At 40.5% G+C, this 72,089-nt stretch overlaps 2 long non-coding RNA genes across 3 annotated transcripts; both read left to right on the forward strand.

The window, feature by feature from the left end:
• The first annotated feature begins 16,181 nt into the window (after positions 1-16,181).
• On the forward strand, positions 16,182-25,295 carry LOC129057603 (uncharacterized). Of its 2 annotated transcripts, none has more exons than XR_008522241.2 (3): positions 16,182-16,273; positions 22,711-22,839; positions 24,494-25,295. It is a non-coding gene; the product is annotated as an uncharacterized LOC129057603 (long non-coding RNA). The 2 variants fall into 2 exon arrangements; XR_010136227.1 differs by lacking the exon at positions 16,182-16,273 and adding an exon at positions 21,219-21,626.
• Positions 25,296-34,082: 8,787 nt separating this feature from the next.
• LOC134759671 (uncharacterized) lies at positions 34,083-55,693 on the forward strand. The gene is made up of 3 exons (XR_010136228.1): positions 34,083-34,227; positions 51,018-51,198; positions 52,713-55,693. It is a non-coding gene; the product is annotated as an uncharacterized LOC134759671 (long non-coding RNA).
• The last annotated feature ends 16,396 nt before the right edge of the window (positions 55,694-72,089 follow it).

Genomic DNA, 72,089 nt, shown 5'->3' on the forward strand with positions numbered 1-72,089 from the left:
GAGGGGAGCTTACTTCAACCCCCACACACAATCATCTTCACTATTAAAAGTCACATTGCTGAGCATGACTTTTCCTCTCTAGTCTTCTGTTTTGCTTAGCCCCATCACCAACATGGTAGCGATGATAAGAAGTAGCAGAACATGCTCATCTCTCTGTGTAATGCACAAGCCAGTTTTCTAGTTCAACCTTCCCACCCTCTCTGCAAGGTAGCGAGGTGTGTCCAGATCACACACCTAGAGGATGACCTTGTAGGGCCTTAACCCCAGGCCTTCTCCGAATGCTGTGTTCTTTTCATAACATCCTGCTATTCTGCTGTTAGATATAACCAAGTGTACTGCTGGAAAACTAGTGACGTGGTTGGGGGCAGTCTGAATGCACTGTGATTTCATGGTAGCATCCCTTTCTCATGGTACCAAAACATAGATTCACAACAAAAGGAGAAAAGATACTGGATGAGGACTTGTTTAGAGCAAGAGTGGTGAACCATGCCAAGGGCCAAGCTTCTTCTGGTGAATAAAGTTTTATAATAACACAGCCACAGCCATTCAGCTAGACTTTTCTTCTGTCTTCTTCCATGCTGCAATGCAGGCCTAAGTAATAGTGCTGAAGACTGTGTGTTCCTCAAAGCCAGAAAGCAAGGGGGCTCTCAGAGCACTCAGTGACTAAGGGGATGATGTCAAAGGACATTGAAACTGGAGGGAAGGGCTCTGGATGTCCTAACTTGGGACACTGGAGCATGAAAAAGGAAGAGGATGGTAATTGACATATTGAATAAATAAAAATCCATGAGCCCATAGCAATATTCAAAATACTAATAAGAGAGATAGGGCAGAAAAATAAAAAGTGTGGAGGGGAAGAAGTTCTTCAGCGAAGAAAGCCAGCTAATAGGTGAATAATAGAATTAGAAAACAACAATTCTTATTGGTACTCTTGCTATGAAAAATGTAAAATAAAGATATCTTGAAGACTGTAATTACTGTATTAATCTGTAATTATTATAGGTAAAAGTATTATAATGCACAGAATAAGAAACCCAGATTAGGAATCAAGGAAAAAACAACAAAATCAAGCCCTTAGGCTTCCTGGATGGTATTCACTGGCCTGCGACGGAGTCGAGCCTCTTCCTGCAAGTATGTGGCAAGGCCCCAGGCTGGGTAATGGAGGAGATTGCCCCCCAGTTCCCCCCCTACACCCAGGCTCCTGGCTTCCAGATGTCACTTCCCAGGCCCCCTTGCTCTTTGCTAGGCCAGGACAAGCCAGAGCTGAATGGCCCCTAGAGGAGACCATCCTATTCATCCCCCTCTCCTTCTGCAAGATGTGACAGTGTTTCATTTGTTTGATTATCTCATTTTGTAACTTTTATTTGAAAGGGTGCGAATTTTGCAACTTCCCTAGTGCTGATGTTTGACAATCCATATGCACGGAGTTTCTCCTCTCTCATAATTCACCTCCATCTAACTGTTTTCACTGGTCTCCTCATTAAGACTTCATGCAGATTCACCTAGGTTGTTGTATTAGTCCATTTTCACACTGCTGATAAAGACATACCCAAGACTGGGCAATTGGAGAAAAAAAAAAGGTTTATTGGACTTACTGCACCGTGTGGCTGGGGAGGCCTCACAATGATGGTGGAAGGTGAAAGTCACATCTCAGGTGGTGGCAGACAAGAGAAGAGAACTTGTGCAGGGAAACTCCCCTTTTTAAAACTATCAGATCTCATGAGATTTATTCACTCTCATGAGAACAGCATGGGAAAGACCTGCCCCCATAATTCGATTACCGCCCACTGGGTCCCTCCCACAACACTTGGGAATTCAAGATGAGATTTGGGTGGGGACATGGCCAAAACATATCAGTTGTCATTATCTATTTCTCAAGTCTCCATAACAACCAAGAGGCTGCAATGTGTGATGGACTGTACAGTCAGTTGACTTAAGTTTGAATCCAGATTCTGCCATTGATTTGCTGTGATGGAGGATGAGTTACTTAGCCTTTTGAGCCTCAGCTTACTCATCTGTAAAATAAGACTATTCAACACTGTATTTATTTGCTAGAGTTGTTATTACAAAGTACCCCAGACCATGTGGCTTAAATAACAGAAATTACTGTCTCGCCATTCTGGAGGCCAGAAGTCTGAGATCAAGGTGTGACCAGGGCTGATTAAATAACAGAAATTATTGTCTCACCATTCTGGAGGCCAGAAGGCTGAGATCAAGGTGTGACCAGGGCTGATTAAATAACAGAAATTATTGTCTCGCCATTCTGGAGGCCAGAAGTCTGAGATCAAGGTGTGACCAGGGCTGATTCCTTCTAAGGCTGCAAGGGAGAATCTGCTCCAAGCCCCTCTCTCTGGCTTGTCTTCTCCTGTGTCTTCTGCATCTTCTCCCTGTATCTTTTCACATAATTTTCCTTGTGTGTGTCTGTCTCCGAATTTCCGCTTTTCATAAAAACGTCAGTCACAGTATATTAGGGCCCATCCTGATGCCCTCCTTTCAACTTGGCCATCCCTGTAGAGACACTGTCTCCAAATATGGTCACACTCTGAGGTACTGGAGGTTAGGACTCCAACATACAAATTGCAAGAGTCAAGGGGAGCTTAGTTCAACCCACAACACACAATCATCTCCACTATAAAATCCATTGGAGATGAAATGATGTGTAGAATTTAGATGAGAGCCTGCTTCATGGTGAGGCCTGAGTAAGTGTTATTTATTATTAATACATTGACTCTCTCCTTAGTGCTCCTTGAGGAGAGATTTTACTGCCTCCAATCTTTTCTGCAGGTCATTTCTGAGCCTCTAATTATCTTTAGAACTCTCCTGTGAACCCTCTCCTAAAATCCCTTGACTTTTTATTTGCAAAGTCTAGAAATGGGAGATGGAAGACAAGAGATTATTTGAGAACAGAACATCTCCAAGGAGGGTCTGGTGGCCACTGGGGCCCGGGGGTCCTGGTGGCAGCCTTTAGACTTTCTCCTGAGTGGTCACTCCATACACTCAAGTCCTCCCTGCTCCTTGCAGTAGGGGTCTCCTCCCTTCTCCCTGGGCCTCCATCCCACATCTTTCTTGGAGCAGACCTTGACCTCTTCAGCTTCCACTAAGCAGGTTAACTTGTGTCTGCCTGTGAACCAAGTTCCCAGTTTTTCCAGAAGGGAGTTTAGATCTGACCCTGGTAAAAGTGGACCTTGACTGTCTATCTTGGCTTCAAGCAGTACAATTAGGTGAACCCTTCAGGCTAGGAATGTCCTAGCAATTTCCTCCAGCCTCTTTCTATTTCTCATTTATTCCTGCAGCAGACACTTTCTGGACCCCTACTGGCCAGTCCCTCCTAGCACTGGTTGTGGGATATTCCAGGTGGGTCAGGCATGGCCCCTGACCTCAGGAAGCTGACAGGCTAGTGTTGAAGACACACAAATATCTGAGGCTGCCCCCCTTACTTCTGGATACCCCTCCTGTCCTATGGGTTCAAGATGTAGCCTTCTTCTCTGGGAAGCCTTTCCTGACCATGGGAGTCTGAAGGGTTTGTGCCCTCTCTTAATTTCCTCTTGTACTTGTCTGTCCTGCTCAGCTATCAGCCCTCACCTGCCTTCCCATCTCCAACACAATGGAACTCTCTGCAATCCTGCCCCACCAGACTCAGCCTCATTTCTGACTGCACATATATAAAGAACTGCAGCTCTGTTCTTGAAGTCACAGAAACCAGCGAGGCTCCTATCACTGCCTCTGGTTGGGCTGGGCTTCATACCCTGATGCAGCCCTGCTTACCTGTGACCACTGCTGGTGGTGGTGTCAGAGTCCCTGCACAGACTTGTACCAAATGTCCCTGATCTGCTCTTTTACAGAGCTTTTGTACCAAGGCACAAGCCTTGGAAAGAAAGAGCTTCAAGAATAAATGTGAGCATCCTTGGTGCCTTGTACTTGAGAACTGCCTCTCTGTCTCAGCCCAGGAAGCAGCCTGGTGTTCCATTGCCCTAAGGGCACTAGGAACCTGCATTGGTCTTGCAATCTAGTAGGACTATCACAGAGAAAGTCAAGTGGGTGGCTTCACAATTTTAGGAGGTCTTTTAGACTTCATCTCTATGCACCTGCCTTGCCTCTGCCCTGCCACTCAGTGAGCATATAGAAACCCCCTTTGTTCCTCTCTGGATTGTGACATCCACCCACTAAAGTAACCGGGTCCTTTGGGCTGGATGTAGTGGTGATATTTTACTCATGCAAACAATACTGACAAGAAATGAACCTGTGGGAAACTGCAGTTGTTGGAGCTCCGTGATTTCAGAAGAAAATTAAAACTCACCAGGAAGTCAGAAATGCTGTCCCAGCCTCCCACTTCTGCCTGCAATAATTCAGGCCCTTCCACTTTCTGAGATGCTGATGAGTCTCAATACAAAGAGACCCCCACGTAGACCTCCCTACTTCACAGCTTCCTGAGAGTATGGATAACAGAACTTTGGAAAAAGACTGGGTTCAAGGAAGTGATTTGTTTAATCATTAAGTTTCTGGCTTGACTCTAGGATATGGATTCCCAGTCACATTCTTTCCATGCAACCAGCCTAACATAAGCTGGCCTATGGACACTATTTTATCTAGTTGATTGTTGTTGTTTAGTCTTTGCATGAGACTAGAAGGAAAACCAGAGAAAGGTGAGGCACCTGTTAAGACTTTCAGAGGAAAGAGAATCCTTTAGAGTCTGCATTCCGTATTTAACCACAGTGCCACACACATACTTCTTTGTCTGCTATTCAAAAGAGGAAATATCAGAGAATAATACACCAAAAAATGCATTTGTATTCTCCTTGGGAATGGTGTTTTCAAGTTCAGCACTTGAGAAGGAGTGTATTGTTATACCATTTGCCCTCTCATAGAAATTTTATTGTTTTATTGAAATAATTAATCTACTATATTAGGAAGACCAAACATTAAGCTCAAACAAAAGCCTAAAGCTGTTTCATTGATATTTAATACAATAGTACTTGAAATCAATTATATACTGTTCTAATGGCTTTCTTCCAACCTCTTCAACGCCCCCATTACTGTTCTTAAATACACACACATGAACACACACGCTCAGGAACACGCACACACCAGGAAGAGAAAGAAGCTGTTCCTGCTTTCCAATTCCCCAAGTCCCCACACCAAAAATTCTTAATTCTTAAACTCAGTATGGATAAAATAACCAGGAACTTGTTAAAATGTAGATTTGGTGCTCAAACCTCCTAGAGATTTTGATTTAACAATACAGTTGATATGGTCCATGAGCTGTCCTTGAGAAACACAGCTCTATACCAACAAATTCAATCTAAGCTCACCCTGGCCAAAACAAAGCATTCTGCAGGAGCTTCCATTGCACCAGTGGCTAGCACCTTTCATTAGCTGAGCTTTCAGTGTCTTGGTCAATGCCTGTTAGCTCTTCAGGCATTACCTGAGATGAATTACTGTGCTGATCCGACAACCTCTAATGCAAGACATAGCACAATACTTACCAATCAGAGACTCTCAGTCTGAATCCTGCACTGCAAGGGAGGGCTGGCCTGGTTCCTATTTTAAGCCTTGGATAGGATTGTCACTTGCCTGATGAGATCTCTCAGTTTGTAAACTTTCACATGTTCTTCTCCTGTGGTACTTATCACTCAAGCTGGTATTGCAATTTATTTAGTTCATGCTTGCAGGGCCTTAATTAGGTTTAGTTTTCACCTTATGTAAAACTTAGCACAACGACTGGCATCACCATTAAAATCAATAATGGAATCAATAAATTCATTCAAATAAAAATCAACCATACTTTCAACCTGTCTGGCTACTAAAAAGATAGACCACTAATTCATTCTCCCACTCAACCAAAGCTAAATCTCCATTTACATTACTTCTTCATTATTGAGGTATTTACGAATCCTTCAAGTCCAATTGATTAGTCAATGAACTTATTTGCCTAAACAGACAGCAGATTTCTGCTCCGTCCTCCTAAGCTGCATGGTTTTTGTCTCCCAAGGCTTGAACTCTTTCAGCTGGAGGATCATTCATTCATTTAATTAGGTGACAAATATTTATTGAACAATTATTCTCTGATAGGCATTAGTCTTAGCACAAGGGATAAAGAGAAGAAAAATAAGGAGTTTCTGTCCTGAAGAAATGTAATCTAGCAAAGGCAGAAAAGCAGGCAATCAAATGATTACCTGCAGCATGTAGAGTGCAGGTGTGCACAAGGAGCATTGCTCAACTCTTTCTAGAGGGAATAGGAGAGAATTGAGAAGATCCTTAAAGAAAACAGGCAGAGTGGGAGAAGAGCATCCCAGATAAAGGCCATCTAGAAACCTAGTAGTGAAAAGATGCACTATATAATATAGAAATCCTAAGTGACTTCAGCTGGGTTTCCAAGGGCACAGATCTTTGAAATGGAGATTTGCATGCAATACATTTCTTGAGGAATTTCCCCCGGGATCACCAAGTAAGGTTGCACAGAGGGAGCATGTGAACCATGATTAGTTGCAACGCAAGCCAATCTCGACAGGAAGCTCTGGGGGTGGGGCAGCCTGCAACACTGTCCTGCTTAGAGCAAGGACCAAGCTTTCACACACAGAGCCTTCATAAACTTCAATCCCTATCTCTCCCCTCCTCCTGCCCCAAAAGGTATTGCTTTAAGCTAGGTAGGTCTCTTCCTTTGGCTGGGAACAATTCTTGGGGAAGGATTTCCTTGTACGCTGTCCACCACCAACAATCCCAGCAGCCGGGGAATGAATGTGGTAGTCTTAAAAGTGCATCTGGGCCATAGGACAGCATCCACTCCAGTAAGCCCAGGAAGTATGAAGTGTGAGAGTGCAGATACCTTGTAGAGGGGACAGGAAATAAAGCTGGGAAAGTGGTCAGGAGTCAGATTGTAAAGGACACTTGTACATCAGAGGCTTGGATTTATCCCAAGAACAATGGAAGCCATTTACAGGTTTTAAGAAAACAAACAAAGAAACAAACAAAAACCATGACCAGTTTTGCATTTTAGAAGGATCTGTAAGTATAGTATGTTGAGGATGGTTGGAAATCACTTAAGAAACTTCTGAAAACTTTCAGGAAAGGGGTAGAAGGGAGGTAAGGATGTGAGAGCTTTTTAGAAGGTAAAAGAATTAAAGATGAGTGGCTGATTATTTGTGATTAATGTAGGAGAGGAACAGAGTTATAAAACTGGTGAACGAAGAAAACTTTAGCTCCTACAGTAAAGAGATTTGAAACCACAAACAGAACTTCTTAGTTCCTAAAGTGTAGTTCGCTTAGGAGAGCCAGCAGTGGAAAAGATGCCTCCAGAGTTGTGAGGGAATAATGAATGTGATGATTTGAAAAAGAGAGATGTTGTTTTCATGTTTCAGTAATTCATGTATGACAAAAAAAAAAAAACCACTGGAGGAGACTGGTGGGCACTTGCTAAACAAATTCCATATTTTTCAAGATAGCAGACTCAAACTCAATTAGAATTATTACTAATTAAGGACATGTGAATAAATTTGAATATCTAAGTGTGTGTGAAGCTCTGTATTTATGATCCTCATGGTCTCTGACTAATAGATTCCTTAACCCTACAGCAGTTGTGTGTCGGGTTATCTAGTGGAGGGAGAAGCAGCAGAGGAACTGAGGAGAGAAGACATCCAATTAATTAAAAGGGTATTAGTTCTTGCTCCTAATTAAAATCAACTAAAAATAGGAATTTGACAGGTGTTTGGCCAGAAAGAGCATATTAAACAATATTCAATCTTTAGGGAAAGAGCAGAAAAAAACCCACAGAAGCATCCAGAGGCCATTTCCTAAAAGCTTCTCTTGTGCAATATAATGCCTTCCGCATATTTTAGGAACCCCCCCCACCCGCTTTTCCCCAGAACCAGTAGAGAGCTATCCTACTCTACACAACTGAGTTATATGGACTCACATCTATCCATACATTTTCATAAAATTTGTTAAATTATCTTATTATATATATATTAGAGCTATAACTGGACAGAAAATAAGTTAGACAAAATGCTTGAGGTGTCAATTTGATTATTCCTAAAAAGCAAAGTTTTTCGTCAACTACAACTCCATAAGGACATGGATTTTCCCTCTCATCTGTTCACTGATGTAACTTCTGTGTTCAGAACAGTGCTGGGGCCATATTTTCTCTGAAGGCTATAGGGAAAGATACTTTCTGGCCTCTTCCAGCTTTTGGTGGGGGTCAGCAATGCTTGGTGTCTATTGGCTTGTAGACACAATGCTCCAATCATTGCTTCCTTGTTCATGGGCATTCTCCCTGGGCCTGTCTCTGTGTCTCTTCTCTTCTAAAAATACCAGCCATGTTAGGTGTAGGGCTCACTGTAGTCCAGCATGGTCCCATTTTAACTTAATTACACCTGCTTCCAAGTAAGATCTCGTTCATGGGTGAGGACTTGAATATATGTTTTCAGAGGGTGCAATTCAGCCAGCAAAATGTTCTCCCAGGATTGTTTATTCATATGTATCATACTCTTGGAGTACATCTTCAAGGAAACCAAATGTCTGTTGATATTGCCAAATACTTTCTTAACTCTCTCCTGGGTTTCTCACTGCCCATTTTCCCAAGGTCAAATATAATACATAAAATATCTCCACTCTCCTGAGACATGACACCTACTGGGATTTTTCTGAAGATAGTTTAGGTGAAGAGGGGGCAGAACAAAAGACGCATAGGAATGGTTGATTTACAGGGATGAGAACAGGTTGAAAAGAGGTACCTTAAGGAAAGATAAAAGGATTTTGTAAGAGGAGATTCAGGATAAATTTCACTGATTTTTTTTCTCCAGCCAGCTGTGTTTCTGATGATAACATGAATTGTCACTTTATTTGCATTTTACTGCATTCTTTATTTGTAGAAAAAACATTTCATACATAAATGTGTGTATACACACACACACACACACACATATATATGTATATATAATGCCTTCATGGGGAAATTTTCTAGTGTCAGCTTTTATTCAACAGATTCTTGTAAAATATGATTTGTTATGCACTGTATTAGGTATTGGAGGAACAAAGGACATGTCACTGACATGACAAGGGCTGCATTTGAGGAAGGTTTAATTGGGCATTGTAAGGGGAATGGAATGGAAGAAGAGACAGACAGACTGGATGAGGGGACTGGTTTAGATACTTTTATAGTAGCTCAGGTGAGAGGCAATGAGAGTTTGAATTACAGCATAACCACAGGGCTGAGAGGCAGGAGCTAAGTCAAGACCTTGGACAAAAGTGGACACAGAATCTTGTGACACATCAGTCATCAGATGTGGGTAAATAAATGTAATTCATATGACCCTTGGAATTTATTTGACCCATAGAGATATAGATCATCCTGACCCGATATTCCCAATGGGAAAAACTAGTTAGTCCAGCACCCTCTCTGTAACACTTGTGGATCATCTGTCTTCCCTGTGGCTACCTCTTCCTATGTCCTGTGTTAACTTGTGATGTTTAGGTTTCTTCTTTGCTGACCTAGACATCTTAATTCATCTCTTGATTGATGCCACTATAAATGCATTCACATTAAGATTTTTGCAACTTTGTGGACGAGTTTTGGGTCACACTGCAAGGTAGTCTTATCAGAGCACAAATGGTTGATCATGATTTTGTAGGAATCCTCTGACATCTCTCTCTTAACCACCCTTCTCAAGCTCTCAGCATCTTGCATTTGCAAAATTCTCCTGGCATGTGACCATTTCTTGATCATTTATATACAGTTAGATAAGAAAAGAAGAATCACTGTGAGTGATACGAGGTCATTCTCATGCTTTATTTAGGTATAGATATAGGCCTTGTTATTGACCTCATGGGTTATACAGTCTACTTAAGATACTTATGTATGTGTTTGCCTTTGAGTTTGAAGTCATCAAATCTGGTGCTTAAGAAAGAAAGATGAATGTGACATGCAAAAGAGAGGACAAATGGGAATTTGAGGGAAAAATCTTGGTCTCACATCTGTCTGTCACCCCCTCCAATCTCAGTGATAAGGTGCAGATAGGTGAGTGTCCCTCACCAAGGAGCTGCACAACCACCAGACTCAAGGCTCAGAGAAGCTGAAGGGGAAGGTCAGGTGGGAGCTGGGAGCATTGGGCGTGGCCACTGCCCACAATCCCCCAGGGGAATCCATAGAGGAGCACCTGGATGCACAACAACCCTCCAGGTGGCCACACAGCTGCTGCTTCTCTTCTGGCTTCCAAATTACATGCAGAGTTCCTTTGTAGAAGAATTGAAAATTCAGAGAAGTGGATTCTGGGAAACAATTTCCAGCTTAGCTAAGTCATCTGGTGCAGTGGGGCACAATCCACAGATCTACCATCATTATGGAAAGATGGCCCTGCTCTGTTGTGTTTTCAGGAAAAACGAAAGGGCTTCTAGGCCTGCTTGATGCTTCCAGATGCCTGGTGACAGGAATCAAGAACCAGGGAAAGGCCTCAGGATGCTGAGTTCAAAAATTGTGAGGATCGAGGGGTGAGAAATCGAGAGCAGGTAATTACCTTGGAGAGATCAGCAGTAACACCTCCCACTTAGTAACCTCACCCGAACACAGACAGCTCGGATGATAAGGTACCCTACCTCTGATAAGACTACTTCTGATAAGGTAGTCTTATCAGAGCACACATGGTTGATCACGATTTTGTGAGAATGCTCCCACATCTTTCTCTTAACCACCCTTCTCAAGCTCTCAGCATCTCACATTTGCCAAATTCTCCTGGCATGTCACCATTTCTTGATCATTTATGTACAGTTTGATAAGAAAAGCAGAATCAATGTGGGTGATAAAAAGTCTTTCTCATGCTTTATTTAGATATAGATATAGGTCTTGTTATTGACCTCATGGGTTATACAGTCTACTTAAGATAGTTATGTATGTGCTTGCCTTTGAGTTTGAAGTAATCAGATCTGGTGCTTAAGAAAGAAAGATGAATGTGACATGGGAAAGAGAGGACAAATAGGAATTTGAGGGAAAAATCTTGGTCTCATGTCTGTCTGTCACCCCCTCCAATCTTAGTGATAGGGTGCAGATAGGTGAGTGTCCCTCACTACTGAGCTGCATGCCCACCTGACCCAGGGCTCAGAGAAGCTGAAGGGGAAGATCAGGTGGGAAGTTCCTGTACATATTTTAGAAAGAATTATGTAAGGAAGGCTGAATTCAAAGTTGGTGAGTCTTTGGATTCAATCCTATACATTAAGGCCTATTGGTTCATGTCTGCTTTTTGACTTATGGTTTAGGGCTGCTATGAGTATGAACCCAACTACAGGAGACTTTAATTAAAATAGGCACAGTTTGCTTTACATACATAATTTCAAGTCCCCACAATATATACACTGTATAGAGCACTGTATAATCTCTATACACAATAGAGCACTGTATAATCTTTATTATTATTATTATTATTTTCTCTATTATCAGACTTTCCTAATTTCTATTTTATAGATGAGGAAGCTGGTTCTCATCAAGATTAACTGATTTGCCCCAAATTACACAACCTGTAAATGCATAAAGGAGGAACCATATCAATTATCTGCCTCTGAGACACACATTTAAAACATTCCCTCTGCCGCTTTCATTTCCTAATGTCCTGGGGCCAACCTGAGGCTCATCTGAGGTAGGTGTCTGAGCTTCATGCAAGAGAGTGAGAAATACTAAGTTGACTGCAATTGACTATGTGTGTGTGTGTGTGTGTGTGTGTGTGTGTGTGTATGGGCACTTACATACCCACACACAAGACACATACATGTGTTTGTGTTTATACACACACACAAACACACACACACACATACATGACAAGTACAATGTCTTTCCTCAGCCTTGATGTGTTCTAATGGCTAATGCAGAGTCTTTGCTCACATGTCTACATACTGAGTACCGTGCCGGATGCTGGGTTAGTAATGAAGAACGGGGATGGTCACTACCACATGGAGCTGGTAATCAAATGGAGGAGGAAAAAGACAAATCGAATGCTTGCACTAATAAACATGTAATTATATTTTATCTTATTGTAATCTCAGTGCACCAGAGATCTATGAGAATTTGTGACACAGGAATCTCTGGACTGGGGAAGCTGAGCAAGTTTTCTTTAAAGAGAGAAAGTGAGTTTATCTGGAAGAAGAGTCAGGAGAAGAATGGGGTAGAATATTGAAGACAGAAAAAACCAAACATGTAAAAACCCTGGAGCAGGCAGAATGAATGGAGCTATAATTAATTAATTAATTAAACACTTGCAAACATCAATAGCAATTTCTTTTTGGGAGGGGGCACCTACCATTTTCCGTAGTTTTCTGGACAGCCCCTCCGAGATTTTGCAGATGTTGGGATGAATGACACATAGGCACCAAATGATGCGTGATAAAGTTTACTATTCACTTGGCAAGCAGCAAAGGGTTTCTCCAAAGAGAAGGTCAAGAGCAAAACAAGGAAGTGCGAGTGTTTGGGATTTTCACTGTGGACAAGGGTTAGAGCCAGGGCGGGAGTACCCTCCCAGGCAGGTGTTCATGTTGTTTGAAATGCCCGTCTGCCTGATGATGAAGGGCAGAAGCACCAGTGCTTATGGGGTTGTCCAGATGTGTGCAAAGAGGAAAGGAAGGGCAGGACTTGAAATTTGTCATTGGTCAGCAAAATTAGTCTTTCTCTTTATTACATAGGTGGAAGTTACTGCAGAGTGACTTTTCATAATTTCAGTGAAATGCATGAAAACACTAGTAAATTTTTGCACGGGGTGAATGCCTCTAGAAGCTAAAGTCAAATAGTCAAAACAGAAAATAAACAATGTTTTTCCTGCTGTCAAAGCTATTACCTGAAATGTAAGGAATATACCATGGCTGCTTTAGGGAGTGTGTGCATTTTTGTGCCTGTGTGTCGGGGCATATGTGTCTTTTGCTGTGTGGGAAGTATAGAAAGATTAAATAGATTATTAGAGAAGGATGCTGATGAAAGCATTCTTTTTTCACTTTTCTTTACATCAGTACTTCTGGCACCCTACAAGGTATGGGATTATAGAAGTAAAGGCAAAAGAAGTAAAGAAAACAGAGATAAATGAAAAAGAGTTAAATAAGCAGTTTTTGAGTCCCTACAACAGGGGTGTCCAATCTTTTGGCTTCCCTGGGCCACACTGGGAGAAGGATTGTCTTGGGCCACACGTAAAATACACTAACACTAACAATAGCTGATGAGCTAAAAAACAGCAAAAAAATCTCATAATGTTTTAAGAAAGCTTACTAATGTGTGTTGGGCCACATTCAAAGCTGTCCTGAGCTGCATGCAGCTCGTGGCTCGTGGCTCGTGGTTTGGACAAGCTTGCCCTACAATATAGCACCATCTGCCAGGTGTATCATGTAGGTTAACTCTTCAAACCTTATAAATATTTATTATGTTAGTATTCATCCTAGTTTGCAAATCAATGACCTGAAGTTCAAAACGTTATGAAAGATTATTCAATTAATAAGTGGTAGAGTTGAGATTTGATAATTGGATAATTATGACTGGATTCTTACTATAGTTTACCTGTTGTTTCAAGTTCAGTATGTTGATTTTATTTAATTTTTTTCCAAAAACAATCATTAAAAGTTTGAGAAATTCCCTTCAGGTTACTCTTGCTATTGACTAATTCAAAAATATTTTCCTGAACAAAAGTTTATATTTCCCAACTTGTGCATTAACTCAGTTATTTTGAAACTAAATCTCCTTAAAACTCAATAAACACTTTTAAAATTTATTCCACAAAACCATATAACACAATTTTTCTCCCTCTTGGAAATAATCATAAAATGCTAATTTGGTCATTTTTACTCTAACTTTTTTTTCAAAGCTGTAGTTGGGAAATGTACTGGCACTACATCTAATTGTATAATATTCCATTCAGAACAATGGTACAAAAAAATCACCTAGCCCTGAAGTCTCAACACATTTTCTCTTTTTTTACAGTTTTATTGTGTTTGTAATTCCATTCTGATTACTCTTTCTCCTCTTTTCACCTATATTTTTATATTCCCTGTCAGAAGAGATGAAGTTGAAACCTCAGGAAACATATAACATTTTTCTGTTTTAGAATCTCTTAAAAAGAATCATCTTTCAAAACTTTTTTGTTTGAAGATGTTTGCTAATTGGAGACTCATAACTGGGGAAGTCTTTTGCTTCATTGAGACAAATCCTAAGACAAAATTTTTTGAGAGTTAGAAAACATAGCCACTTTCATCCATCTATCCATCTATCCATCTATCCATTCATCCATCCATTTGTCTGTCCTTCCATCCATCCATCCATCAATCTGTCCGTCCCTCAATCACTGTGCAACACCTACTGAGTCATGCCAGTGTGGAGCATGTGAATCCACCTGTGCTCACATTTACATACTCTCCTTTTATAATGAATGAACAGACTCTGCTCATGGTTATGAGATTTCATCCTGTTCTGTAAATTTTGACTCTGCTCCTATCTTCTACATCACTATTATTACCTCTCCTACTGGATCATTCCTAGTAGTAGAGAACATTTTCAATACTTTTCTTTTTTTTTTTTTTTTTTGAGACATGGTCTTGCTCTGTCACTCAGGCTGGAGTGCAGTGGCATGATCACAGCTCACTGCAGCCTCAACCTCCTGGGCTTGAGTGATCCTCCCACCTCAGCCTCCTGAGTAGCTGGAACTACAGTTGCATACCACCATGCCTGGATAATTTCTGTATTCTTTGGCCAGATGGGGTCTTGTTGTGTTGTCCACATATCCCTCTGACTACCGCTTTATTTCTCTTTTCTCCTAGACAGCATAATTCCTTGAGAATAATTATTCTATTTTTCTCAAACTCCACATTAGTACATCTTACTGGCTCCACCTCCAAAATACAGCTCAAAGGAGGCCAGTTTTCACCACCTCTGTCATCTTCTGCTCCCAATCTTGCTTCCTGTTATCATCAATTTTCCACATGGCATGATAATCACTAGGGGAATATATATCAGCTAATTAAACCAGAGCTCATCAATGCCCTCCCCAGCTTCTAATTACACGTGGATTGTGACCCCGCATGGAATCTGTAGCCCAGCAGCCTGCATTCTTCTTTCTATACTTCTGTCTACACTTGCTTCTCTATTGCCTTGACTTTCATTTTCATCTCAGGTCATTTCTACTGGGCTTTGGTTCCCATCACTCCACTGAACAGGAGCTCCTTGTTAAGGAGATGATGATCAATTCTCAATCCTCATCTTTTTCACCTGAAAAAGGAATTTATTTTATTATTCCTAAAGTGCTTTCTTCACTGGCATTCCTGACCCTGTACTCTCTCGTTTTCTTTTTACCTTCACTGATCATTCCTTTTTAGCTTCCTTCCGTAGCTGCTGCTTTGCTCTCAGATGTCTGAAGCTTTTCATAATACATGACTCACCCTATCCTTCTCTCCTCTAACACTATTTTAAGGCTTAATTGAATTTTCTTTAATAGACTTTATTCTTTAGGCAGTTTGGCTCACAGTAAAATTGAAGGAAAGGTACAGAGAGTTCTCAAATGCCCCCAGCCCCCACACAGGCACAGCCCCTACCCCACCTCAGATCAGCATTCCCCATCAGCATGGTCTTTGTTACAATTAAGAGACCTACATTGACACATCATTATCACTCAGGGTCCACAGTTTATGTGAGTGTTCATAATACTAACTCTTTAGGTGACCTCATCCCAGTCCCTTGTCTTTATGGCTGAAGATTCCCAAATTCCATCTTCAGCCCCATACTGTTTCCTGGTCTCTGATTTCCTGATGTCTCCATTTGAGTATCTAGTTGAGATCTCAAATTCAGCATGTCCAAAATAACTTTTAATTTCTTGATTTCTTCCATATCTTAGAAAATGTCACCAATATTCACTGAAGAGCTCAGGTCAAAATCTGGGCATCATTTCTGATGCCTCTATTTTTCTCAAACTCCACATTAGTAGATCTTACTGATTCTACCTCCAAAATACAGCTTGAAAAAGACCACTTTTCAACATCGTCTTCTGCTCCCAATTTTGCTTCCCCCTGCCATCAATTTTCCACATAGCAGGATAATCAATGGGAAAATATATATCAGCTAATTAGGCCACAGCTCATCAATATACTCCCCAGCTTCTAATCACACATAGATTGTGACCTCACATGGAATCTATAGCCCAGCAGCCTGCATTCTTCTTTCTGATGTCATCTCCCCTCTGGCTTCATGTCAGGCTTTGTTCTCTAGCGGATTGTCCTTACTCTTCCTGGAACAAAGGCCTGCATCCAGCCATTTGCACTGATGCTTCCAAAGGTAGATACAGAGCTCACTCTCTGCCTTCCAGTGACCCTGCTCTAGAATTCCTCCTGCCATCCTTCTTTTCCCGTCACTCTCCCTTTCCTATCCTGCTTATTTTTATTTTCTTTATGCGACATTTATTAACAATTATTTGACATTTGAGTTTTTTCTTTTTCGTCTTTTTTTTTTTAGACACAGTCTCCCTCTGTCACCCAGGCTGGAGTGTTGGGGCGTGGTCTCGGCTCACCACAACCTCTGCCTCCTGGGTTCAAGCGATTCTCCTGCCTCAGCCTCTTGAGTAGCCAGGATTACAGGTGCTCACCACCATGCCTGGCTAATCTTTTTGTATTTTTAGTTGAGAGGGGGTTTCACCATTGTTGGCCAGGCTGGTCTCGAACTCCTGACCTCATGATCTGCCTGCCTCAGCCTCAAAGTGCTGGAATTACAGGCGTGAGCCGCTGCATCATTTGATTTACTGTGTTATACATTGACAAACAGGATAGTTCACTATCTCCTCTCTAGAGCATAAACTCCCTGAGGGGAGGAACTTGGTCCTGTTCACTGTCCCAAGAATTAACACATGTCTATTGAATGAGTGATTAATATCATTTCTTCAAAAAAAAAGGTGCCGACCCTTTTATCAGTGGGGAAAGTACGTGACTGCAAGTAACTGAAAACTTAATGAAAACTGGTTTAAGCCTTCAATGGTATGTTTTTAATATAAAATAAAAAGTCTGGAGGTAAAAGGCCAAGCTGAGTGCAGTTGCTCAGGTGTCACCAGGGACCATGATCCTTGCTCTCCTGCGCCACCGTCCCTGACTGTGGCTTTCGTCCTCTGCACGCGGTGCAGTGTTGCTTTTCCGGGAAGGGCACCACATTCCGGACTAAAGGGAAAAGAGCCTTCTCCTAGGAAGACTTTGCTTTTTTATTTGGCAAAGGGTTTCTGTCTATCTTTCCTAGCCAGGACTCGAGCTGGGCATGTTTTTAGCTGAAGCTCAGTTCTGCTCTGACAAAACTGAGCTCTGTTAGGAGGGAGGGAAGGGAAAATGTGGAGTTGCAGGCAATGGTCCACAATGAGCCCTGTCTGCTACAAGCTCCGTGGGTGCCTGGCCCTGTGCTACAAGACACTACAGAGATATCCTCTCTCAAGGAATGTGTGCTGTAGAGAAGATGGAGGGTAAAAATAATCATCATAAGGAAACCAAAACTCTTGTGAGAACTCAGAAGGAGCTATTGGATGCTTGGGCTGTCAATCAGAAAACACTTTGCAAGGCTTATGATTGCATCTTGAGGGAGGCTTGCTAACTGAAAAATTCTGAGAGGGTCTTCCAAGCACAGGGAAGACTATTCGCAAAGGCGTGTGGTTGTGAATGTCCAGAGCATGCTTGAAAAAGGAAACTCATTGAGAATATCTGAAGTATAGATTAGCACTGCCTGTGGGTGGGCAGGGAAGTAGAAACTGTGGGTTACAGAGAACTTTCGAAAGCTTATAGTAGAGGAGTAATAGAATCAATATATTCATTTCTGAAAGTTCAATCACTTTCCATGAGGAGAAGGCACTAAAGAAACAGAGACTTGAAGCAGGGAGATAAATGTGTAGATGATTGTCTTGGTATTAAATCAACCCTCTCCCAAACTCATATGTTAGGGTCTTGTGTTACAGGTAGGTGTGACTAGATGTGGGCATAATTTAGAGCATCGGTCATAATTTCCAATGGCCTACAGAAGCTGGAAGGTGATATCTTATAGGAATCAAATCAGATCAGAGGCACAGGGAGTAGTGGGACTGTAGCAAAATGAAGGGTGCACCTGTTCTCCCCAACAAAAACATGCAAATTTAATTTAAAACAACATATGAAATGCTGTGCCTAGGAGAATGATCATCAGGACAAATTTTGTCCAATGTTACTGGTTCCAAGCACAAATAGTAGAGTAACCTTTCACTTAAACAGATACAGTGACACTCATCATGCAGGAATATGGAGGCTTGTACCCCACAAGTTGAACTGAAAACAGAGAAAATTAGATATTCTTGACTCATTTACAAACTCCCATGACTGGCATTGAATTGAACCAGCCAGAGGAAGAAATACTCTCAATTAGGGAATTTAATGAAGAAGGCCTGAGTTTGTGTCACTGAGCATGATTTTTGGCAGCGCCCACAAATAACAGGAAAAAGAAATGGAAAAATCCACTTTCTCTCAAAAAAAAACCCTGATTTTTAAACAACAATAACAATACAAGAATTAAAAAAATAAAAATAGTTGTTGGTGACTTACAATATGCCAGAATTCTCCCACATGTAATTTCATTCTCATAATGTCCCTATAAAAGAAACATCATTTCACCCATTTTATAGATAATAAAACTGAGGCTTGGAGGGGATGTATAATGTACTTGAGGTTACAAAGCTAGTATTCGCAGGATATCAGATTTCAGTTAACCCAAGTCCAATACTAGTCCCAATATGTTACAGTTTCCTATTTATGTCCCAGAAGAATAAAACAGTGTTAATCCAAACCCCCTTGCATTATGCCTAAATTAGTAAGCACTCTGGTTTGAACTTGCTTTCCTTTTGCAAACATTAATGTGAGCCTCTCAGCTGGCAAAAACCACTGCCCTCTTCCCTGTGGAGTCAAGCTAAGGGCTGAATTGAGATGTGCAGTGTAGCCTCACTCTGTTTCATCATGTGCTGAAGAAAAGATAGATCTAGGTCAGATTGAGGTTCATTCATTTCATGTTTATTGAGAACATACTCCTTACAGGCGCAACGTCAGCAGAAGAGAATCCATAGTTGTTTTCTAACTGATGATTGACATTTCCACTAAAATTCAGATATTATTACCAACTAGACACACTCTCCTCTGTGCCCTGGGTGCTGTTTATTTTACTAATCTGGCATTGACCACATTTTACTTGAATTCAGGTATGTACCTGCCTCTACAGAGGAGGCTCCAAGTATCCACATTTCCTAATCCCCATTCTGGCTCAGAGTAGAGGCTCCATTTTAAAAATAAATGAATAAAAACAAGACAAATAAGCATTCCACTGGGCACCTACCCCCTTCTCTAGACATTGTCTAAGCCACTATCTCATGGCAGAATGAAGAAATTTATTTTCACAGGGAAGAAACGACCACCCGTGGCTTTTTTCTTTCTCCTACAAGGGTGGAGGAGAAAGGGAGAAATAAATAATATACTTTCACAGCCTTCTCATTATTATTTCTGGGAAAACATAATAAAGCTACAGCTGGCAGGCACTTATTTTTTTCTTAGCATTTAATAATATAATTAATTGCTAAGTGGAAAGCTTGCAACCCCCTTTCTGTTGTGCGTTGCCCTCTGCTATCATTATGAATAGATGGAAAAATCAAAGCTAATTATCATTCAGAATGTTTGAAGAAATAGACTGAACCACACACACAAAACTCATTTTACCCTCTACCCTGGCCCAGGTTATAAAGTTGAAATATGTACACATGCGCATACATACACACATTCTAGGGTACCAACAATTCCCACGGATAATTCACTATGCTAATAATTTAGGTTTTTGTGCTGTGACCATTGATGTAGTTTGGCCCTTTCACATAGAGAGGGACCAGAGCCAGTTGGAAGTCAAGGACTTGGGTCAACTCAAGAAGCCCACTACCAAGCAAGCATGCAGCTTATCTTCCCCAAACATGAAATGAGGGACCTCTGAGCTACCAATGCCACCTGGCAATGTGTAGTGTCAAAAAGCAAGAGTGGAGGCCAGAAAAGTGGAAATACAACCCATTTCCCAAATGTGGAAATGAAACCATCTCCTTTTAGAAAGGAAAGGGCCATAGGTAGGGAATAAATACAGGTAAAGGGGAATTTAGAAAGGTAAGACCTTTCATGTTACAGGATGATATGCAAACATGACCGAGGAAAGAAAAGGATAGGCCGAGCACAGTGGCTCACGCCTGTAATCCCAGCACTTTGGGAGGCCGAGGCAAGTGGATCACGAGGTCAGGAGATCGAGACCATCCTGGCAAACACGGTGAAACTCCTTCTCTACTAAAAATACAAAGAATTAGCCGGGTGTGGTGGTGGGTGCCTGTAGTCCCAGCTACTAAGGAGGCTAAGGCAGGAGAATGCCATGAACCCGGGAGGCGGAGGTTGCAATGAGCCGAGATCACACCACTGCACTCCAGCCTGGGCAACAGAGCAAGACTCCATCTCAAAAAAAAAAAAAAAAAAAAAAGAAAGAAAAGAAAAAAAGAAAAGGATAATGATAAGGAGATGACCTTCCTCCCTTAGCTATGGATCCCTGAAGGCCTTCCAAAAGAGATCTGGAATGAGCAATGGCTACTTGCCAAAACAATAGTTGTTGAGGAAATAGACTGTAAGAATGGAGGTGGTAAGGGTAATTTCCTAAAGGGTTTTTGATGTTATGTAAGGATATCATTATATAATCTTCAAACAGTTAAAGTCACTATTCTCAAGTAAATATAGAATAAGCACATGTCAAATATTCTCTTTGACCCATTAATGAATGGGTGAACAGTGAGATGCTACACTTAATTCAAAGAGCATTAAGAAGCTCAAAATGAATGTAGACACAGCTGGAGTACAGAGCTGGCTATTGTCCAACACAGCCACCAGCCTAAAAAGTTATAGTATATGTTCCTTCACGTAAGAATTATTTATATATTTAACAGGCAAACATTTGCAAGTTAACATGCAACTTCACAAAGTCAGGGCCTCTAATTGAAAGGAAACAGTGAAACTCAGTACATCCTTCTAGGTCATGTTTAGGTGGCCTCTGCCAGCATATGACATGGAGAGGCCAGTCTCCACCTCTTAGACTTATTTCCATGTTTTGGATCATTTTTCTGAACATCCATGTGGGTATCCTGTGAGCACTGAAGTGGAAGAAGAATGGGGGGCAAGAATGGAGTCGGGGAGTGCTTTAAGGATGAGCTGCTCGCTGCTGGGTGGAGAATGGTATGGTGGAGACATGGAAAAGTTTTGCTGCATGTGATATTAAGCTTTGTTTTAAAACTCTGTCTTTGAAATCTTTAAGGAATTTACATTACTTGCTAATGCATTACAGAGTTGGGTCAAGACGCAAGACAGGCACAAAGGGACCGGCTGGGGTCTGCTGGCAGGAGGCATGCAAGCTTCCTGTCCCTGCATTACATCATCAGTCCTCAGAAGAGGCCTCTGAAGTGGATCCCATTGTCACCACTTTAGAGATGGAATAACTGAAATACAGAGAGATTAAGCAAGTCGTGCAAGCTCATCCACACAAGTATCAACCTGGAGTTGAGTCAGTTCTGCTAACCTCTAGCTGGTGCTGCATTTTTTCCATGAACTTTCCAGATGACAAGAGTCAGAAAAATGTAGGCAAACTCTGTCATTCTTCAGCTTTGAAGTAAAGCAGTCTAAGGGTATATTGTGGAATACATCCCCAGAGAGCATGGTCATTTGAAATACCACTCCATAATTTTCCCTTTTTCTATATTCAGTTCCCCCGCCCCCAACCTTCACACATCTGCAGCCATTTCATTGGGAGAGCTAAGCTGAAAGACTTGACTTCCTGCCCCAGATAACCAAGGCCACTCAGAACCAGGAACCTTTGCTCAGCTTGAATTTCTTACTAGACTTTTAGAATTCTGTAGCAAGGCATTAGTTATTTCAAGAGGAAAAGGGATTTAGCTAGGAACTCTCAATGCTTGCATTTTGCTTATCAGGACTCAAGGCTGTTAAAACTTATCATGGAATAACTCACAGGGATGGAGGTGAGAGAGGAAGGTGAGGAAGGCAGAGATGAGACCCTTTGGTCCATCTTTCCATTTGGGAGCCAGACCTCTTCTGAGAGGCAGACACTATCTAATAAATATGGGAGGGAGATGCATTTGGGACCTTGAGGTGGGCCCCGGACCCCTGAGCACAGACTGTGAGGCTACAAGCCTCAGCTTCCTGTGGTGCCAGCAGGTGGTAGAAGGGACAGGCTGAGCCATGGCTGAGAGTGAAGTCCAGTCAGCTGGTGGGAAGTCATCCTCCCAGAGTCTCACAAGATAGCTGTGCAGAAAGCTGCTAGGAGTAAGTGGGACTCCCAATGGGTCACAGGCTGCTAAGAGGACAGGTCAACAGGAGGGGTCTAAACAAGAAGGTTCTCAAGCACAGGAAACTTGTAACAAGAACAGTGGAAGATTTTCAATCGCCATCAATAGGCACCTACCTGTGCCATATCTGTGCTAACCGGAGCAGGTGGGACGAGCCACACTCACTAGTCCCACAGCCACGTTTCCATCACATGGTCTTTTCTAACCGATGTGTAAGAATTATCTCCATATAATGGGTATGAACTTTTGATGATTGCTTATATGAAGCAAATATCTTTAAAAATTCCTTTTATGGTTCCTTTTGGTTAACATAAAATTTTAATTTTAATGTAGGCTAATTTATCTCCTTATCTTTTAGATTAGTGCCTTTCGTGTTCCAGTTAAGGAAGCCTTCTCTACCCCAAGGACGTGAAGATATTATCCTACGGACTGTATTATCTTCTAGAAGACAGTTTTGGTTTTACCTTTCATTCTCTATTTTAATACGGTATGAGATAGAATCAAGTTTCGTCTATTTTTATAACTGGTCTCAGCTTTGTTTATTGAAAATAGCTTTTTTTTTTTTTTTTTTTTTTTGCCCTCTTCTCTATAGTTTCACCTCTAACATAAATCAGTGTCCACATAAGTAGATGTTAATTTTGGTGGATTTTTCTGTCCCGCTGGTGTTTTGTCTATCCATGTGCCCATGTCAACCTCTCTTCTTTACTGTAAGTGTTTAATAAATTGTGATAGCCGTTAGAGTAAGGTTTTCTGTGTGATTCTTTCTTCAAGAATGCCTTATTCTTGTTCCACTGTATTGCCATATATATTTTAGAATCAACTTTTCAAGTTCCACAAAAGAATACTGTTTGGATTTTAGTTGGAATTGCATTGAATTTTCAGATATTTTGGGAAGAACCATCATATTTAATTAAAATTTTGAGTCTTCCAATCTGTGAACATGATATATCTTCCCATTAGAATTTCTTTACCATATCTTTTTATTTATGTTTTAGTGTGCAGATATTGTATATGTATATATTTGTTATTTCCCTATGTATTTAATTTTTATTCTATTATAAATTATAACTTTTTTCTAAAAATTTTATTTTTAGCTCCTGATTGCTGATACACAAAAGTAAAATTGATTTTATGTCTCCACTTTATACCCAATATCTCACTAAATTTATTTATAATATTCTATCTGTAGATTCTTTTGAATTTCCTATGTAGGCAGGCAATCAAATTATCTCTGAAAAATGGTGTTTTAATTTTTTTCCAAATAATATAACTTTAATTTGTTCCCTCTCCTTTTGACTTAGATTAGAACCTACAGTAAAAAGTTCCCTCAAGTCAGAAAAGAAGGCTTACAATCAATAACTAATAAAGGCAATATTCACTATTAGTGTTTTCCCATAACCTTTTATCAGAATTTCTCCTGGGTTGCTCAGATATTTTTTTCCCCTTCCTTCCTTCTCTTTCTTCTTTCTTTCTTTCTCTTTCTCCTTCCTTCTTTTCTCTTTCTTTCTTTCTTTCCTTCTTTTGAGTGTTGAATTTTATCCACTTTTTTACATCTCTTGAGATGATCATGATTTTCCTCCTAGATTATCTTAATGCCATCAATTATAATTGATTTAATATATTAAATCTTGCATGTTGAATACAAGTAACTTAGTAGTAATATAGTATCATTTTAAACATTCCTGGATTTGTTTCATGTTATTTATTTAGGATTTTTACATCTATATTCAACAGTGCAATTGACCTACAATTTTTTCTTTCTTGCTGTGTCCTTGTTTCAGAACTAAGGCTATGGTGGTTCCTAAGACAAGTTGAGGTGACCTCTCACTTTGTCTTTTCTCCAGAAGAGTTTCTTTTAATTTTTTTATCACTTTTTTTTTGTGTAGACACATTTATCTATATATTTGTAATGTTTGTGCTTCTTTATGCCTATCTGAATAATTACCTCTCCACTTAGGATTTTCTTTTCCCTAAGACACCTTTAGCACTTAACTTTGTTTCAGGTTTGCTAGTGACAAATTCTCTCAGATGCAGTTTATATGAAAATATCTTCATTTTCTCTTCATTCTAGAAGGATAATTCTTACATGATATAAAGTTTCATGTTTGTAGTTATTTCTTTTTTTTTTTTTTTTTTTCGAGATGGAGTCTCGCTCTGTCGCCTGGGCTGGAGTGCAGTGGCGCGATCTCGGCTCACTGCAAGTTCCACCTCCAGAGTTCACGCCATTCTCCTGCTTCAGCCTCCTGAGTAGCTGGGACTACAGGCGCCCGCCACCACACCTGGCTAATGTTCTGTATTTTTAGTAGAGACGGGGTTTCACCGTGTTAGCCAGGATGGTCTCGATCTCCTGACCTCGTGATCTGCTTGCCTCAGCCTCCCAAAGTGCTGGGATTACAGGCATGAGCCACTGCGCCCGGCCTTGTAGTTCTTTCTTGCAGTACCTTGAAGATATCACTCTAGTCACTTCTGGTTTCCTTTTTTTAACTGAAAAGTCAACTGTCAGTCCATTTTTTAAGTAATTGGAAACTAATCTCTCTTTTTAAATCTGTTTTTAAGAATTCCTCTTTGGCTTTGATTTTTAGCAGTTTTGCTGTGAAAGCCTTCAAGGTGCATTCTTTTTATTTATTCTTCTTGAGGTTCTTATGGATTCTCGAATCTCCTGCTTCACGTCTTTTTTCACTTTTGAAATTTTTTCATCCATTATCTCCTCAGATATTGAGTTTGTCACTTGCTCTCTCTTGTCTTCTGGGATTCCTACTTCATGAATTTATTTTAATTTCATTTTGTCTAATTTGTTGCTTATTATCTTTTCTGTGTTGACTAATTCTCTGTTCAGTATGTCTAATCAGCTGTTAATCACATACATTGAGTTTGTAATTTTGGTTATAATATTTTTGATTTTTAAACTTTCTATTTGTTTCTTTTTAATAAATCTGCTATGTCATCTTTATAGTATTTTAGTTTCTCTACCAAAACTCTCAGTCCTTTTTTGTGTGTATGTATTTGTTTGTTTGTTTTAGCATTTTGTAACATAGTAATCATAATTATTTTAAAATATGTGTCTGATTAATACTTGGAAGCTCTGTAGCTTTATAATTGGCCTGTATTCTCTTTAGTTCTTGTACATGTTGTCTTGTCTCTTCACTTGCTTTTTTTAAATTGAAATATTGTTTGTCTAAATTTTTTGAGACTAGGATGATATTCTCTTCCCATAAAGAGGATCTCTGTGCAATGTATCCTTACTCTTGTGAAAAGCTCATTGGGTTCTAACGCAAGTAATCTGCATGTTAGTTATGGACCCAATGGTCTTATACTAATTGGTCAAACATACTGTTCAATTTCTTGCCCTCAGAGCCAACTTTTTCCATATTGACCAAACTCCTAAAGGAGAAGTGGCTCAAGAAGTTGAGCTTTTAGCCCTTTGCATATCTATTTTCTCCACAATCTGGACCTGGTACTTTTTTTACTTTCTTACAAATTTCTAATGCCACCAAGACACTTAAAAAACACATGTATTTCCAGCTTTTCCACTTTCTTTACAGTAAATGGGTCACTTTGAATTACCAAATCTGCCATTACTCCAAAAAAAGGTCAAAAATTGTTTTTATCAGTGAAATTTGTTGTATTCAAGATACAAGAATTATCTAAGATGTTTTGGAGACATTCCTCCTCCTTATATGAACACAGTTAAGTAGCTGGGGAGCCCTCTGGTCTTCATCATTAGGAATAGCAACTCAGCTTACTTGCTAAGTGTCTATGTTCAGGTATTAGTTAAAAAAGCTCTTGGTCATTTGGTTCATCTTTATAGTCAGGTCATTCCTGTGACTAGAATGTTACTGCTTTTGCCTCATATAAGCTTTTAATGCAGCGTATTAGTGGGGCACATAATAGACAGAGCTGGAATTCCATTGATCCCTGAACGCAGGTAGCAATGCTGCTCTGTGTTTGCATATAATAAAAGCCAATCTATATGCCAATGTACTTCCATGAAACTTGATAGAAAGGTTATGGCTGCAGAGAAAACTCATCTGTCTGGCCATATCTACTGAAAATTACCTCATATTTGTGTACAACTAAATTGGCAAGCTTGAAACAGGATTTAGAAATATCTTTATGTAGTACATAATCAATAGCCAAAGATTAGCTGGGACTAGTAAGATGAAGTCTAAAACATGGAGAAGCCTTCTCCATGAGGCATATCTGGGTAAGAGCAATGCAGGAACTATGGTGGGAATCGGGAGAATTATGTGAGAGAGGAATCCTGCCAGAGTCAGAACAGGCGTTCTTTGCTCTCTTAGTGTGGGCTAAGGATTTTCATCAACATTTAAGGAAATGTATGGGACCTATAAAACTGGTATAAAATGCCAAAGGAAGAGGCAAAGCTGACATGAAAGGAGAGACATATTACAATGGAAATGGGCAAAATAAGGAATGAAGTAGGCAGAATTCTAGAACGGCCTCTAGGTTCCTGTTCCCTTCTGTAATCCCGTGATCTCCCACCCCAGATGTGGAGGGGGTAAGTTGTGACTATGGTGAGATGTCGTGCACAGGATTCTATTGTGTTAGATAGCAAAGTGGAAGGAATTTTGTGCATATAATTAAAGTTCCAAATCAGTTGTTTTTGAGTTAATAGAGAGTATTGTGGATGGGCCTGACTTAATTAGGTGAAGATCCTTAAAAGGAGGTCTTGCCCCTTTCTAGAGTTTCTCCTGCTGGCTTTATAAAAAGCATACCACCAAGACTTCTACAGCTGTAAGGAAACAAATCCTGACAACAGCCATGGGAAATGGCGAGGCGCTCCAGCCTCAGATGAGCCCCAGCCCTGTGCAGACGCCTTGACTGCAGCCTTGGGAGAACCTGGGTAGAGCACCTGGCTGAGCCACGCTTCTGGGACCCCTGACCCACAGAAACTGACATGATGAATGTTTCTTCTTTTATGCTGCTAAATTAGTGGTAATTGGTAATTTCTATTTCTATTGGCAATAACAAAAAACTAATAGAAGGAATTAGAAATGCAATAACAGAAATTAAAAATATTAAGAAATAAAATCATTCAGAAATTATTTTTGAAAGCTAAACAATATCGTCGTCAACTAAAAGATGAATAGAAATGAACAATTCAAAAATGGGTAAATGAAAATATTAATAACAAAAGGGCAAACAAAAGTCTTAATCATTAGACATTTTAAAAATATAAAAATTGCCTCTGGAATCACTCCTGGATCAAAGAAGGATTTAAAAAAATTAATACAGACTATTTAAAAAATAATAGCCTTGAGGCTATTATGTATAAACATTGGAGAAGCATAAATATTCTACTCCAAGTTACAGTTATAATCCTAAGTATTTTTATTATTAAGCCTTAATGATGAATAAAACATTTAACTCAGATGTTTGGTAAGAGAACAATATTAAATTAATGAAAAAAAGCTGAAGAATATATTTAAGACAAAAGCAGGCATTAACAAATTAGAAAAAAAGAAATGTGAAATATGTAAATATCAACAGTTGTATCTTTAAGGAAAATAATAAAGCATATAAACCCTGACAGATCTAACTAAGCAAAACAAATAGAAAGAAAACACAATACATTCAAATAGGCACACAACCAGAGGATCTATAAACTGAAAACGGAAAAAAATTCAAAAACTAAATGACCTGAATATCCTTTTAAATCTATCTTAGTAAGCTATGCCCATTTAATATCTATATCTTTATATGTCTCTTAATAATCTCAGTAATCTATCTCTTAACAAGTTTTTTTTTCCATTCTTTTGTGCTTTCCAAATTTCATGTTTAGTCTGTATTATGTCTAAAATAAGAAGAAAATTGTGGCATCATTTTGGGCCCATCTTCCTTTCCCAAATCCTAAAGAACCAGGAGGACTGGAATTCATTTTTTCTCTTCCTATGAAAACTCAGGTGAGCCTCTCACCTTCCTGGGCCTCCATGTAAAAAGTGAATAATCTCAAGACCCACGGAATGGAAGGCAGTCCTTTTGTCCACTGCCCCCTAATCTCAAGTACCCACGGGATGGAAGGCAGTCCTTTTGCTCACTGCCTCCTAATCTCAAGGGCCCACGGGATGGAAGGCAGTCCTTTTGTCCACTGCCTCCTAATCTCAAGTACCCACGGGATAGAAGGCAGTCCTTTTGCTCACTGCCTCCTAATCTCAAGGACCCACGGGAAGGAAGGCAGTCCTTTTGCTCACCGCCTCCCAATCTCAAGGACCCACGGGATGGAAGGCAGTCCTTTTGCTCACCGCGTCCTAATCTCAAGGATCCACAGGATGGAAGGCAGTCCTTTTGCTCACTGCCTCCTGGTGCAGTCAGGATAATCAGGGCTTGCTGTCAGGTGTCTTGGGGACCACGTTCCTGATGGGTTTCTTGGTTAGCTGGGAACTAAGCAGAAGCCCTTTGGCACCAGCCCTGCTAATAAAAAATCTCCCAGAAACTAGAAATGGAAAAATATTTCCAATTATGAATTTGAGAGATGAAATCACACATCTAGAGAAAATGAGGCCACACCTGGAAAGAAGACTGTCTGGAACTAATGGAGGGGAGGCTGCAGAGGAGGACAGCATCCGTTAGGACAGCCCTGGGGCTCTTTATCCTTTTGCCTTTTACCTGTTGGGAGACATAGCAGCAAGTGTAGGAAGCCATGTATTCTCATCTGTGCTTGATGGCATATTTCACAAAGCCCCTGTCTCTGAGGATGTGCAACTCTCCAGAAGGATGCTTTGAAGATGAAACAGGATGGAGCAGGTAGTCCCACCATACCTCTTGCCTGGGGCAGTGGTAGAAAATGCACAGGCTCTCAAGCCCCTCAGAATAGGGTTAGGTTCAAGAGTGATGTTCAAAATATCTATCAGCCACTGAGGCCCAGGAACCAAATAATCAGAATAGACCACAGCCTTTGTCCTGATGTGGGGTTCCAGAGGCCTGTGCAGTACCAGGAATGTACCCATTAGTTGGTGGATTTAGGTGCCGTTTGGAATTTCCAAGGCAGGTAGAGGAGAAAGACGAGGGGCTGTGGGGCTAGGGAGAAGGGGTTCAGGGAGCTTGGAGAAGTGGTGATTTGCCAAGCTGTGTAAAGCACGCATTTCAAGATCTTAGCAGCCAGTGTGTCCGAAGGGAATTCCATTATGGTTAGTGACCTCTTTCGTCTCCCCAGACCCACATTTATAATCATCATAATGTGGATCACAGTCTACTGTAATGGTCTGATCATGTGCCTAGTGCCCCAACCATGTAAAAACACTTTAAAGACAGGAGTTATGTCCTTTTAATAAATGCACCCAATGTCAAGAGTGATGCCTGCCTGGTTTCTGTTTCATGCCTGGAGAATTTGCATTAGTGAGTTGAGGAGAGCCGCCAAGGTGTCAGGGCAAGGATGGTGGGCACAGTGGGCAGCCTGTGGCTGGTGTCTTGCCATGGTGAGGAGGTGTGAGTCTCCACCAGGAAGCAGGGCCGTAGGAGGCCAGCTAAGGCATGGATCCCACCCTCAACACCCAGAGTGGCTCCCATGCTCCACCCAGGGTGGCAAGAGAGAACGGCCAATGTCAGCAGTCAGTTCAGTACTCTGCCTCCATTGCTGTGTTTTCCCAGCTTTCTGTGCAGATCCTGGAGCATCCAGAGGCAGCATAAAGCTGGGGAGAGAGGAGGAGGAGGAAAGATGGAAGAGCCCACACTCCTCCTTCCTCCGAGGCTCCAGGAGAGTAACATCTCCCTGGACTGGAAGGTTCCAATTAGACAGTACTAGTCTTTTAAAATAGCTGACGATGACTCTTAATTATCTAAAATAATTATATATAATTGAGATCTGGCACAGGCTGGAGAAAGAAATCAAGCTTTTTATATTTGTCCCCTCATTGAGTTTAGCTCACTTAATCCACTGGATACACATCTACCCTTACAACAAATACTTACTGAGAAACTATTACAGATAAGACACGGTCCTGAGGAGCAAGCGCCTGCGGATACAAATTGTTCAGTGATCTCTAAGCTCTGGCATCTCAGTCCAACAGTGGGAATGGTGGCTCAGCAACTCAATACAGCATAACACCAAGAGGACTGTCATAAAAGGACAAACACATTAAAAATTACAAAAAAGAAAATTACTATGGAGAAGGATGAAGCTAATTGTCTAGGTGGCTGGCAGCCGTGGCCTCTGCCCTTGTGTGCCCATGCTGGGGTCTCCACTAGCACCCCATGATGAGAAATGCCCCAGGAGACTGATCCTGCCTGTGGGTAGGGGGTGCTTTTGAAGAAAGTGAGATGGAAACAGACTAGCTAGGAAGCCACTGGATGTGGGGCAGGATGGTGTGTAGGGACAAAAAGAAAAGACAAGAACCCATTTTGATAGAATTGCTCACCGGGAACATCTTTTTTTATGAATATCAAACTAATTCTCCAAGTCAGCCTGGAGTGGAGAGTGGCTAGTGGGAATGCATGCCGTTGAAATTGCTTAATTAAAGGCATGATATCCTGTGTTCATTTAATGCTTTAGTTCATGGTCACTGTTTCTTATCTCACAGCAAGGTCCAGGCCTCAGCATCACGCAGAGAACACTGCATCATCCAGAGGCCAGCATCAGAGCCTCCTGGGTAACTGCAGGATGGGGTCCTCATCTTGGTGGCCCCAAGTGGAACACCTTTCAAATGAATTCCCCCACCTATAGGGTGGGTGTATGGAGGGTGAAGGAGAAGCTATCACACTTGGGGTTTCAAGACCCAGGGAAGATAAAAAAAGCAGAGGTGACTGAGCGTCTGGGGAAGAAGGTGATAAACAGCTTCTCAGAGCTTGCAGCACAGACAGCTCCATTCATAACTTGTTAAATGGAAGTTCAGGAATGCTTTCAACAAGCGGGGACATCTTATCTGCAGCTTGGATGAGAAATTTCACTCACAACAAAGCTCAGCATAGAAAGGGCTCTTATCTCAGAGTCCAGAATGAGGATATTAGTAACACTGCCTGCTTCTTTCTCAAACCCTATTAGCGTCAGGTAATAGGTTTCACCAATGGCTTTTAGCATTTTCTCAGCTGCAGAGAGCTACTGAAAAAGAAAGTTTCTTTGGAAACAAGAAGACTTATACTGAGAAACATTACCCAATCATTGAGGTTGCTATTGATTCAGGTATTTCTGAATAGTTGCCTGGAAAGCATTTCTGTAGAGTGAGTCAGGCTTTTCCCCTTCACTTTTGTTATGAAGATGAGAGTAGTTGCTTCTGGGCAAGGTTTCAGGAAGCCACACACACACACACACACACACACACACAACTGTGTATGTGTGTGTTTCTGTGAATGTACATGTCTTTATGATTTTATGCTTTACTGAAATCGTTTGAAACTAAGGGAATACATGAGGAAGCTTCTAGGGATCCCTGAAGTTCATGAATTTGTATAGAAGACATCTGTGGCTTTTTAAAATTTGTACTGGAGAGCAGGGTCATGCTCTAATTAATGACACAAGTAAATATACAAAGCACTTCTGCCTACATTACTGGAGAAAAGGCCTGAAAGAGGTAGGTGAGAGCTATGCTTTCTATAAGGTTGGAGCAAACAACAAATGCAAAAGCCCTGAGTCAGGAATGTTCCTGAGTTGCTCCAGAAGTATCCAGGAGGGCAGTGTAGATGGAGCAGCGTGAGTGAGGAAGGGAGTTGTAAGTGATGGGGCCAGAGAGAGAACTGGTGTGTAATGGTATGGGTACAGCTTACACACCATCACACATCAGTTCTGGTGGCCAGTGCAGTGGCTCCCGCCTGTGGTCCCAGCTACTGGGGAGGCCAAGGCAGGAAGTATAGCTTGAGACCAAGAATTTCAGACCTGCCTGGGCAACATAGTGAGACCCTGACTCTACAAAACAATTTAAAAAAAAATGCCTGATGAACGATTCTAAGGATTTCAGCTTCTGTGTCTGTGTGAGATGAAAAACTAAGGGAAGCTTTTGAGTCCAGAAGTGTCGTGATTGGATTTTCATTCTGAATGAATTCCACAGGTTGTCCTGTTGAGAATAGAATTAAGGAGGTTGGGGGATAGAGAGGCTCAGGGTTGATCAACGGGTGATTGCAATCTTTGAGGTAAGAAATTACGGGGATTTCACTTAAACTAGAAGCCATGGAGGAGATTAGACAAAGCCATTTTCTGGATGTGTTCTGTGGAGCCACTAGGATTGTTGATCGATAGGTTATAAGTGTCATAGAATGAACGGAACTGTGGATGACACTGATTTCCAAAGCAATCTCTCCATCTCTTTTTATTTAAAAATCCTGGCATCCCAGCGGCTTTGATCATGGAAGCTGGTGGGCAGCAGTGGCCTCAGACTCGTGGTCCAAGCCCATGAGGAGCCGTTCCCTGCAGAGGAGGCTCCTGGCTCTGGTGGTCACCTTCTGCAGGGATCATGGGGCCGAGGGCCCACTTAGGGAAATCCCACACCCACTGATCTGTCCTGATCACCAAATCCTGAATGGACTCTATCAGAGAAATGAGTGCCCCTCACACCTTTTCACTAAAGGCAGAACTAGAAAGAGGTGGGTAGGGGGTTGGGGGAGAGCTGATGCCCCCAGAGCATTGGAAATCAAATAGTGGCTGATGCTCAGTGAGGCCATGCTGGCCACCATCTGTTTGCCTTTCAGACCCTTTTGCCTCCTTCCGAGTCCAGCCCGTGCCCCAGGACACACCCTTAGGGACTGCCTCCAGGGTCTCTGGCTTCAGGTTGAACTTGGGTATTGAGGAACACCCGCATAAGGAGAGTTAGAGAAGGGTCAGGTGTGTATCTATTTGTTTATTCATCTTATTTGTTTCTCTGTTTCTCGTTTGACATCTTCTTTTGTGTAAAACAAATTATTTTCAGTATACTGTTAGTAATGTATTAAATTTTATGTCTATATATACTGGCTCCTTAAAGGAATGCAATACATGTCTTTAACTCATTGCAATCTAATAATTAGTGACTTAATTTTTGTAACACGTAATAACTTTGCACATATATTTCTATGCCCTTGTCCTCTCTCTGATGGTCTCAGGGTCTGGCTGGATCTCTTTACTCTCCTGAGGCCCCCACCCCTGCTTAGTGGCCTTCCCACACTGCTGACGTCTCCAGGGGTGCAATTTCTCCCACCCCTCCCGTCTCAGGCTGGAAGGGTTGGCAGCTCTAGGATGTTACTAGCCCAGGAAATTAGACTGTTCTTGTGCTCACCCTACACCTTGCCTGCTTCTTTATAAACAATCCCTTTACTGAACTATACTAAAATTATCTCATTTGGGTGTGCCATCTACTTTCTGCAGAAATTTTGACTGTTACAGAGGCATATTTTTTGTATTTTCAAAGGCTGTTAAGAATTATAGCCTAGGGATTATAACTTTGAAGACTGTTTTCAATAAACTTTCTTGAAGCATAACTTACATGCAATAAAATTCATTAATTTTTAAGTGTACAATTTGATTAGTTTTGATACATGTAAATAGCCCTGTAACAAATAACACAATAAAAATGTAGAGTATTTGTATCAAGATGTTCTGAAATTTTCCAATTCCCCTTTGCAGTCCAATCCCTCACTCCACACCCTGGTCCCTAGAGACCCTTGTTCTGGTTTCTGAGGTTTTATCAGTGTTCTGACTTCAGCTGGCATGTCCTCTGCAAGACGTCCCAGCCTCATGGAAGTGATTAAGCGTACAATCTTTTAAACAGAAAGACCTTGCCTGCCTCAGAAGTGCTTGGGATATTTGAACTCATTTCAAAGTGAGGCTCTGTGAGTAATAGGATGCTGTCCGCTGCCTGAAAGGCAAGGAGGCAGGAAGACAATCAAAATGAAAGATCGGCATTGCCTGGACACAGATTTCACTCTGAGATGGAGTTCCGAGGGGAGTCATGGAAAGGTTGGTCCTTGACAGTTCAGAAGAAAGGAATGGGCTCTGGCTTCCAACAAATGCCGAGTTCAAATCCTGGCTCTCCCACTAACCAGCCTGATGTTTCAATTCTGTAGACTTCTACTAGTATCTTTTTCTCTCTAAAATAGAAATAATCATACATAGCTTATGTATTATTGTGAAAATTAAAGTGTATTATTGTAGAGAATGAGCCCAGAACAGTATAACAATATATTTGTACAGTACATATGATATGTAAAGTACATAGGCTTATCAGTTAATATTATTATAATCATTACTATCTATGTTCTCAAAAAGTTTACCAGGATATACAATTTGTAAGACCTTTATGGTTCTTGACATTAGTCTTAGCTTTTCTCAGTCTAAGAGTTTGCTTTGTTTGATGTAAAAATCCCAGTACTAATTTCTAGAAATTTGAACAAGGCTGACAAAATTTTGAAGTTTACTATTGTTTTGAGGCCTGGTGTGAAATGCTGGCTTGGCTGCTCCCTAGCTGTGATGGGAGGGGTGGGATTATCCCTGCCCTCTGCTTTGTTCCTTCCTCCTTAAAATGATCTGGTTGGGCTGAGTGATTTCTACTGTCTGTGCCAGGTCTAGAATATGAGGACTCGGTTTCAAAACAGGAATGTGATCTCTAAGGAAAAATGCTTTGGGTGTCTCCAAACCTGATTTGGACAGAGCATGCAGAGCAGCTTGATGCAACTGTATTCCTGGTGTTCAGTGGGCTCTTCCTGCTGAACCTAAGCAGAAAGAGTCAGGACAAGTTGGGTTGGATAACACTATATTATCCTGTCATTAAAATGTCAAGATGTGAGAAGGCATTCTCTGTCTTCCCAAATAAATACAGCAAACCTTCTGGATTTCTCATAGGCACATTTCTCCTTTAATAATGCGAGTGAACAAAGTGATTATTGATGCTCACAGGTGTCAGTGCTCAGACACAAAGAGGTATTAGCCAGGGCCTCAACAGGGAGCTCTTTCCTACAACTTTATACATGGAAAGTTAATGCCACATAGGAATAAAGCTGGGAAACTTAAATACTACAGTGGGATTTAGCATTCAGGTTTCAGAGGCTATCCTAATTTCATTCTTCAGAAAATTATTCTCCTGAGTTTCTCAAAAGAAGATACTCTAGTATATATTTTGGCAATAGTAAGAAGCTTATTTTAATGTAGCCAGCTTCTCTACTAGCTTATGTTTAAATGATCTATCCCAGTTGCCACAACTCTTGAGTTAGGTACTATTATCCTCATCTTACACGGGAGGAAACTGAAGATCCATCGCTTGGCCAATGCCATGGTGTAGACAGTGAGTGAGCTGGGATTTGGTCTGAGCTGTGTGATGTCCACACCCAGGCAGGATCTTTCTCCTGGACCTTAAAGAGCCTTTCATCATCTTATTCGGCCAGTGAGCCAGAAACATCAGTGTTGGTATTAGAGCAATGCTTTTGTGCTCAGCAATTATTAAAATGCAAAGAGGTAGAGAGAGCCAAGAAAACGAAAGCAGAGACAGCTTTACCTGTGGGAAGAACGGGCTTTGAGATGAGCACTGTGAAGGTGTGCATGGACATCCCTGATAGCTCAGTTACATTTCCATGATATGGTGAAGAAGACGTGTAGACCACAGCAACAAATATGGCTGTTCCTACTGTGCCCCGTCCACACTCTGCAGAAAGAGAACTCCCCAGCACCCCAAACTGGAGGGCCTTCGGTTTTTATTTCCCTTCCTTTTTTTCAAGAAAGTGTGCTTTACCAAGCTCAAAAACATATCCTAGCCAGACAACAGCCTCCTTTGCAGGTGAAGTAAGGAGAATTTAGGGTGTCTAAGCCAGAAAACCAGCACCCGTTTGAACCCCGGACATGCATATTAAAGAGTTATGCAGCAATGATGGTTTTGTGTAATCAACAGTGTGTTAGTAAATGTTTAACAACTGTCTCTTGTGGGAGGTAGTAGGGGAACCCTGACTTTGTAGCATTTGCTGATTTCCATGCTATAAACCTCCTGCTTTGGCTGATGTCAGCCTATCAAGGTGATGTCACTGAACAGGTAGTTAGGAAGAGATGCTCAGAAAAATACTGTTATGTGGTATTTACACCATACAGATGTAATGGAAGTAAATAACCTTCATGAAAACATAGCTGGTGGTATACAAGCAAGATACCTAAAGCAAAGAACATGCACATTTCTATGCGACATGGTTTTCAGTGTGTTATCCCAGGTCAGTGACACCAGCATCACCTGAGAGCTTGTTGAAGATGCAAATTCTCGTGTGCATCCGCAACTACTGAATCTACAACTTTGGTGGAATGAGACTCAAAATCTGTGTTAATAAGCCCCCCTATGATTCTGCAGCATACTGAAGTTTGGAAACAACAGATACAGAAGCTCAGATGAGTTCTAGAAACAATATTTTGAGAAACATTGTGGTGTAATAGAAAGCAAAACTTGTCTTTCAGACATTTGTTTTAACAGTCTTGTGTATGGGAGAAAAAAGAGGAAAAGGCAGTTAAAAAAAAGGGAAAATGTTCCATCCATGTCCCTACAAAGGACACGATCTCATTCCTTTTTATGGCTGCATAATATTCCATGGTGTATTTGTACCACATTTTCTTTATCCAGTCTATCATTGTGGGCATTTGAGTTGATTCTATGACATTGCTATTGTGAATAGTGCTGCAGTGAACATACACATGCCTGTATCTTTGTAACAGAATGATTTATATTCCTTTGGGTATATACCCAGTAATGGGATTGCTGGGTCAAATGCTATTTCTGGTTCTAGATCTTTGAGGAATCTCCACACTGTCTTCCACAATGGTTGAACTAGTTTACATTCCTACCAACAGTGTAAAAGTATTCTTATTTCTCCTCAACCTCACCAACATCTGTTGTTTCTTAGGAGCATTAGGAAATATAGCTAATGCATTGTAGGCTTAATACCTAGATGATGGGTTGATAGGTGCAGCAAACCACCATGGCACATGTTTATTTATGTAACAAATCTGCACATCCTGTACATGTACCCCGGAACTTAAAATAAAAATAAAATTTTAATTAAAAAGAAAAGAAAAAGAAAAAATCTACATATCACTTCCCAATGGCCTCAAAATTCCCCCAGAATCAGAGCTGTAGAACACCATGATTATCAACCTTATTTTTTATTATATTAGTAATGAACAAACACACTCATTTTATTGAAAACTATTCAAATATCACTTCTAAGTGCACATTCTTCTTTTCCCTTTGACCACAGTCTGAATCCCAACAAAGTCTCTGAGATAACCTTTGCTACCCATTAGGGCAGGGGTCCCCAAGCCCCAGGCCACAGAGCAGTACCCGTCTGTGGCCTGTTAGGATCTGGGCCGCCCAGCAGGAGGAACTGGGCCACCCAGCAGGAAGTGAGCAGCTAGTAAGCATTACTGCCTGAGCTCTGCCTCCTGTCAGTTCAGTGGCAGCATTAGATTCTCATAGGAGTGCAAACCGCATTGTGAACTGTGCACACAAGGGATCTAGGTTGCACACTCCTTATGAGAATCTAATGACTGATGATCTGTCACTGTCTCCCATCACCCCCAGATGGGACCATCTAGTTGCAGGAAAACAAGCTCAGGACTTCCACTGATTCTACATTATGGTGAGTTGTATAATAATTTCATTACATATTACAGTATGATAATAATAGGAATAAAGTGCACAATAAATGCAATGTGCTTGAATCATCCCAAAACCATCCCCCAACCCCAGTCTGAAACCATCCCCCCAACCCAATCCACGAAAAAATTGTTTTCCACAAAATCAGTTCCTGGTGCCAAAAAGGTTGGGGACCACCGCATTCGAGTACATCCTTACTATGTCCTATGCATGCGTGTGTCTCTAAATAAATATGATAATGATGTTGTTATTTTACAATAAACGGCATCATTTTCTTTATTTCTGCAGTTTCATTTTTATTTCTGACTTGAAAGGATACATGTATATTCACCACAATCTCTATGTATGGAATGTTGTCCTACAGTTAGATGTTTCTCCCCTGTTAGACACTGAGGCACAGACAGCTTAGAGTTCACCAAAGGTTACTTCCCTTGGCCATGGACACATTTCCCAGCATGCTTTGCAGCTGGATGGAGGTGACTGAATTCTAGCCAGTGGAGACCTTGTAGATGCTGCTTCTGGGCCTGGCCCCTTTACACCCCCTTGGGCTTTTGTTGCATGGTCTTTCCTCTCCCCCAGCCGGATATAGACTCGGAAAACTCCACAGGTTGGCTGAGCCCTAAAATAAAAGGAACCAAACAAAAAAAGCAGGAGTGCAGCCCATTGACCAAACATCTATCAGGACAGTCACTGAGCAAGAAGTGAACTGTCTGTTGAGTCATTACCATGTGGTTTCATTTATTATAGCAGTTAGCCTATTCTACGTAAGGCCAATACTTAGGTTGTTTACAAGTCTTCGCTAAACAAATAACTGCAGGCTGGGCGCGGTGGCTCATGCCTGTAATCCCAGCACTTTGGGAGGCCGAGGCTGGCGGATCACGAGGTCAGGAGATTGAGACCATCCTGGCTAACACAGTGAAACCCTGTCTGTACTAAAAGTACAGAACATTAGCCAGGCGTGGTGGCGGGTGCCTGTAGTCCTAGCTACACCTAGGCTGAGGCAGGAGAACGGTGTGAACCCAGGAGGCGGAGTTTGCAGTGAGCTGAGATGGCACCACTGCACTCCACCCTGGGCAACGGGGCAAGACTCCATCTCAAAAAACAAAACAAAACAAAACAAAATAATGCAAAGATAGCCTTGTGCTGGCTATCTTTGCATTAACATTTTAATGCAATCTACCTGAAAGTTCTCCAAAGACCACTTATTTACATTCCCACCAGTACTGTGTGAGAGTAACAGCAGTTTTTTCATTCTAGTCAACCTTAAATATGCCAATCCTTTGACACTGTCAATTTTATGGATCTAAAAATGCTTTTTAGATTGGATTTATATGTAAATTTTCTGTTTACTTCTTACATGGGTTCTTTTTCCATATATTTTGTAACCTTTTGTGTGCCTTTTTTCTTTTCTTCTTTTTTTTGGACAATTGCCTATTCATTCATTTTGCCCATTTTTTTCTGTTGAGTCCTTCATATATTTTGTATTAATAATCAAGATTTCTTTTTATTTTATCTTCCTCCTCTCTCCTTTGTACTTAAATATTTCATGACATCTTTAGTCATATAAAAATTCTACCTTTTAATGTAGAGAAAGGAATTATTTATTACTCTATAGACATTGTCTTATTGTTTCAATTATGACTTTCTTTTCTAAACTAACATAATAAACATGTTTTTAATATTTGTCTGTTTTTATATCTGTCGAATGTTTCTATAGTTCTAATTTACTTATTTGATTTCTTACAAACAACTTTTTTGTGAATGGTACAATGTAGAAATATAACTCAAGACTGTTTTCTGAATTAATAATTACTTTTTTTAAACATCATTTCTAGAATAGCTTCTACTTTCCCTATAGCTTATCACCTATGTAAAACCTGTGGAGTACTCTGGAATCTGTCATGACCATTGACCTATTTTTTATTAATGTGCTATTACTATACTCTTTTAAATGCTATGGAAAAACATTTCAACTTGACTTTTGTGGAAACATGTTTGGAATTGAGAATTGAATTATATTCATTTTATTTTCTTTGTACAATGTAAAAACAAACAAAAAAAACCAACAGCAACAACTTTCACTCTTACTGCCAAAACTGGTTCTAATAAGTCAATCCTCTTTTTGAAATTTAAACCTTTTGAATAAATTATTGATGTTTGATTTTAGCCCTGTTTATTCTCACATTCAATGGCAGGATAAAAAATGGGTAAGGAAATTTTTTTCACCCTCTCTCAGACACAGGACACCAGAAGCCTTGACTAGGTGTCTAGGGAGCATGAGGAACACTTACAACTCTATGAGAAGTTTTAGGTTCACCTAATTATACATGCTTTCCTGAATGGGCAAGTCCTGAAATTTCTTTCCTGACCATTTATCTTTAATTGATGATTTTCTAATAATCCAAAGCAACTTCCTTAGATACAGCACTTTCCTTGAACTTAAAGGGGATAGAAAGAAACAAGTGTGTGTGTAAGTCACACACATGAATTTTGACTGGATTGTTAAAAATGAATCTTAGGTCCTTAGAGAAACACCACCTGAAATTTGGTACATTATTTTTTAGGTAGAAAAGGAGAAAATGTGAGCGTCGATTATCAGAACACGCTGATCCTCTATTTCAGGGATGTTAAAGCCATGGCATTTGCTAAAATGATGCTCAATAGGCATTAGGTGTATAAACAGGATGACCATATTTCCCAGTCTACCCAGGAGAGTCACCATTTATATCTGCTGTCCTAGTGTTGGGATTTATAGCACCTCTCCACTCTCTTCTCCAAATGGTCTTATTTTGGATTATGAATCATGTGGTAACTGTGTGCATGAGGTTAGTAAGCATGTTTGTGCCCAGTCAGGGCTTGGAATTCCTCTGGGGTGAGGAAGTGCGGCCCCTCTCTTATGTTTAGAGGTGGTGTTTGAGGATTTATGAGTAAGAGCTGGACATATGCTCAGGGAAAATGCAAATACTGAGAAGACAAATCAATCATTCTTAATGAGTAGGGGTGTGTGTTTCTAAAGGAGATGCCTGGGGAGAGTGGAGTTGTTGGACTGCAGACATTTACCTTCAGGGAACCCTGCATTTGTACCAGGTTTGCAGGTACAAAGTGTCACATGGTCTGGACACTTTACAGTAGAAGGGCTGGGGCTTTGATATCACAGCAGCTGTGGTGAAATGGGAAAAGCACTGAATTTGAATACTAGATGTAGCTTGCTAGTTACATGACTTTAGGGTGCCATAAAGCCTTTTTGAGCCCTTTAGGGTGGGAAGAATAATACCACTGTATTAGTCAGTGTTCTCCAGAGAAACACACACACACACACGTATATGTATGTGTGTGTATATATATATGGAATTGGCTTGTGCAATTGGCAAACTGGAGGCTCAGGAGAGTTCAGTGGTATAGTTTTCATTAGAATCCAAAGGCCTGAGAACCAGGAGAGCCTTCTGATGTGAGTTCTAGTCCAAAAGCTGGCAGATTTGAGATCCATGGAGAGCCATTTTTTCAATTAGAATCTGAAAGCAGGAAAAAACCAACATCCTAATCAGCCACTTAGGCAGGGGAATTCCTTCTCACTCGGTTATTTGTTCAGGTCTTCAGTTGACTGATGAAGCCCACGTAATGTAGGGAGGACAGTCTTCTCTATCTAGTCTGCCAATTCATGTGTCAATCCCACCCCAAAACACCCTCACAGACACACCCAGAATAATGCTTAACCAAATGTCTGGGCATTCTGTGGCCCAGTGAAGTGGACACATAATATTAATCATTACAACCAGCTCACAGGATTTTTGTGTGAATTAAAATGTATAAATATGCGTGTGTAGATATATACTAATTTTACTTACTGAAATTGTATGTAAAGAAAAGGGAATCAAATATCATGGACTGAGGACAGTGCAATGACTTGAAGCTTCAAAGCCTGCTTTTATAGAAATTTGTGTAAGACTCTCTAGCAATTTTAATGTTGCTTCTCACTAAGTGTGCTCTCTGTGTGTGTCTAGGAGAAAAAGAGAGATCTTTGTTACCATGTCTAGTTGCTTTGAAGAAAATGAATTAGAATACCCAAGTTTGATCTTCATTTTTTTGTTTCTAAAAACACTTGCTGTCATAGAATTCAATTCCTTACTGTCTTGGTTTGAAAAATTCAACAAGCCTTAGACAGAACCCCATTGTTTGGTGCCTGGGGAGAGTGGGAAGCTGGATGCACAGACGGCTCTCCAAACAGGGAAGTCTGTGCAGAGCAAGTGCCTGTCCTCGAGGGTGATTCAGAGGGTCCTCCTTCAGGAGAGTAACAGAAGTGCCACTTATGTCACAGAAGACTACTGAAATTAAAAAGGGAAAAAGAATGTGCGTATAATCGAGTCCAAGGATTACTATATGCTGTTTCTTGTATGCCCACAAATGTGTCTGCTCAATGGGCACAATGAACAGCAATTGTCTTCTCCAAGCAATGAAAACCCAAGTAGCCATTGTCAGTGATGGTGGCATCCTACGGGCTCTCGGTTTGAAGAAGCTTATTGGTAATCGCATGACGTCTCCTCCCTGGGTCAAGCCTCGGAGACGTAGGCATCAGCACTCCTTCTGCATGCCCCCCGAACCCAAGCAGCAATGAGTGCTTGTAAAAGCCACTGTTTGGTGAGAAGGTGAGGACATGGAGCTCTAGCTTCAGTTTTCCCAAACTATCAAGCTGTGCATTTGATCTTGCACCAAACAATGGCAACTTAGATGACAAGCTGAGGCCTTAATCCCCCAAACCAAATGAAATTTCAATGGCCATAAAGGGGTTTCTTTTTTTATTCAGCAGATGTAAGATCAAGGCAAAGTTTTCCCCTGTTCCCTAAGCCCACTACAGCAATGGAATTTCCTTCTCACCTCTCCAGTGACAGAGAAAGGCCAACTTACAAAAGAAAAAAGTAACCCAATCAACCAGAAGCAGAGCCTTTCTTCCATCTATGTCATTTTTAAAGCAATCAAGCTACCATTTTCCACCTAAAAATGGGGCTCCATGAATGTTCTTGAAGTTGAGATTCTATCTCCTCTCCTGTTCTCTGATAATGGAATGCGGATGCAGATCCACAGAGAAGCTCTTTTGTTCTAGATCAGAGCTTTCCAACCTGAGTTCTTGAATGCGCATAGGTTTGTTGAGCTATTGATTCTCCTGTCCTCAGGGCAGAAATTCCTGAACCTGACCAGTATATTTTATAAATACCACTACTTTCTATGTGTACCATAACATGAAAACTTGGGGAAGCACTGTTCCTGCAAACACCTTCCAGCAGTTTTGTTCTTTGCCATCCTGTTCATCTCAGCTGCCACATCCAGGATTCATCAAAGTGCTGCTATCCTCACGTAGGTCAGAATTTCTCTGGAATATAAGAAAATCCTATAGCCGCCTGCATAGACACATTCTCCAAGCACACTCTGTTTTTTCTTTGTAACTACTATTCAAAGTTCAGACATGCGGAGTACAGGTCACGCCTTTGTGAATTAATGGCTCTTTGATGTTATGACCTAGAGTTATGAAATAAGTGAGGACCAAATATTACTTAAGTTTACCTACCAAGCCCACTCTGAAGTTAGCTGATTAGTTATGTTGGTTTATTTCCCTTCTCAATAATATGCTTAGCTACTACTGTGGTTTGGATATAGTTTGTTTGTCCCCACTAAATCTCATGTTGAAATTTGATCCCCAGTGTGGTGGGAGGTGTTGGCTCAGGGTAGTGAGTGAGTCCTGGCTCTCCTAAGACTGGATTGGTTCTTGAGAAACAAATTAATTCCCTGGATAGTGGGTTGTTATAAAGGCAGGAAGCCCATCAGGTGCGGTCTCTCTTTGCACTTGCATGTTCCCACTTCCCCTTTGAACTTCTCTGTCATACTTCAGTGCAGCACAAATGGCCGCACCAGAAGCCGAGCACATGCTGCTGCCATTCTTCTTGCACAGCCTGCAGAACCATGAGCTAAATAAACCTCTTTATGAACTAAATTACACAGCCTCAGGTATTTTTTTATAGCAACAAAAAATAAACTAAGATAGCTCTTGTCCATCCAAGTTCACAGGCAGTGTACAGGTTTGGGTGATGATGTTGCTTAAAAAATATAGCAACCCTGAAATTTGCAGCCACACTAGTGATGTGACAAAGCAAATCATTGACCAGTAGCACATCTCAAAAATGAAATATTCTCCAGCCTTTCCCACAGAGAAATCAGAGACCAAACATTTCAATTTCCTTTATCCTATTACCACAGACATTAGACCTGAGAGATGCAATGAAGCATATCCTGTCTTCTATTTATTTCTGCTTAACCCCAGTTGGAAGAGCATCTCTGAGTGCCAGGTTCAGGTCTGATTTCCTTCCTGAAATTGCAGACTGGGTCTTCCTCCACTGACACTGATACAGAGCCAACAGAACATTCCATAGAGTTAATAAGACACAGGCAACTCCAACTCCCAATTTGAAGAACTTAAGGCATCTGCAACTACACAGCTCACTGTCCACATTAGCAAGACTTTAGCCTTCGACTGTCTGTATTAATGTAATTTTTCTCTTCTAGGAAACCTTTGCCGAGATGATAAACTTACAAATAACTTTATGATATCTGGGTCTTCTCAAAAATGTATTTATCTGGAGAATAGACTTGTCAACTGAGTTCTTATCCCCATCTCAGGCAATAGATTACTTAACTAGTCTCAGTAAATAACTGTTTTCTCACCAAACAACGGCCTATTCTTGGAGACTTTCTTCAAAGTCTCCTTTTGCTGCACCCACTGGTCCCAAACTATAATGCATGCGCTTTACATAATCCCAATTAGCCCATTCCTAATAGCATGAAAAGACTTACCTTAAAACAGAAACTCAATCCTCGCCAAAACCATAGAACTCCCCTCAGATGCTATTTAGATGCTGTCATAATGGTTTAGTGGATTCCTTGCTGCAGCAAGCAGTAAACTCAGCTTTACTATATCAATGAGTTGTTTTGGTGCCCTTTTGGGGGAAGTTAGAAGTTAACAGCTCCTATCCACAAAATGTAGAAAATATAAACAGATGTCATATTCATATATTACCGTTATAGCAGTTTGCAAGCTAAATACTAATTTTCAGGTATATGTAATAATATTTCTCAGATAGACATGAAATTCCCAAAGCCTAATACATGAAATCAACAGGGGATTCTGATTAACATTGGAGAGCTCTGAGCCAACTAGGTGGATTCTGCTTCACTATGTCTGGGAAGGGAGTCAAACGTCTCCCATTCCAGCTATGCAGGTAGCTGATGCAGATGGTATTCAGGCAATATTGGAGAAACAGTAACCTAGACCTACATGGCTGTTTTCAGCTACAGACCATAGTGGAGAGTTAATATTATCTATTGTCAGAGTTCAGGCTGCTATAACAACATACCATAGACTGGGTATCTTATAAACACTGGAAATTTATTCTTCAGAGCTCTAGAGGCTGAGATGTCCAAAATCAGAGTGCCAGCATAGTGGGGTTCTGATGAAGACTCTCTTTTGAGTGGCAGACTGCCAACTACTCATTGTGCCCTCACATGGCCAAAAGAGGGCAGGGGAACTCTCTGGGGTCCCTTTATAAGGGCACTAATCCCTTTCATAAGGGCTATACCCTCAAGACCTAATTACCTCCCAATTACCTCCCAAAGGCCCCACCTTCTAATACCATCGCACTGAGGTTAAGACTTCAACACATGAATTTTGAGGGACACAAACATTCAGTCAGTTGCACTGGGGGGAAGATATAAAGAAAATATATATCTTCTTGTTTCAGCAAAATAAAGTGCCAGTAAGCCCAGGCTGGGCATACATAGATGAAGACCTACGAGCTTAAGTCAACTGAGAAAATGAATCCTTCATCAAATGGTTAACTAGGAAATCATGCTTCTATTTCCTATGTGTGGGAAGTAAGGGTGATGGGCTGGAAAACCACACCTGTAAAAACAATTTCCCCCTTGAGTGGCATCAAAAGTTCCCTTTTTAACTTAATTTAAGAAAAGTGCTACGGTGGGACAAATGTTTATTGAGGAATTTTTTTTGCCAATTCTTTAAAGCCTCTCACTTCTTATTCAGTTCACTCATTGATTCTGACATCTCCGATATTCCCATGCTGCATCAGCTCCAGTCTCTGACAGGGGACATCAGCTTCACTTTCTACCAGCATTCACAGCGGACAACATCCGTGTCTTGCATCCTGCGTAGCACTGGCTCCTGATCGTTGGTCATTTCTTCATTCTCCAACAGGAGATCAAGGCTCTGTTTGTCTGTCCCTTCTATCCCAGGGGCTTGCTTCCTGCACAGAAATGACTTGGACCATAGAGTTTTACTTAACATGGGCCATTTTCCTTTCGCTCCCACGTTTGTTACGGTGGATCTTTCACCTCAGCCCTTTTAGGCCATTATTTTCATTCTCATTCTCAGGTCTATGTGAGATGGGCAGGCAGGTTTATTCTTCAACCTCTGGGATTTCAGCCACACACATAGTGTATCCCTTACTGGAGAAGCATTCATTTGTTCTTCTAACAGCCTCCTTCATTTCTGTCATATAAGCCCATCAGGAGTCACTGTGATGATGCTGATGGGACCTGAGTCTGTCCGAAGCACCCTTTGCTGAAATGCAGCATGCCCACATTGCCTCTTTGGCAAGGTGACTCTGCACGGGAGGTTTTACGAACATAGTACCAGCAGCACACTGAAGCTCAGCTTATGCTGAGTGATACTTTGTTAACATTTGACATTTTGACTATGGGACTAGCTATTATTTATTCTTTTGTTATTTTCGGAGTCCATGTTTCCATACTATGCCTTCCCCATGGGATAAACCTTTTACCTGTATGTGGTAATCGCCATGTCAGATGGTTTTCTGGACCTTTGGAAACCCCTTCTTTTACCTTTGTGAATAGACCAGATTCCACAATTAGAGATACATTTCTTTGACTTAAAACAAATACTAATTGATATGATGGGTAAGACTTTCAGGTCACTTTTGTAAGGCAGTTTCCTTAGAAGCTGACCTTGATAGAGAACTCGTGCACAATAAATTTAATAAGAATGCACTCTCCAGGGAGATCACTAAGAAGAGGGGGCACCTGGGGAACCTGGAACTAAAATTTGGATCCGTCATCAAGGAGAAACTCATTTCTCCTGACTAGGACAATTTAATTGCCCTGACCCAGGGGACATCCTATGTGTTGTACTTGAACCATGCCCTTTAATAATAAAAGCCAATTTCACATTGTGCTGAGGACAGGCACTGGGCATACATTGCCTGGGGTTGCAAAGGATCCTTTAGGAATAACATGGCAGAGAATATTCTTTTTCATTATTCCATGCTTCTTCTGGTAACACAGCCAGTATGTGTCCTTGAAAAGGTGCATATATGTGTGCTGGAAATGAACATAGTCTCCTCTGAAATCTCTGAAATTACAGAACTTTATGAAGCCTATCACTTCTGATTGGTTGTAAAGCACCAGTTTGACCAATTATAATCCAGTAGAGTCTTTCAGTTGCAATTTTGCAAAGTCTTCTTACTGCAAAAGAGTTGAAGTCTTCTAAAGAATGTCTTCTTTACAATCTGTATTTATGATTGAGGAAATTATTGAATACGGCAACCCACTTAAGTTTTGTTATTTTTTTCACACCATTCCCTTTGCTAGGCACAATATTTATATTTATGATTTGCAAACCCATTTAACAGTTAAATATTTTGTCTTAACTATTCATCCTAATTAGGTTAGCATAATTGCAATACCTTGTATTGTTTTTGTCCTGTTTATGTGGATCTTATTACGATTTCCCTTTGATACATCTTGAAATTCTACAGGCATTTCTTCTGACTCAGAGTGGATCTCAATTATTGACTCTCTGCCATCCCAAATTTCATCATCTTATTTTATTTCTAATTTGCTTAGAAGTCACAGGACAGTAATGTTGTTAGATGTCTTATGTAAGACTCTGAATTTGAAAAGGATATCTCTTCTTACTTTTTCTTTCCAAACTATCTCCATAATTGTAAAAGAGAATGAAAACAACATGAATGAAACAGAATAATGTATAAGGGAACTTTGAGAATAAGTTGGTTATATAAAAATAGAAACAAAATCAAAACAAAAACGAAGAAGCAGCCCCCGGATTGACCTATTTTACCTTGAACAGTTCGATGCTCCACGTGGTGGATGCCCTTCCAAGTTCCTGAGTCAGTGACTTGATGAGTAGCCTAGTTGCCTCTAAGTTTCATTTTACCATGTGTTTTCCCAGGACCTATTTTAGAAATCACACCAAAATGCCTACCAACTCCCTCCCACCTCCCCCTGAGCCCTGTGATCTTATTTCGAACATTTTACAACATATATGTGCAGAGTTGGGCTTTATTACAGATCAGTGATACCAAGTAACAACAAAAAATAAAACCTGATATATCTTTTAAAAACCAGATGATATGAGAGTATAATTTATTAATTTAATAAATATTACTTAAGTTCTTATAATGAGCCAGGCACTGCATTAGGTTTAGGTTTAATGGGAACCAAAACAAACACCTTCCCCACCCCCATGGAACTCCTGGGGTGGGTAGATATTCATATTTCCAGATGCATAAGACGTCCAAACAAAATGACTGTAATTCCTGGTGAGCTTATAAAACAGATAGGCTTATCAGGGAATGACATTCAGAGGAAGTTGTGCTTGGGCTAAGATTCTTAGGTGATAACCAAGTAGAGCACAATGGAACCATGTAGGTAACATTCCAAGAATGGAGAGTAGCCTGTCCAATAATAAGGGCAGAAAAAAAACACAGATTTTCAAGGAATGGAAACCAGTGTGGTGCAGCTGAGCACAAGGAGCAAGAGAAATCACAGGAGGAGACGTAGGGAGAGGCCAGGAAATGGACAATGTTCTCGGTCACATGTTAGCAATGCTAGACTTTATTCTAAGAGATGGGAAACTGTTGATGTTTCCCATATCATCAACTGTGCACTTAAAATGGATACTTCACTTGCTCTAGTGTGGAGAACTAAATGGACACACACAGCATACGTTCAGGGAGGCTAGTAGAAAACTGTAGCCATAGCTGGAAGGTGACATAGCTTAGACTAAGGTTTTGTAGAGGGCATGGAAAGAAACATGGACTTGAGAAGTGGTTTGGAGGTAAACTTGATAGACCTTTCTGAGAAATTATGTATGGGAGAGAGAGGAAAGTCAAAATGCCCTCTAGGTTTCTGCCTTGTGCAACACTTAGAGATTGAGAACACTAAAAATAACAGATTTGGAGGAAAATAATAATTTTGGTTTTGAAGTTAAAATTGTGACGCCTTTGAAACATCCAAGTGAGCATACTGAGAAATAGTTGGATTTAAGATGTGAAGCTAGAAATTAGATCTTGTCTAGAAATATAAAATCAGAAGTAATTTGCATACATATGGTATGACTAGATGGCAACTGAGAGTAGATGGGATTATATGAGAAGAAAGAAGCTTAAGAAGAAAAGAGAGCCCAAGACTGAGCTTTAAGAACATTAATACTTAAATGGCAGAAGAGAACTGAATAAACATGCAAAGGCAATACAGGAGAAAAGGACCACCCATAGATAAATGAGCAAAAGACATGAATGGCATTTCATAGAACAGAAAAAGCAAATAGGCAATAAAAGCATGAAAATATGCCCACTCTTATGAGTAATCAAGAAAATACAAAGTAAAATAACAATGAGATATCACCATTTTACAAGACAAATTAAAAAGTAATAAAACCAAGTATTGGGGAGTATGTGCAGCAATGAGGATACTTTTTGTTTCTTTGTTTGTTTCAAGACAGAGTCTCACTCTGCCGCCCAAGCTGGTGTGTGGTGGCGTGATCTCCTTGGGTCACTGCAACCTCTGTCTCCTGAGTTCAAGCGATTCTCCTGCCTCAGCCTCCTGAGTAGCTGGAACTGCAGGTGCCCGCCATCACACCCTGCTAATTTTTATATTTTTAGTGGAAACGGGGTTTCTCCATGTTGGACAGGCAAGTCATGGATTCCTGACCTTAAGTAATCCACCCACCTCAGCCTCCCAAAACGCTGGGATTACAGGCATGAGCCGCTGTGCCCGACTACAATGAGGATTCTTAAACAATGCTGGGAAAGGTACAAAATATCTATGAGAGTGTGGAGAAGCAGTTTGGCACTGTCTTGCAAATTTGAAGATGCACATATGCTATAGCCCAGCAACTTTGCTTCCTAGCATATCCCCAGTGCATACCAGTGCGCGTGAGCAAGAATGTCATGGCAGCATTATTTCTAATAGCCAAAAATTGTAAACCATGCAAAGGTCCAATGACAGGACAATAGAGAAATATATCATTATATACTTACACAATGTGTCCATAGAATGAAAAACTCAGCTGCAAAAATGAATTACTTGTATTGATAACATTATCATGGCCAAATCACAAACACGGCATTGTATGTAAATACAAGACACAGAAGAAGACATCCATACAGTATGATAACCATTCATATAAAATTCTAACACACAACACTAAATTATTTAGGGAAATAATAAGACTAGAATGAATGCAGGAGAATAATTGTAAAATATTCAAAGTGATACTTATCTTTGGTACTGAGGTTGAGGTTTTGCATTGGGAATGATCACATGTGGCCTCCAAAGCTTGGGTAAAAGTGCTTTTACTATGCTGGGTGACATGCTTATATTTTTTATATCCATGTACACTTTCTTTATATTCTTTTATATGCATAGTATCCACAAAATAAAATAAAAACTTAATTAGGAATCAAATCAGAAGTAAAAAGTAAACGAGGCACAACTCACATTTAGAAGGCAGTGTACTTTGGGATGGTGCAAAGTTCTGTGGGGTGACCAGGCGAAAGATGGCAAATATGCAGATGAGGTGAAGACCACTGACATTATGGAGGTCAAGAATTCAGCAGGTCCATATATTTGGGTAGTCAACAAGGTGAGTATAGACAGCAACCAGGACGGTCTGAGGCATCGACAGCATGGGGAACTGAGAAGGCATTGGGGTCTCTTTGCATGTAGGGGTCTACACATTGGATGCTGTTGGGAACAGCACTGGGGAAAGCCTTCACTCATTTTCAGTCACTCCTTTTTCTTCCAGATGAGAGTCCCAAAGCTGTAAGAGAGAAAACTACTTGAGCAGAGGCCCCGGCTGGGCTGGTGGCCCCAAGGCTGACTGCGGTGTGTGCTCCTCCCTCAGGACGCCATTGCCTTGCTTGACATCTCCTGGGCAAGTCTCCACAGAACCTCTTATCAAACTCCAAAGTCATCTTCTTCCACACGTATGTTCTAGTTTGAGTGGAAATGACAATAACCACGTTTGCATAACCTACTGATTATGCCCAATGGATGGCAACAGCTTTGTGTTGAGTGGCTCGTGTGTGCTAATTCTAATTATTCCCCATGATTTTTCTATACAGTAGTTAGTTTCCAGACTGATGATGGGAAGACTGCTCAGTGCAGATGGGAAATGCTTATTATGCTAATTGAGTTCTGCGTTGTTAGTGGAAATTATTAACTGGAGATGTTAGCAATACCTCTGGTAGAATTAAGGGGGTGACAAAGGAAAAGGCCAAGATAAATTGCACCATGTCTGTAGGATGGGCTGGGCCAGGGTTCCAAGTTCAAAGGAAGAAAATAGAGATTTTGTTTGTTAAAAATTTTAATTTAAAGGGTATCATATTTTTACAGTAAAATTTACTGGAAAAAATGAGATAAAATGATAGGGAAATGGTTTCTGTTTATTTACTAATTCTAAATATGATAATTGCATTAAAATATAGTATTTTAACAAGAAGACACTTAGGAAATGTCAAGAAGAATAAAAGAGCAATGAATCCAACGGAAACTCCAATATAACATCCACATAGTTAGACAGGAACACTGAACAAAAAAAGAAGAAAAGAAGTCAGATAGGAGAAAAGTCTCTAACAACATGTACAGAGGACAGTTGTTGAAACTAGTTGAAAAAATAACTTTAACTCTTACCAATACTCATTAAAGCTAGAAATTGATTATTTTTCTAGAAAAATATAGATTAAAAATTGATTCAAGCAGGTAAATAATTTGAATGTACCAATAAACATGGAAGGCCTTAAAAAATTCAAAGAATTCACTTTAATGAGTGTCCTGAAATGAGACAGTTCTAAAATTATGTTTTTTCATGCATTTATGTTTTAGGTAAATCTGGTGTTTCATAGCATATTCCATAGAATATGGTGGTGAGTAGGGAAACAAAAAGAAATTTTATTTTATTTAATTATGAAGATAGCATAACCCTTATACTAAAATCTGAAAAATAAATTATAGAAAAATTATAGATCATCTTAATTTGATATGCTAATATCTATAATGAAATTAAACAACAAGGTATAAATATCTGTAATGAAATTGAACAGTAGAATATATAAAATATTAAAACCAGAAAGGGCTTATAACTCAGGAATTAAGTAATCCTTCTCTATTAAGTAACGTATAGCTATTTCACAATATACATTTCAAGAAAGATAACATATATTTAAAAATATGGTAGGTGCTAAAAATACTTGCTAAATCTTCATTTCTGTTTAAAATGTAGTGTTACATAGTAGAATGGTAGCCTCTCAAAACATATGTCCACATCCTATTCCCTGGAACCTGCAACCTTACTTGGAAACAGACCGTTTGCAGATGTAAACAAGTTAAAGACCTCGAGATGAGATCATCTGTATTATTTCAGCCTTATTTTACCCAGCCCCTATTCAAGATGGAGTTGCTCTGGTTCAAACACTTCTGACAATTTCCATAATTTCTCTAGGTGCAGAGGCCTGCTCATCTTTTCTACTACAGAGGAGGTTCAGGTACCTGTCTACAAGCAAAACTGTTGTCTCACTCAGAGAGAGTAACTAAATATTTGCCTCCAAAAATTTTTATCTCTCTGCCCCAGAACTGATCTCTTGCAACAGTAATTTATAAGAGATATTCCATCTCCAACCCACTGGAAGTTAGTCTTGCCCTAAGAGTTGTAAATCCAATGACAAGCATATTATAAGAGACACACAGAGGAAAGGTAGGCACAATAGTAGGAAGCAACTGACCAGAGAGGCAGAGATTGGAGTGATGCAGCCATAAGCCAAAGGCCAGCTGGAGCTGCCAGAAGCTGGAAGAGGCAAAGGAAGAAAGTATCTGCTGCTTTGGAGGCACTAAAAGGACACCTTGATTTTGGACTTCCCGCCTCTAGAATATGAAAGAACACATTTCTGTTATTTTAAACCACCAGTTGGTGGTAAGTTTTTACATCAGTCTCAGAAAACTAATTTAAAAACTTTAAAGTATCAATAGATGGATACTTATGTATTATGACGAAAAGTATCTATCTGCCAACGCTGGACTCTGTAAGTGCTCAAAATATAACTGCAACTTATCCTGGATAGAGCAAAGGATTTGATTGCTAAATCTTTTGGACCAATCATGAGTTTATGACAGTGGACAAGTTTGCTTGTAGGTAAACCTCAATTTCTTCATCTCTAAAACATGGTTAACAAAACACCATTCACAGAGAGTAATTATTACAACTTGACATAATGCATTAAAAAGTTTACACAGTTCCCAGCATATAATAAGCACGTGATAAATATATTCCAGACACACAAGGACATGGTACCTGGGGCCACGCTGATTGATATCTGGCAGCTTCTAACTTCGTTATGTGGTTCAGTAAGACAAGCGCTATTGTACAAAAGTAAAGCTAACAAAAAAGCTTAAACCAAAGTTTATTTTTTTCTTTATATGACTCAAAAAGAAATAACATCAAAGAAAAATCAGTTACAATTACAAAATGACTAAACTACAAGAAAAGTGTAAGGACCTTTTGTATCGGCTATGAATGAGAACATACTTTCCCAAATGCTGTCTTTAAAAGCTGTGAATACAAGAGAAAAGCACTGCCGTACACCCAGGTGCTCTCTGTGGGCGTGCTCTGCAGATGACTTGGGGTTAGGAAAGTGAGTTTCTAGAATTCTTGGCTTGTGCATCTGAGAGGTACTTTCCTCGGCTTGTTTGTTTTGCGTGAAGAGTTGCTAGGAATGATTCAGAATGTACATGTTTGTGTAGTGAAAGTCCTGAGGTTCTGGCATCCAGTGGGGGTCCTGGCCCCTGTAGAAAGTCTTCTTTCTCACGTGGGAGCTGGCTGCTCCCCGGAAGTAGGTATAAAAGACAGCATTCCTCTCATTCCCAACCAAACAGGTCTCTCACAGAGAGGGAAATAAATGTCCCACTGGCCTATGTGGAAAAGGGCCTATTTCCATTCCCCAGGCACTTCTACAACTGCCTGATGTCTGGAAGAGCCTTAGGGATTGGTGAAAATACAACTGATTTTCTAGTAGAAATATAGCTTCTCTCCAGAAGGTCTATTCCACCTGAGCAAGAAGCTGGTTCTTTAGGCTGAGGAGATGGTATGGAGACTGTCTTAGTCTGTTTTGTGCTGCTATAACAAAATACCAGAGACTGAATAATTTGTAAATAACAGAAACGTATTCCTCACAGTTCTGGAGGCTGGGAGGTCGAAGACCAAGTTGCCAGTAGATTTGATGTCTGGTGAGGGCTACTCTCCGTTTCTAAGGTGGCACCTTGTTACTTCATCTTCCAGAAGATACAAAGGATGTGTCCTCACATGACAGAAGGCTAAGTGAGCTGAAAGCTGCTTGAAGTCTCTTCTATAAAGGCCTCAATTCCATTCTTAAGAGAGGGGCCCTCATAGCTTGATCACCTCTTAAAGGTCTCATCTCTTAATACCACCACATTAGCCATTAAAATTCAACACCTGAAGTTGGAGGGGACCCATTCAAACCATAGCAGGGATTGCCTCTCCTGTCCTCCCACTCATCAGTGAAAGGACGCCTCTGTCCCTCTCTCCTATTTCTGGACCTATTAGATTTAAGGACATTTAGAAAGGGAGAAATGGCTGAGGAAGTTAAAAAAAATGGTTTGATAAACTATGGAATAAAAATAATCTCCATAGAATTTAATTGGTACTTTTTACTTGAGGGAAATCCACATGGCCCCAGTTAGCATGATTATTTTTGGTCATGCTTACATCTATGCTTGCAAGAATATTAATTTTTTATTTGGCTGAGAAGCCATGAAATGTCTATCTTTATGTTTCCCGTTTGGTTATTCATCCTATGCATTAGGCAAAACACAAAGAAACCTAAAGACACCAGTAGATGGTCCAAGTGGGGAGGCAAACACTGGCAACTGACATATCTTGCTATGTGTAAAAAACTATGCTCACGTTGCTCTGTTTTATTCCACAGGTTGTGCTATTAGAGATTAGAGAAGTTAATGTAAGTGCAGCTTCCTCACAGAAAATGCAGGACACACAAGGGCTGCTTTCAGCATTCTGCTTGATTGTGCACAGCCTAGATGCAGAGCACTCAGGAGCACACAGGAGGGTAATAAAAATCATACCCACCATGCTTTCTGGTTTGCAAAAGCCCTTTGGGAATGTCATCTCACCTGCTTGAATGCAGTGCTAGCTCTCGCTACCTCTGCTTCTCACAGTGGGGTTCTCCTTCCAGATCCTGGTGTCCAGGAGAAACCTAGACATGGTCTTTATCACATTCAGACACTTCTCCATCTGCATGAGCAAGTACAGGATAAGGTGTTATGTTTTACTATCTTTGTACTGTCAGGGATGCAGATGGATAAGTGGTATTTTGGCACTAATTTGCAAAGCTAAAGGCCCCAGCTCCTAGTTACAAAGAATTTTTTTGCTTCTCTTTAGTGGTTTCCATAGCAGTGTGCTTCTCCCCACAGAACACGCTCTGGAAGAATTAGCACAAGAGTTTTGGAGATGATACTACTTGTTTCATTTTAGAGTGCTTACCCTTTGACAATAGCTGCGTTCTTTGCTACATCTGAGGTTCATGATATTTTTATACCAACTCAAGAGCTCAATTTAAAATACTGTCCAAAATAACATCTCATCCAAACTTGGAAATCTTGGGGAAAAAAAACCAACCATTATGAAACTTTTAATCCACTCTATAATTTCAAGGGATAAAAAGCTCTTTATGTGAAAATATATTGATAACATTTTGCCAGCCACACAAGGACTCGAATCTTTCCCATGATAAAAGGTTTCTTCACCCATTGGGAAGATGTGTTTGCTCCTTATTTCATTCAACAAACACTTACTACACACAAGGTACATGCCAGCATTGCTTCAACCCTTGGAGATACACAGCCCTAGGACATTGTCCTCAAAGAACAGCAAGAGTGTAGTGTGAGATTTTTTAAAAAGGAAAAGACTAAGGCACTATGGCAGTGGTTGAGGGAGGGCTTTCCAGTGTCTGTGGAATATGAGGGAGGGGCACAGAGGTGGGGGTGGCGGTCCTCACTCCTCCGTCTGCGTGGAGGGTCAAAAGAGGAAATATACCAGCATGAGCTGGATTTGTACTATAAGCCAGACACTGCACTGTGCTGGTTGACACTCCGGCCTAACACCTTTCAAGTATGTTTGTACATATAGATTTTAAGAATTCAACAATTCTAGGAGGTAGCTAGCCTTAATCCCATTTTCCAAATGATAAAACTTGGGCCAAAAGTGTTCCAAATATATCCCTCACCCATCCCATTCTAAAGCCAAGTATTGTCACCAATCTTCAAAAATATGTAGGAATTGGCCAGATTTCACCATGAGCAAATGGACAAATGCCCAAATTAGCAAAAGTCGGGGTTTAATTTTTGAATTAAAATTAATTCAAGATTAATTAGGATTAATTAATTAGGATTGAGATGAGAAAGTAGCAGGGGCAGATTGGGCAACCCTCGTATGCTTCAGTCAGGAAGGAAAACTAAATGTGGGTTGGTGCCGAAGGATTTTATAATGGGGATGGATGTTTTTAGGAGACAGCAGGTAGAGACTGCATTGACAGGTGAAAATAGGAAGCTGTTGCCCAGGGAAGACCCCTTCATGCACTGGCTATGAGATGCAGAGGAGTCATTGTTGTACTGGCTTCATGATTCTTCAGGTACCAAATTCTGAAAACAGCATTGGGTTTAGTTCTGGAGGCCCGGGTGATCCCTTCCTTCCAATCAATTGCTCTTCCTTCTGTGGAAGAACTGAATAAAGAGGGAACTTTCCATGAGGCTGAAATGTCATCCTTTGATCTCCAATCCACTATGCACCTGGCCTGGACTAGCCTCATGACACCAGGATAGGACCTAATTCCAGCATTCAAGCAACTCCCTGTCTGTACATATAAAACATGATTAAGAGGCAATTAAATAAGGACCACCACCCCTTCTGCCTGGCTGGACAGCAGCCCTGGAGGGCAGTCAGGTCCCTGGTGGCTGCTCCTGCTGCTGCTCAGCACCAGGTAGGCACAGTGGTCCAGGAGGACTGTAGCCTCCACACTCCTAGACTGGGAAAGCCCCCATGTGGAGGCTCCCACTTTGCAAGGGATTTGGGGGATTGCCTCTACAGGAGGCTTTTCAAATATGCACCAAGTGTAGACAGTTCTGCAGGCCTGGGACTTCTGGACATCCTGGACTTTCATCTTTCAGGCTCAGCTCAGGTGCAATGGGTAGGCAGAGGCTTTGTTAGTGCTTTGAACCTCCTGGGACCTACTAGGAGTTAGCAACTGTCATGTCCACAGCAAACCCTTGCTGCTTATGTCCTTGGACCTTGGGTACATGGCTCATCTGGAGGCTAGAGGGTGAGCAGATCCTGAACAGGGTGCAGTTGGGAGGTCCAACACCCCTCCTGGGCTCAATCAGTCACCTCCTTCCTGGTTATGGCTGGGACCAGGGCCCTAGGACCCTGGAACTGTGTGACCTGGGGCCTGAGACCCAGGCACTGAGACCTCAAGCTGTGACCAGGAGCTGCACCCAGGGAGCTGGTTGGGCAGGTGGAATTCGGGGCACAATCTTTGCCAGCTTTATCTTCCTGAGCAATGCAGAATAAGAACAGGGATATGGGCTTCTCTGTCTGATTTCTGAGTAAAAGGGAACTGTCTATATTTTCACCGTTATGTATGATATTTGCTAGAGATTGCCAGTTTTCCTATTTCAAAAGTACTCAGTTTTTATACTAGTGGATTATGAATCTTATATGTAATTTTTCTGCATCTATTATGAATATTTTTCCTTTTGACATCTATGTATATGGTAAGTTTGTTAACACATTTGTAATGTTGTTATTTCAACCTTTAATTCCTGAAATATAACAAATTTGGCATTGTCTATTGCATTTTTTTTTTTTTTGAGTTGGAGTCTTGCTCTGTTGCCCAGGCTGCAGTGCAGTGGCACAATCTTGGCCCACTGCAACCTCCGCCTCCTGGGTTCAAGCGATTCTCCTGCCTCAGCCTCCTGAGTAGTTGGGATCACAGGTGTGCGCGACCATGCCTGGGTAATTTTTATATTTTTAGTAGAGATGGGGTTTCACCATGTTGGTCAGGCTGGTGTCAAACTCCTGACCTCACTATCTGCCCGCCTCAGCCTCCCAAAGTGCTGGGATTACAGGCTTGAGCCACCTTGCCCGGCTGGTCTATTGTATTTTTATGTATATTACTTAGATTCAATTTCCCAATATTTTGCTAAGGAAATTTTTGCATCCTCATTCAGGAATGAAATAGCCTGCAGTTTACTTTTCTTTTGCTTCTCTTATATAATTTTTATTAAGGTTTTGATATGAAAGCTTAAATTTTTACATCTCATAAATGGACATAGTGAGTGTTCTCTTATTTTCTGTTGCCTTAAAGACTTTGTGTAAGATTAAAATAATCTACTTAATATTTTGTAGAGCCCACCCAGAAAACTGCCTGAGTGTGATGTTTTCTCTGTAGAAAGATTATTAACTAAGGATTTCTTAAGTATGTGTTATTAAACTAGTTGTGGTTTCTATTCTTCCTTAACCTAATTTTGTTCAATAGTATTTTTGAGAGGTTCGTATAATGAAAAGTTGTCCATTTTAGGGTAGACAGGTCTCCACAATATTCTCTTACTATCTTTTTGAGAGATTTGATTTTGGCTATAGTGATCTTCATTTGCATATCTCATCTTTTACCTATTACCTTACTGCCCTTATTTTCTTTGGTTTGATTGCTTTCTGAAATCTCAGCCTTTTATTCTAGCATGTATTTCAGACAACACATTTTTTTCCTAAAATACTATTTTAGCTATATCTTCAAATTTTTAATTAGAGTATTTTGTTACCATTCATTTCCAAGTATTGTGTGATTTCCCTTATGCAATCTTCTACGATCAACTTTAAAGTGTGGTTTAAATTTTCTAAACATATCTTAGGTTATTTCTTGTTATCGTCCTTTAACTATATTTTAGAGCCATATTTGTGTTTAGATATGCAATATAATATATGTGATGATCCTGATGCTTTGGTATTTGAGACTTGTTTAGGAAACGGCTTGTGGTGAATATTTGTAATTGCTCTGTGTGCCTGAGAAAAATACATATTCCCTAACTGTTGGGTAAAGACTTCTTTAAAACAAAATCAAATAATTACAGTCATGGAAATATATACTTCTGCCACAACTGGGACCATCTGACAGAATTCAAGAAAGGGATGCAGCTGTAGCATTTCATTGATTTTTTATCTTTCAGTCATTCAATACATATTTGAAGTATCTACCGTGTACCAAACACTGTTTTAGTTTTTGTGGAGCTTGTATTTTAATTAGAGAAAGCAGATCATTAAGTGTGCAGATAAGTAAACACATAATGCCACATTAGTGAGTCATACGTGCCACAAAGACACCAGAATAGTGTGATGAGATTGGAACGCAGAGCAAGACCAGGATAAATCTGTTGGAGGGGCACTGGAGCTGACGTTGGCAGAATGAGCCGGTACAAAGTCCCTGAGGAAAGGACAAGATTTGTGTGCTCATGGGACAGAATGAAGTTCAGTAAGGGAAGGACAAGTGGAAGGTTACCATGTGGACTATCAGGGTTGAGACACTGAAGTTCAGGAGCCTCGCTGCCAGGCTCCAGAAGAGGTAGTTTTCCAATCAAAATGAGAGCTCACCTTCTATTGGTGCTCAGCCATGCATTAGAAGTTTCGTGTCTCCAGTGGCTTGTTCAACTAGACTTCTCTCCCTCTAATTGCCATTTCATTTTAGAAAAACTGAATGATTGGGTGTGCGTATAATTACCATTTAGGAAAGAGAGTGGCAACTAAATATAATTAATAAGGACCCAAGTTACTAGGAATATACAGTGTTGAAGCTGAACTGAATCTGAAATTTACCACAGCTCATTGCCCAAGCAAATTGCTGTTATGTAGCATAACTCTTAATTTGTTAATAGAATTTTAAAATATTACAGTTTGTTTGTGCACGTGTGCATCTAGGATAAAATGATGCATTTAAAATGTTACTGAAGGCCAGGCTCGGTGACTCACACCTGTAATCCCAGCACTTTGGGAGGCCAAGGCAGGCAGATGGCTTGAGCCCAGGAGTTCAATACCAGTCTGGGCAACATGGCAAAACCCTGTCTCTGCAAAAAAATACAAAAATAACTGAGCATGGTGGCATGCACCTGTAGTCCCAGCTACTTGGGAGGCTGAGGTGGGAGGATTGATTGAGCCCGGGAGGCCATAATCATGCCACTGCACTCCAGCCTGGGCAACAGAGTGAGACTTTGTCTCAAAAAACAAGAATTAAATAAAAATGAAAAATAAAATGTTACTAGAGGAAAATTTGCAGAACTTACAAGTATAAACCCATCAAATTGTTTCTTCTTAATGAGGAAGCTGGGGTTTGAGTTGGATGCATCCCCTTATGTTCTTGAAGCACTCTACTTCCCTCACTGAAGAATTATCATAGTACAGTGTAGTCACATGAGGGCAGGACTCATGTCTATTTGGTCCACCACAGCATTACCAGTGCCCATCACTGTTTCTGATATGTAGGAGCTTATTTTGTTGAGTTAATGATTAATTGCCTGCAATCAGTTAGTCTATTCCACACTTCTGTCTGTAGATCATTCCTACTTGTAACATATTAATTTTATATATATATAAAAGTTCTAATTTAGAAATGGATTTAATCAGAACAGATAACGTGTGGCTCTTTTTGTTAAGATTTAAAACACATAGCCCTATAAAGACAATGATAAAATATACTAACAGAGACGACTCCAGTAATTAAGTACTTAGTTTTAATTAAAATAGGCAACAGTGGGGCTGCCTGAGGACACGTCTATAAAGACACAAAGCAAAGAACTCACTGGGTTTTTGTGGGTATGACTTGTTTTTAAGCGTAAAGGAGCATTGATTCTTTGACCTCCACATGCCCCGTGTGCTCATACCTGCTGTCAGCCTCCATATCCACGGATTCTCTGGTCCATAACAGGAGAGGCAAATGGAAGCTGCTTAGGGACTACTTCGCATTATGGTGGAGATGGGCTGGAAAGAATGGAAATGAAGTTGGAGAAGAGAAAGAGTGGGGCTCTCCAGTTAGCCTTGGGACTTGGTATGGGTCAAATTTTTCTTGTTTTTTTAATTTTTCTTTTTTTTAATTTCCATCAGTTATTGAGGAACAGGTGGTGTTTGGGTACATGAGTAAGTCTTTTAGTGGTGATTTGTGAGAATTTGGTGCACCCATCTCCCGAGCCGTATACACTGCACCCAAATTGTACTCTTTTATCTCTCACCCCCTTCCTACCCTTTACCCCTGAGTCCCCCAAGTCCTTTGTGCCATTCTTATGCCTTTGCATTCTCACAGCTTAGCTCCTACTTATGAGTGAGAACATATGATATTTGGTTTTCCATTCCTGAGTTAACTTCATTCACTTAGAGTAATAGCTCCAATCTCATCCAGTTGCCGTGAATGCCATTAATTCATTCCTTTTGATGGCTGAGTAGTATTCCATATGTTGAAGCCTTAATCCCTAATGTGCCTGTATTTGGAGGTAGGACCTTTAAGGAGGCAACCAAGAATAAATGGGGTCATAAGAGAGGGGCTCTAATCAGATAGTGCTGGTGTCATTGTAAGAACTGAAATGCCAGAGTTCCAGGGTTCTCTCTCTCTCTCTCTCTCTCTCTTTCTCCCTTTGTCCTCCCTTCCCACCAACATCCGCATGAGGATACAGTGAGAAGGCAGCCATCTACAAGCCAGAAAGCGAGCCCTCAGTGGAAACCAACTGTCACAGAACCTTGGTCTGGAGGCTCCAGCCTCCAGAACTGTGAGAATTAAACATCTGTTGTTGAAACCATCCAGTCTGAGGTGTTTGGCTGTAGCAGCCTGAGCAGACTAAGACATCCAGTATGTAATTTTAAGACTAAACACAGTGAGAAGCTCATAATAGCAGCTTATATTTGCACAGTACTTTATGATATGTAAGGTATTTTCATTTATCTTATATAATTTAATTGTTCCAGAAACCTTGCAAAATAGGTACAATTTACAGATTCAACAATGGCATAAATAACTAAGGCTAAGAGTGTACATTTACCTTATCCAAACCAGAACTAAACCAGATTTTATTCTTTCAATTTATTCATTAAAAAAAATACCACCAAAGAGAGAATGCATCCATTCCCACATTTCTTTGGTCAAGGTGAGACAAATTGTAATCACTCATCCTGCCTTTCTACCCTTTTCTAAAAAAATTTTATCTTGGTACATTAATCTAATTCTGCTTCAGGTGCTTAGAAAATCTGTCTCTATCTCTCTGTCTCAGCCAAGCCTGGCTTTACACATTCATATGCAGTCTTTCTTTTGAGACAAGGCCCGGAACATCAATTCAGGCTGCGCCTGTGAATTGCTGGTGTCACATAGCTCCATGCTCCACCTCTTTACGATGAAATGCCGGTAAAGTCTTCAGCGACCAATGTCAGCAAAAGCCTCATCTTCCTTCATGTATCCTATTTCTGGGCACTACCCAACTCTCCTGGCTTTTACCATTAAGTTTGTAAATATCACATCAAAGCCACAACAATTGAGAAGCTATGGATTGTGTTTGATAATTATTCAATAAGCTTGGAGTTTTACCTAAAATCCAACTCTCGGGAAGGATACTCTTGAATAAATCTTGTCATTAAGCACATTTCTGGGGAGTATTTGTCCACTTACCTTCCCTCAAAAAATTGCTTTTTAAATTTGCAAGGTGACATTTTTTATGATACCTTAAAGGAACTTAATTCAGCAAAGGTCACCTAAGTCATGCAGGACCCATGAAATAAGATATGGGCATTTCCTGATCAGGAGAATAGGGCCAAAGCCTCTGTACTTGTTGCATGGTGGAAATACTAACCACCTATATTCAACTGGAAATAATTTAATCCTTTCATAAAGTCCCATGACATCTAGGTTTATGCCAGTACAGTAAAATAAAATATATACATATGTGTGTGTGTGTGTGTGTGTGCGTGCATGTAATTCCATACTGACTCATCCATCATCTCTTCCCAGGACTACAGCAACCTCACAGTGCAGTCCCCTCTTCCGCTCTTGTACTCTTAACATTTATGCATCTATCAGCAGCCAGGATGTTTCTTGGAAATATAAATCAGATCTTGCCCCTGACTCTGTGTTCAAGGTCCCCAGTGGCTTCCCACTAGAATGAGCACAGCGTTCTCTCTCTGTGCTGTGGTCCAAAGTCTCTCTTAGCCTGCCGACTTTCCCTTCACACTTCCGCTGCTCTTCTTTCCAGCCCCAGCCTCCAGACTTTGCAAGGATTTTCAACACTTCAAGTTCACCTTTGCCTCAGGCCCTTTGGGGGAGTCTCTTTCGTTACATTTCCATTGTTCGAATCATGTAGGTCTTAACTCCAACGTCTTCTCCTTGGAGGAACTTCCCTGGCCAACTCACTGAGGTCCTTGTCACCTCTCCCCTCCATGGCATCCTCCATTTCCATCATAGCATGTGTCCCTTGCTGCCACAACTTAGCTTATTTATTTGCTTACTTGCCACTGATTTGCCCCTCCACATGCTCAACTCGAGTTTTGCTAGGACAAGGACCTTCTTTGCTTTCCTCTGCTCAGTCACAGCAGCTACACAAGTCCGTGACCTTGAGAGGCACTCAATAAACATTATGAATTACTTTTGTTTATTTTCTATTTAGTGGAAAATCAGATAAAATTTGGAATACTTTCATTTGGATAATCATCAATTAATAAATTTTTAAAGTATACATTGATTTATATATAATTTACATTTATATAAATGTAAACTATATACAGATGAAGAATAATAGCTGTTAGCAAAAACAGATGGAATAAGACAGATGTGGACAGGGCAGGTGTGCACACACAGTACATGTAGGAGAAGAGAAGTCTGTGGTGGGGGCAGAGAGGATGTGGCCGGGGTGTGACTTCAGCAAGAAATGTTAGTGTCTTCTTGCCCTATCCAGGAAGAGATGCAGGATCTCAAGCTTAAAATCTAACTCACAGAGCAGGATCGTTACAGTGTGTGTTCTCTGCACAGGTTGTTGGTCCCAGAGCAGCCAGCAAATTCTCTTAGGGCAACAGTGCTGAGGGATGCAAAGACCTTCTTAAAGTAGTGAAGACTCAGAGCAGAGTGTGTGCACTTCAAATGCATCCTGGGGAGGCCTGGGCACCCTGTGCACTTTCTCAGTTCTGAAACAGATTGGGGTGGGGGGAGGATCAAACCAGAAACACAAGCTCTGCAGGCCCAGGGTGAGCCTGAAAGTGAAAATCTGCCAAAGCCACTGTTTCACTCCCTCTTGACATGTGAAGAGCCCTCTGGAGAGCTCGATGGATGAAACAAGGTGATTCAAAGATAAACAGAGAATGAAACCAGAAAGTGGCTTTCATGGCAGTCTGTGGTCAGTTGGCCTCATGTAATTGAGTATGAAATTTCGAGGTCCCACGCTCAACAGGCACAAAACTGGACTCCTGTCTGTTATCCCTAAGGAGAGCCTGTCCTGGTTGGTCATCCATCTCTAAGAACTGGGGTCCTCTGAGAAAGTCTAAGGTTCTCACACTCTCTTCCCCAAGATGGGTAATTAGAACATGTTTTAATTATGGAAGGAACACCAATTTTGGTCAATTGGTAGTAAAACAGCTTAGAAAACCACTGAAGCTCTCTGACCATCTGACCAGGTGTAAAACTTACATAATAGAGGTGGAACTAATGTAGTAACTGTGAGAATGAAGAGAAGAGAAGAGATCTGAAAGAATTTAACAAAATAGAGCTAACTAAACTTAGTGACCAATTAGATCAGAGTGGGAAGCTATTGAATGAGAAGTGGAAATCCTGACTGAATATGGGTAGTGAGTGAAGAGAGGCAAGTGAACATTTACCTGCTTAAGTTTGATAAGCCTTAGCCTTCAAAAAAAAGGGACCATGGCCGGGCACAGTGGCTTACCCCTGTAATCCCAGCACGTTGGGAGGCCGAGACAGGTGGATCACCTGAGGTCAGGAGTTTGAGACCAGCCTGGCCAACATGGCGAAACTCCATCTCTACTAAAATACAAAAATTAGCCAGGCATGGTGGCACATGCCTGTAATCCCACCTACTAGGGAAGGCTGAGGCAGGAGAATTGCTTGAACCTGGGAGGCAGAGATTGTAGTGAGCCAAGATCGTGCCACTGCACTCCAGCCTCGGCAACAAAGCAAAACTCCATCTAAAAAAAAAAAAAAAGGGACCCTACAGGAAGCCTGATACATTGGTCAAAATTTCAGAAATCGTCTGCACTTTGGTATAGATTTTAGAGACAACAGCAAATATACTAACTGAAAGCAAAAAGGAGGACAGAGAGAGATTTTGTGACAGGGATCGTATTAGTTAGTTCTCACATTGCTATAAAGAAATATCTGAGACTGGGTAATTTCTAATGAAAAGAGGTTTAATTGGTTTGCAGTTCTGTAGACTGTACAGGAAGCATAGTGGCTTCTGCTTTTGTGGAGGCCTCAGGAAGCTTCCAATCATGGCAGAAGGCAAAGGGGAAACAGGCATCTTACATGGCAGGGGCAGGAGCAAGAGAAAGAGAGGGAGCAGGTGCCACACACTTTTAAACAACCAGATCTCACGAGAATTCACTATCATGAGAACAGTACCAAGAGGATGGTGCTAAACCACATATGAGAAGTCTGCCCCCATGATCCAATCACCTCTTAGCAGGCCCCACCTCCAACACTGGGGGTTAAAATTCAACATGAAATTTAGAAGGGAACATGAATCCAAACCATATCTAGGAGAAACACTTACCTTCTGTATTCTAGAGTTTATGTAGTTGCCTCCCATACCTAATGTCTTGAAGCCTGGGAATGGGTTTATTTTGAATTGGCTATATCTCACATAAAGGCTTTTACAACAATCTCTCGAGTTCATTCACTCATTTATTCAATAAAATATTTATTGCATGCCTATTATGTGCCAGACCCTGATCCTGTCTCTGGGAATATAATCGTGAAATTCCATTTTAGAAGAAGAAGAAACTAATTTGCGAATGAGTAAATGAATGAATGAACTCTTTATGGAGTTTTGGATTATGTCAATTAAATAATAAAATTTCACTTGAATAGGACTGCCCCATGCTGTGAATGAATCACTGGCAAAAAGCTGTTGGCCGGTAACTAAATATTCGCGTTTCCCTTGAAAGTCACACTGCCATAGTTTAAGACTAAATTCCAGGTCACATCTGCAGCAGCGCTGAAAACGTGAGCAAGTTCATGAACTGCATTTGGCTGTATTCTCATTCGGCGACATTTGGACATCCTGCTGAAGTCTGAGATGATTATGCAGGCTCTCTGAAGGAAAACACAACCTGTGTCTAGCCTTTGTTTTCTCTTTTCCTTTTCTGCAGAGCCTTTCAATCTTTGCTTTATTGTTTTCTTTCATAACCTCCTTATTTTCAACCCCTCAGCTCAGTGTGCAGATGTGGATGAAATCTTCTGTTAGACTGTTGTTGATGGACGACGACAGCCGAGGACACCAGCTTGGAGTTTTCAAGGGTGTCTGGTTTATGGGAATTGATACTGGTCTTAGGCAAAAATAGGATGGAAGCCAAGCTATGACTGGTCAATTCACATGGCTGATGTGAGCACAGGAGCAGGTTAAGTAAGGCAGTCAGATCTGGAAGGCCTAAGAAGCTTGACACAAGCTGGTGGGACAGGTATCCTGGTTAGGGTCTACTGCTCCTTGGAAAGGCTTAGCTCTCCAATGAAAATCACTCCACTGCCTCTGCTAGTTTCCATGCAGGTGTCTTGGCTCTGCTAGTCTGATTCCCCTATTATCAAATATTCCCTGACCCTAAAAGACCCTCTGCTCAGATATGAGGGTCATTTGCAGTCCTTTGAATAGGCCTGTCTTCCTCAGAGGGCTTGAGGTCAGCTTTCTTGGGTTGGTCTCCATTACAATGGCATTCACCAAGGAGCCACACTCCCAGAAGATTGAGATTCTAGAAGCAGAGTCTAGGTCTGTGCCTTCTTGCTGATATCAAACTCTATACATTAGAAAAGGTCCCCAACTCTCATTACCTCCTTCAAACTGCCTTCCATAAATATATGTCCACAGAACATATCACTCATTCCATTTTCTCCATGGATCTTGAGTATTTACTGTCAGCTGGTAGCAATCCTTGGGGAAACATAGTCACAATTGTTAAAGTGAACTAAATATGGCCTGCAAAGGACTCCGTACTTCTATATTTGAGTCCCTGTGGATGAACCGTAACTTAGCTTAATAGGTAGACAAGATTGAAAACCTAACTTAGGAGTATGCGCCTGTAAAAATAGCTGAGTGTTGGCCAATCCCAGTTGCCATACTTCAATCACTCATAGACTGATGAGTGTTCAAACTGTGTTCAAATAAGGCAAACACCAGCCTGTAACCAATCCAGCTGTTTCTGTACCTCACTTTCAATTTCTGTAGATCTCTTTTCTTTTTTATCTGTAAATTTGTTCTGACCACGAGGCATCCCTGGAGTCTCTCTGAATCTGCTGTGATTCTGTGGGCTGCCCAGTTCGTGAATCATTCATTGCTCAAACTCCTTTAAATTTAATTTGGCTGAAGTTTTTCTTTTAATGCTAACCATATCTCCATTCCAGAGAGCACCTCTGGGGGGGGGGTGTGTGTGTGTGTTGTTATCTTAACTACCCAAGCATTTTAAGGTATGCTTCCTAGAATTAATGTTTGAAGATGAATAAAACATATTTTTATGCAGTGCTGGCATTTCATCTTTAAAATCAATTTTTATTTTATCTATTTTATCTATGTTTAATATTCTCTGATAGTTAATTGTTGGAATCGATTCTGTGTTTAATGGGATATAAAAAGCAATGACTAAGAATCAAAGCACAAATGTTATAGTCCGCCCATATGACTGTGTGATCTTGAGTGAGTCACAACATTCCTGAGCCTTAAAAAATGTTGCTTGAGAAACAGCATAAATCCCTGCCCAACTGGTACAGTGTTTTAAAAAATTAATTAGATATAAATTACAAAATTATTAACTCTATTAGACTATGTAAATGTAAGGTGGTTACGGTACAATTATCACCCTCTTCACAATTGCCTTGTTAATACTCAACCATTTAGTTGCCTTTCTGTAAATTTTCATGAGGATAGAAATTATCATTTGAATGTGCACAGTATGTCGGCCATTGAAGATGCTCAATAAATATTAGGTACAGAATAAATACATCTTCCAGATAAAAGTTTTCCAAAGAAAGGATAATAAGCCACTAATGAATCATAAACTGAATATAATGAGGCATTACAAACATTTAAAAAAGTAGAACAGAGTGAGAAAAGAAAATATTAGTGCAGTATACTGGCAAAACAGAATGATTTGGTTGTTATTTGTTATAGATGTGTATGTATATTTGCAAATGTATGAATCTCAGGGTAGAGTGCACTTACACTTTTTACCTGAAGATATAATCAAAAAGTCTAAAAAGTACTCTTTAAACAAGAGGAATTTAAAGTTTTAAATCCTTGGAACATTACACAACAGATAATATGAGTGAAGAAAGTTTTGTGCCAAAAGTACTGAAGAAACTTCCTGGGTGAACACAGGTACAAGTCAGCATTTTTCGGTTCTCCCCATGGACATTATACAAAAGCAGCAGGGAGAACGTTAAAAGACAAAACAAAACAAAACAAAAACAAGCATATAATCTCCAGTTTTAGTGGAACTTGATGATACATATAAATCCACAGATCTCTAAATACATACAAAGCTTGCCCAAATCCTCCAAGATCATGCAGAAACACTGGTGTAAGGAAGGAAGGAGGAGAAGGTCAGTGGTAGTGAGAGACCCAGCAGGTGACCTTAGAACAGGCCAGCAAAAGACACTCCTGAAGGCAAGCGGGTCCCCCAAAAAGAACATATTTTGCTGCCTGTGTGGCAACAATGGGTCGGGAAACTGGGGAGAGCAAGGATGGTGGAATAATTGTTTCTGTATCTATTTTGAATCAGGGCAAAGATAACCTAGGGATAGAGAATGACTCACCTGAGGTATTAGAGAAAAACAGTTCGTTTCTGTGGCAGTGGGAATCTATTGAACCTTCCAGCTCTGAACCCTAGATTGTCAGCCTGCCAGTCTTAGTTTTTCCCCCAACAGTCACCACTCTCAGAAATTCCTGTGAATACGACTTAAGAAAATCCAACCTATTCAATGCTAAGTGTTAAAAGACACAACAATGATCTAACAATAAATAAATGTAAAAAAAACTTGATATATGATTACTTGCCAGAAAAAGTATTGCCATATAGCAAAAGAAAGTTGTTCCCATTTCCCTAAGAAACACAAGGCTTTGAAACAGTTTACTCTGAGCAGAAAGACCACAGCTCAGAAATGCAAGACTGGAGGGAAGTAATTGAAAGCTGATAAAAGGAGATTTAAAAAAAAGTTACTAGTATAACTCGAGAACAAGAGTAGGGGAAAAGAAATGGAAAGATCATAAAAATGAAGTGTGGGAAAATAGACACTTCACAAAATCTACCAAGAGACACAGCTAGAAATGAGAGATGTGAAAAACATACAAAACTAAAACAAATAGAAATGAAAACAAAGGACTAAAAAGGATAAGAAAGAAAATAATAGCCAAAAAAAGGCTAGAAAATAGAGCTAACATACACATTGGAGTCTCCAGAGAAGCAATAGAACACACTGCCAGAGTAGAATACAACAGACATTTAATGTTATTAAAAAAACAATTATTGGCTAGGTATGGTGGCTCATGCCTGTAATCCCAGCACTTTGGGAGGCCAAGGCAGGCAGATCACCTGAGGTCAGGAGTTTGAGACCAGCCTGCCCAACATGGTGAAACCCCATCTCTACTAAAAATACAAAAAATTAGCCAGGCTTGGTGGCCGGCATCTGTAATCCCAGCTGCTTGGGAGGCTGAGGCAGGATAATCTCTGGAACCCGGGAGGCAGAGGTTGCAGTGAGCGGAGATCGCACCACTGCATTCCAGCCTGGGTAACAAAGGCAAAACTCCGTCTCAAAAAAATAAAATAAAATAAAAATAATATAAAATAAAATAAAATAAAACATTTATTTTCCTGAAATGAAAGAATACTTGAATCTATGTGTGGAAAGTCTTCATAATGTGCTAGAGGAAATTGATGTGAAATGGTCAACTTTGAGAACTGCACGAATGAAGCTAACAGTTTTAAAGATAAAGGAAGAATCCTTAGGGCAGCCAGTGAAATCATCACAATAAGAATGGAAAAAAATGTAATCTCAAATTTCCCCCCAAAATCTTTAACACCAGAGGAAAGTGAGGCAGCACCGACATGACTCCTCCAGGAAATGTGAGGACCAGTGATTTGATATCTAGCCAATTTGTCTCTCCAATATTAAAACTATAGGCAAACTTTATGAAAAACAAGAACACCAGGAGTATGACTACAGTATTGCCAAGAACCAGCACAATAAAATTACTAGAGGATGAACTTCAGTCAAGAAGTGATGGGGGAAACTGTCACTGTAGTGGTGAACATTGAATAGAATGAACTGTAGACATGAAACAGAAATTCCCATGAGTATTGCTGAGATATAAAGAACTACAAATTTCATATGCCTAGGCAACCGAGAAATGACAAAATTGGGAGGGAAAAGGAGAAGAAAGGTGAGGTAGAGTCAATTTTTTGATGACTTTAGCTGTGATAGCTGGCTGTTGGAGCGTATCATTTAAAGATGAAAAATCAAATAACAGAAGTATAAGCATATTTGACAAGACAAAAGTCCACGTTAACAAAGACTTTATGGAGTAAAATTAGGGGATTGAACAGAGAAAGGTGACCAGAAGGGCAAAGTACACATCATTTTCAACATCGTTTACAATAAGGAAATAGTAGATACTGTCTAAGGAAATAGAGACTAGGGGTGTTATATTAAAGTTTAGCACTAAAGGTATACATGAAAGAAAAACACAGATTTTTCCAAGTATTAGAAAAACCACAAAAAGTAAAAATGATCATGAAAGTAGAACACACAATTTTAAACAACAAATCAGAAAAGGTAACATAAAATGTCAGAGGGGTTTCATATGTCAACTTGTCTAAGCTACAGTCCCCAGTCATTCAGCCATTTAGGTGTTGCTAAGGAAGTATTTTATAAATGTGATGGAAGTCCACAATCAGTTGACATTAATTAGGGAGATTACCTTAGCTGATCTGAGTGGTTCTCATTCAATCCATTGAAAGATCCCAGGAGCAGAGCCGAGGCCCTTCTGAAGAAGAGATCCTACCTGTGAGCAGCAGAAGCTGTTCTGGCCTGTGAATCACAACCTGTCTTTGCTGGTGACCTACCCTGTAGATTTTGGACTTGCCTTGCCAGATCCCACAATTGTATAAGTCAATTCCTCACAAAAATATTTTCATATATATCTGAGCTACTGGTTTGTTTTTTCTGGTTAAACTGACTAATAAAAGAGGCAAGTTCAAGTATATTTTTCTTATCAATAAATGTAAATAGCATATTTCTCCTATTATAAGAAAAAATTTTGAGAAAGAATCAGAAAACACATAACACAATGCAACTCTATAATGTGGAAAAAGACACATCTAAGCAAAGTGATTGAGGAAACTTGAAATTAAATGAATGGGCATAGCATAATGGTAAATGCAAGAATTATATAACTAGTGGTAATGATCTTAATGCCAGGCAAGATGGAATTCATTGCACAAAATATAAAATGACCCAAAGTTGATGAGCTTCTATTTTTAAATAATACTCTCCACAATGAAGAAACACTT

This window comes from Pongo abelii, chromosome 12 (assembly GCF_028885655.2).
Source record: "Pongo abelii isolate AG06213 chromosome 12, NHGRI_mPonAbe1-v2.0_pri, whole genome shotgun sequence".
NCBI lineage: Eukaryota > Metazoa > Chordata > Mammalia > Primates > Hominidae > Pongo > Pongo abelii.